We start from the raw sequence: 72,089 nt of genomic DNA on the forward strand, positions 1-72,089 counted from the left end.
CCTCAAGTACTAAGTGCAACTCCCCTTTTTTGCCCTTGGTTCACACTTTACGCTCCAGGATCATAATTCGCTTAGTAATTTGTTTTCTAATTTAATTTTTGGAAATTATTCAAAAGCTTTATAACATTTTTTTTTTTTTTTTTTTTTCCTAAGCCTGGCAATTTTTTTTTTATTATCTTTTTGTTAAGGGAATAAGCCACGTACATTTTTTCATACAATAGATAGTTCTCCCTGTTTAATTGTTTGTTCACATGAAAACCAATACAAAAAAATAGAAAGGAATGCTTGAGCAATTAAATATGTTGGGGAACTGACGGAAGTATCTTATCTTTTACGACAGCTGATATGCTGTGGAATATTACTGTCATACAGTTAACTAAATAAAAAACTTATTTTAGAAAGGTAATAAATAATTAAATTTGAATAAAAAATATTTCAATTTTACAGACAAATAGAAAAATTAATAAATCCTACTTAACATAATTTCTCTCGACGTTTTAACTTTTACTGCAGCCTCAACAAGAAAAAGAGTGTTTGCCACGTACGTGTCATTTAACCTGGACTATATAACGGCCTTAAAATAGACCCGGTGGTCATAGTACTAATGTGAAAAAAAAGTATGTTCAAAAATAAGTTTTTTAAAATCAATAAAATCAGAATGAATAATTGACCAACTAGTAAGTTTTTTTTATAGCGTTGGTGGTCGTCAAGAAAGAAAAATAATGATAAATATATATATATATATATACATATATGTCAAAATCGATCGATACTTTACAAAGATTGAGACACTGAAATGAGAATATTAAAGAACTGAAATTAAAAACTGTTGATTCAGACATAATATGTGCTATAAATTACATTTTGTCTCTTTCTTTCTCATGTATCGGTAACAGAATGGTATTAATGTGATCTTCACTCTTTTTTAGGCAATAAGTTGATTTAACAAATACCAAAAATTATAATAATGCCAAAGTTAAAAATTTCTGACCAAACAATTGGTGTACAGGAGAGTTTGAAAAACGAATGAAGTTTTTTTAGTTACTACTAAACTCGATAAACTTACTCATTTAGCGCAGAAAAAATTAACCCAATTTTTTTTTTTTTGTTAGAAAAAAATCTGATTTTTCCCAGAAAATTTCAAGTTTTCCTAATATTATAAATTATATAAAGTGTTTTGCATAAAATTAAATCATATTGTATTATCTATTATAGAACAATGTATTGTATTCATTTTTTTGGCAAAGACCTATCCGACCACCACCTCTCACCAATGATTTAAAAAAAAAGAAACAAAAAATTGATTCAAGAACAAGCTCAACTAAAACAGCAGCTCAATACAAAAACTACACCAAACTTTTATATGCGTCCGAAATTGAAATCCTTTACACGACACTTGGCTTAAGCAATTATAGTTACAGCATCGAAAACTGAATACAGAGCCTCGGTGAACCTGGCACAGCATTTCCGCTGACAGATTAACAATGGCAGTACTTTTTTTATACGAAAACGAGAAAAATAAAGATAAAAAAAGACACAAATAAAAAAAGGCTAGCTGTGGATCAAATGGAAAAAAAAAGCTCAACCTGTTAAAATGAATCACCGTGCTTTTCACGTGTCAACACGTGAAAGTATGCACGCAATGGTGTTTGCTTGCGTGTTACGCATATACATATATACGTATAAAACTCGAATTCATCGACGGTATGCACTCCACTACTACAATAACTCGAAGTTGTTTTTCGCGGTAAAAGCTTTTGTATTGAAGGCAACGGAAAAAGAGAAATGATAGGGTCACGACACGACGGCCTCGTCGTACAAAAGAAACGAATGGCGCGAACGGGTGGTGAGGCAGAGCTTTTTTGCCCGTTTTCCCGCTGCTATTTTTTTCAATTTTAAAAGAATTGCCGTGACAGCTAGGATTGACAAGACCAATTAGTTGGCCGTGCTTCCGTGGCTCCCTGACTCCCCAGCCTGAGCGTGGATCGTGAATAATAGGCGCATTAAAATAATAATCAACGCTAACATTCTTTTGTCTCCAGTTTTATCTGCCATGCATATATTATTTGTGGCTGTTTGAAAAAATATTATTTTCTCTTTGCATCAGTTGACATGTCAATCGAATAAATTATGGGCAAAACGTATACTTTTGTTCTGATCCTCGATGGACGTAAGGAACAAATTGGAGAAACCCGTTTAATTTTACAATATTATAAGACAATCAAAAATTTGAAGCGCTTGCTGAAAAAAATATTCACCATGACTGATATTATTTATTCTGCATTAAACTATTTTGAGTGCTTTCTGACAAAATTTTTTTTTTTTTTAATGATTCCTTAAATGTGAATGAAGAAGTTTCTTTTTTTTTTTTTTCTTTTTTATTGGAGACTTAAGTCTAGGAACCATATACCTCTATTAACGTTTGGAATAATAAGTGCCACTATCAATACACTTTTAGTGGTACTTTTTTTTAATATGTCAGACTTAGTAATAGAGTGTAGTATGTTTAGTATTAATTGCATCAATTGCAATTCAATGGACCCGAATTAGAGCATATGTTAAGAGGTGTCGAATCAGTTTCCATATCATATCCATACAAATTAACATAGTCAAATCTCGAGTCAAATAAATGGTTATTAAAAATGGTTATCAAAAAGTATTTTTTAAATAGCAATTATTTTATCAGAAATCAATAAAATTATTGACCTTTTTATCTCAATAAGAATCTGATGTATACATGAATAAGTAAGGTGATATTTTTTGTACACATATGTGTAACATTTTTTACATCCCACGTTATCCAGACATCGGACTAATAAATAATTAATTTCAGTCAAAACTTTATCAATGCATGGTAAATCATACGAATTGTGTGTATAAATATACCTTTTATACTATTTTTTCATAAAGATCCCAGTTCATCATCCAACCTGAGTCACATCCTTATGCGTAACTTATTAGACTAAGCCGAGTTAAATACGGTTGGTGTTATATCACAAAGTAGATTCCTGGTAGAGGGCGAAGTTTGTTCTTCTGTTATAAGTGGAACTCACTCATAACTCAATAGTAACACTTGACTTTTTGAAATTTGTACCTCTCCACCTCAATGTTAACGAACTCGTAGCTCTTGCTACACGGAGTCTCTCTTGCATTGGGGCTTACGCCACTCCTAGCTCCACTTTCTTATAAAGAAAGAGCAAGAAACGGCAGCAGTACGCCCCTACACGAAAATTCCTTTAATTCGTTCGATTAACGGCAATTTATGGCGGCCATCCCTACCAAGAGCTGACCTACATACCAATACCGCTATACGACCAACCATCCCTTCCAACCGGTCCTCTTCCTTTCCTTCACCTTCAGAGCTACCAGAACCAGAAGCAGGAAGCTATCTTACCTCTGCCCACAGCAGCGGATCTTATTTTCATTTTGCGCGTGTTTTTTTATTTCTCGCCTCCCTTGTGCTCTGCCCATTCGTCGATTTTCCATGCCCGATTATTTGTTTCTGATCCGTTTCTTTTCTTTCGTTTGCTCCACAGACTCTCCTTTTTCTCCTACGTTCGATCCTTCTCGTTATCTCAATTCTCTATTTCACTTCTACTACATGTCTCCGCGTACGTCCCTACTGGCTAGGTGGTCTTCAGCATCCAAAAAAAAAAAAAAAAAAGAGGAAGAGAAAAAGAAACGGGCTGGGTAGTAGTTGGTTTCTTTTGTTATTTTTTTTTGTCAGACAACCAGTGATAAGGCTGACCATAGCACTACCACTGTTCTTTATTCGTTTACATCGATTCTTTTATATGTATTCAGCATAGAACCTTTTCAACCACAACTTTGAATCGACAATCCTGACATTTTTTTTTTTTTGTTACCCTTGTCTTTAATTTTATTTGACTAGTTTTATAAACTCTAGTTTCCCTATAACATACTTCACTGTCCTGATCAGGGATGTTATTATAAAGCAATGCTCTAGCTTTTATTAATTGATTTATACAAATATTCAACGTGGCAGAACAATAAACGATGTTTCGTTTTTTATCAATGAGATTATAACTGCAACAATAAAAAAAAGTAGAAATAATCGAAAATTTTCGTAGAAATGGTACTAAGAAAAAGTTGAGGAAATACACAGCTGGACAACAAAGTGGAGGAGGAGAAGAAGACGAGGCATGTTTTAATGATTTTTGTGAGATGTGTAGCCCATAGTTTGGGGTGGTTGTTCAGGGATCTACTGATAAAAAGATTTATCTGCACCAGACAGAACTGTTTTGCGAAATGAGCTCTGCATCACATGTACAGTAGGAGTGGGAGAAAGAGAGAGAGGGAGGGTCATGTAAAAAGTGGTACGTGTCTGTCGAATAGTAGGCCAACTGCGCTTTCAAACGTAAATTACCGTCAAACACAGAGTTTGCCAGCCAATTTTTTTTTCCAGTTAAGCCTCTAACACGGGATAGTAAGAGTGATTAGAAAATTCTTTAAAAATTTAAATTTAAATTAAACTCAGAGAATGTTTGTGTCTCTCATCCTAGCGTAAAAGTTGGGAGATAATTTTTTCTTACCTTCAACTGCGAGAGTTATTCAGTGGTTAGTTCATATCAAGATACACTCTAGTTTTCATTATTAAACCATCATTGACATAAATAATCACTAAGATAATCATAACAAGAGTAAAAATAATCTATAATGTACCTTTCAGCTCACTTACTGTATAATCCAGTCCTACTTCAATTTCAGAGCCTCAGTTATTGCAGATTTAAAAATTTAATTTCTTAAAACTGGCTTGACATGATAAAAGGAACTTTTTGTGGAAACTCGTTTTCGATGAATCGTGCTCCGCATCAAATTCCTTGTAATATTACAAATGCCTTTTCACGTTCACATGATCATATCCCTGACTATATTTCTCAATGTATTTTATCAATTCCTACCACAAATAGTCGAATAGTATCAATTCAAATATACTCTATGTGTCTGAACAGACAAGTGCACATATTCAGAACACATTTATTTCAATATATAATATACTCGTTTGTCTATAGTTTTGCCAATATTTTAGAAAAAGTTGCCAATCTCAAAATTGCAGTTTGTAGAAAAAAACCAAAAAACTTCATCTAAAATCCTGCAATAATTATTTCAGACCAACAAGCTACTGAATCAAAAACACCAGTGTAGATTTAAAGATAAGCTCTGAGCTAAGAGTTGTCTGTTGAGTACAAGCGTTGTCTCTTCCACTCGCTCGTACACTTAGTTACGAGATCGCGATCGAAACAAATGCTAAACGAAAAGTACGAAAAAGGGAGGTAGATCAGACAAAGCAAAGCCAACACAGAGAGTGCCTCTACGAAGCTTGGGTCTATTATACGCGCGAGCAGCTCGGCTTGTCAGGATAATAACTGCTACGTGACACGCGCGCAAAGGGATCCCTTCTTAGCTGCGACGCACCCCCCCCCCCGTACTTTTAACCAAACCTCCCTTCCTTTCTTGCGAGTACTCAAGCGCCTGCCTTTTCCTTCATGCGCTGTCTCCCTTGTGGAAATCGCGAGACTTATTGTCTTTTTTGCGCGAGATAAACTCTGTTAATGTTGTGCGATTATGCGCCATCATGATGGTAAAGTAGATACTGTGCGTAAGGCCTTACGACTTATATTGTTACCCACATTACAGGTTTTTTTGCATGAAAAACATACATACGCCTGTATCTATAAATGTATACCTTCATCCTGTTCGTGAGGTTTATTGTGGCCAAGACAGGGGGTATTGCTTGAGAATATGCTCGTAGGTTACGGTATAAAGGATGAATGATTTTCTTTGTACAAGTTTCCAATAAGATCTCTTCATGCATAGCATATGTTACGTAAAATGTGCACCATTAACAACATGGCAACGTCACGTAGTGCTTGAAATCATATAGTGGAATACGTTTTAAATCCCTACTAATCGAATGGCCCTAGGTGTATTATTATAACAAAATTATTTTAAATCAATCTTATTACTCAGTATTAACTCCCAGTTTCCAAATTCGTTAATACAATGTATGTACATAACCATCCAGCTTTCCTACGCGTTGAAACTGTAATTATGCATTTCGCAGGATACCTCGTTTGTGGTACTATAAAAGCCGTTTTTGTTTTTTTAACGGTTTTTTTTTCTTGTGATAGCACCAAAAGATCATTAAAATCTCCGGTCACTTGTTTCCAGGTAGGATGGATAGCATGAAACAACTTTGATGAAACCAGAGCTCTGAAAAAATAGCCCCACGTCAATCTTTTTTCCAGCAAACTGCTGTAAACAAAACAAAAAGCAAAAAAAAAAAAAACGGCAGCAGCCACTGTTACGGAAGAATCTACGCCGTCAATCCAAACGCGAAAAATGAAAAGTTTGATGTCCAACCAGTATCTCTGAAGCTTACCACACCCCCATCCCCAGAAACGTAAATTAAGAGCGAGACACGAGCGGAAACACATACTTATGCCCCCACACCCACTACTCACAGGTTTATCGACGTGTGCGAGTCTACTCGGCAGTTTCGCTGTTTCGTTTATCGATTCACCAAGAGAAGCGCTTTCCCTACCCACTCCCCCCTCTTGGCTCTTGCCTGTGCTTGCAAGCTCGCCCCCCCCCCTCATTGGTACACAGCTTTAGGAAACAATCATTCAACAGTTTATGAATCGATGATATGAGTAATGGCAGCGCCGATAAATCGATACCCGATATCCTCCGCCTCTTTCTTTATATTACCGCAGCTGAACTTTTTTGTAAGTATTAATGAAATCGTCTATATTTAAGTTCAAAGCGTAATTGGATTTCTTGCCCGATGTGTCATCGAGACGACACCGCTTGAAAAAGGCTTGAAAAAAATTTGGAGTCAAATTGATTCACGGTTCTTTGATTGGGCATTAAGATTTGCAAATTTTTTAAAATTTTCCTGTAAAAACAAACGAAACAAATTTTATGATTATCAGGAGGCCAAAGGATCTCATAGCAAGCTCTTCTTTCCACAGTTTCACTGTAACCGCTCAGCCCCGGGGGTACAATAATTTTGATACCCAATGCGGAACAGCATGATATTTTCATGCCTAGCCTCATGAATCATCCTCGCACCAAACGTATTTCAGGAACGGAATCACACCGATGTAAAAAAGTTCATAAATGCTCTGGGAGAGACTCGGAGGACCATACTGTTCGTAAAGCGATAATTTAAAGTTGCAATTGTTTTTTCGCTCTTTTACTCAGTACGAACACTCGTATGGATGCTTGTATAAAAAAAAAAAAAAAACGCATACCGGATACTGTCAGCCTTTCCTTCGAACGAAGACGAGAGCTGCGGACGGAGCCTCTGCCGTACGATGACACTGCTCCAACTTCCCTCCGGCTAGTCCCTACAACTACCGGCCCATAAATCAACAGCCAGCGTCATCCACGTGAAATTCGGCTGGCCGGCTCGTTTTCCATTCTCCGTGTCTTGCTCGGGATCTCGGGGTCATGTATGCAAATTTGAAAAATGTCACGCGTGACCTCGTCCAAGGCTCCTCCTCGTATGCGATCAAGTTTATAAGGAACAAAAGTAATGATGCATCAGTTGCTGTTACTCCTCTTGTTGTTTATACCTAGGTTGGGCCAAATGCGTTCGTTATCGGTACAGGCAAGCTCGTAAAAATGCTACGGGTGTGCTCTGCACAAGTCCATTAGTGCAGGCACGAGAGTATATTCCACCTTTGGGAAGCGAAAAATGTAAACACGGCTATTTTTCGGCATTACGATTCGTGTACGGCCAGCTATCAATGTCTCGTAAAATTCAATGCCGAGAACGTTTTTTTGGACGCGTTGATGTATGGCTCGCGTGTTAATGTTACGCCAAGTACTTTAGGGTGGATACAGGCAAGTTTCGTGGGACGAGGGTTTCTACCCCTCATTAATTTTTTTCGTTGTGTGGTAACTTCCAGACATCGCGGAAATAAGAGAGGATCGCATTGTAAGTGGTGAGAATTGAGTTGCAAAGTTGAATAAATTTTTTTCGACAATCAAAATTAAAGAGTTGTCGGTATTCATCCACCAGAGTGGGTTTTTGTTATGAATAAAATTTTTTATTTTTTATTTTTCTGTTTCCACGATTCAACTCTCGTTAATGAATAATTGATGGTATGACCATGATTCCATGAAATGAATGAAAAAAAAAAAACTATTTCGTTGATAATCGAGTATTTTACCTTTTTTTCATTTAACAAATAACAAGTGAAATACGAAGAAAAAATATGGTAATATTTCTAATGAAATCTGGTTTTATTTTGCACTTTTAAAAACTAAGAGGAATTTCATCGGCTTCCAATAAACTAAAAAAAGTTTTCGTACAATAATAAACCGAAGCCCGAACCAGTGACCGGAAAATACCCTTACACGTCGCCATCTACTTGTTATCTTTGCATCTGTATATTCATGAATCCCCCACAGAACCTCGGCTATTCGCTCTGGCAAGCGATTTTCGTGTACGTGCGGTCTTTTGATAACAGTTGGATTCAACTGGATTTAAAGGGAATAACCATATTTGCCGACAACAGCTGTCGAACATGTAAAAACATTCATTCGATCGGGGAGGGTATATTTTACGGCCAACGCATCGTGAAAAAAAGCTTATAAACGAATGATGGACAATGCACGCACACCGAGACACAACAAATTTCAGTGCGATGTGTTTCTGACATTTCATGATTTCTGGCTTATCATTTTTTTTTTTTTTGTTGTTGTGTGCAGCTTTTTGTATGCACATCTGAATGGGAGTGGTTTTCGTACCTACAAATCGATCTCTTGTAAAAGTTTTGTTGTACAATACAGATAAAGAATGGAGGATGCAGCGCAAAAAAATTCTACGTACAACCATTTTACTTTTTTTTTTTATCAAAATATTGCATGGCAAAAGCTTATTTTTCGACTATTATAGCATGAACTAAAGTTAATTACGTAGTGCACGAGTTACAATTGTACCAATCTGGCAAATCCTTCTGATACTTTCTTCCTTTACCTTTTTTTCATTGATTGTTGAATTTGCTTGTTACGTAAGTCTTTTATTATTATGCCCACATGCGCGTTAGTTTACGTAACTCTAAACTAATTGGCTCAAAATCTAGCAACAACAAATATGAATCAATAATCAGTTTGATATTTACATAAATTAATTACTTTTGTACGTGTTACTTATGTCCCATTACTTTCTACTGATTTAATTTTCCAATAATTATCCTTAAGCGAGGTAAGTGTAACAGAGGAAATAATATTAAGGTTACGAGCACAAAAAAAGATAAGGAATTGCTTTCAGCATGATAATTCAAATCGAAATTCATAATGTTGTACAATAAAAAAGTCGTTTTTTTGTTACTGACAATATACTGACTATTAACGTTACAAATTTTGTAAGAAAATTATTCCTAAGGAATAAAAGAAAAACAATGAAAAGCAATGATACAACTCAGAAGATACTTTACATGTTTCAAATTATATCTCTTCCAAATTTACAATTGTTTATAACTCGTAGTTACCTACCTACCTACGTTAATTTAAGTACTGTCATTTGATTTTTTGGGCTGTAATCCGTAACTTTTTTTTAACCCACTTATTTTTTGGCATGTACCCAAGTAAGTACTTTAAAAGTCCTAAAAATTTAAAAGCTCGCCTATGAACACGCGAAAACTACGATCATGCGAGCAACCACGCACTAAGCGAATATCGCAATCACGCATGCTAACACTACAGCATGTGTTACCACAAATAACACACAACTTTCTTACGTCTATTTGCTGGAAGTCTCTTTGATAGTTAGTGTATATTCGTAAGCAGCTGACTCAAAGAAAGCCAAATACACAACGAAAATGTAGAGCTCTGTCGATGTAATTAGCGTACTCTCCCGTATGGATGCCTTTTTTTTAATGTGTGGGTGCAAAGATCTATTAACTTAATCCTGAGATGTTATAAGGCGCATTTAACGTTTCAGCAAATCAGGTACAATGGCTCTATGAACATAGATGACTAAAAAGTTCTCCTCATTAAGGTATACCTTGAGCCTTGCCAACGAAATCGTCGAAGCCAAAGTTATGTTGACTTGCCAAAGTTAACGCTCAAACATTAGAATCAATCATTATTATTTGCGGCCTTTTGAACAATTTACTCGTGCTTCTTCGAACTGCTGCTTATTGTATTGAAAATTTACCTTGGTTTGAGCCTTTAGTACATAAAGTTATACAGTCAGGGTTTATTTTAGTAAAATTCAATGTTTATTGATCATACACACATAGGTACACTACAATTAGAATTTTAAATGGTTACAAACTAGAAGTCATTATGCTCTGGGGGTAGGTTCGTATCTCTAGATGTTGTTTATTTTCTGACGATCCCGAAAGGTTTTGATTTTTTTAAAAAACATCGTGAAACTCTTATTTGTTCTTCGTCGCAAAGCTTTTTTCAAGAATTATTGACAAAGTCTGTTAGAAATTTATTATACATTGTTTATAATTTTTATTTTTTGAACAGCATTTTAATCAGTATCAGTGAAATTCGTTACTTTAAATTGACTAGTGCCAGAAGAATACATTTTTTTTTTTTATATGAATTAATGCAATTTTATCCATATGTCACCTTTTTCCGATCAAAATAATTAAAAAAAGCTTTAGAAAATACTTTTTATCTTTACGTGTTGAATTTAGAAAGCCTTTTTTCAACTTTATTATAGAATTTGTATTACGCATCACCTTTTTGGATAAAATAACTATTTTTTTCTAGTAATCACTTAGATTTCTAAGAACTTTTGAAACAATTATTTCATCTTTCTGATCTCTGAATTTCAATTTTTAATTCGTTTTTAAGATCATCTAGTTCTCTCCTCAATTTCATCTCGATTGCGCGTGATGGTTTACTTTGTTGAAAATTTTCGGTACACAAATTGATGGCATTACGTACTTTACCTAAATAAATTCTTTTCAAGAGTTTTAAGGGCTTTTTAAACAATGTATTGTTATGTATGATCGAAATATTTATTACATATGCTTTTATCCTTTCAAATCAAATTTTAAAAATCAACACATCATTTACGTTATGTCTTTGAATGTTAACCAGTTCTTTTTTAAATATTTTGATTCTTCGATCAAGTAAACTATAAACTCGTATCACTATCAAAGTGCATAATAAGTCAACGTTTAAAAATTGACTTGCCTCTCAGTACTTAAAAGTTTGTGTACAGTAAGCATAACACGGGTTAAAAGTAAATGAACGGCAATATTATAAACAAAATAACCTCATTAGTTAAATTTCGTAGGACATAATTTGTAACCTGATTTTACGCAGATGTGAGAGATTTTTTTTTTAACAAAATGCAGAAATAGTAATTTTTAATAAAATTTTGTTATAAAAGTAAATTTATAAGTAATTTGGGCTAAATCTCCGTCAAATTTTGCATTATTCACTAATAATTATATACAATTTCTTAGCTATATCATGAGCTTTCTACAGAACTGCTATGAACAATATTCACGCCCTATACTATCGATAAAAGAATCCCAAGGTTTCAAGAAATGCAGTGTTAACGAAAATTACGAAAACTCTTTTTTTTTTTCACTTTAATTTGCACAAATATGGTGGAAAATAGGACGTTACAAAAATTTGGATTGCACCATTGAAAAGATCAACCTCGAAAATGGTCTAAATGATGCTTTATCAATTAGTTGTACAAATACTTTAATGTTAATTAGTCCGGTTGGAAAGAATTCGTCAAATCTTAGGGAAAATCAATTTCAGCGGCTCGAAGACAAAAAGCTGCAAGAAACTCAAACCTGAAAATTTTTGTGTAGATGATAATACTATTTATTACTTAATATCTAAATACTAGCAATCATAGACTATAAGTCCACTCTTACATTACAGCCGAATTCAAGCTTAAATTTATTATTGTTAAGAATAAACTATTTGTTTTGAAATTAAAAACTATTATTTGTAGTAAATGATTTAACGTACTCTACGTGTATAAAAGTACAAAGGTATATTATATTGGAAGAGGATAGTAGACATATATATTTTAAGTTAGTACATTTGAGTAAAAAAAAAAAAAAAAATGTATTGTACGTAAATTCGCAAGAGACGAACAAATTTTATGTATGAGTTAATGCTAATCTAAAACTATTTGTCTTGGCGAGCTCACGCAGGGACTATCATTTGGCTTTCATGAATATAGCATCGATACTTTTTTAAAATAGTGAATATATGTGTTGTTTATGTCAATTAATAGAAGTTAAGGTATATGTATTAAGATGTAAGATTACGCAAACACAAAATTGTTTTGAACCATATACCTAGGCTTGGCAGAAAAGAATGACTTTTAAAGTTTGTATGATTAAAATAGAGGAGCTCCTAGTAGCGTATTACTACATCTTTCGTACTTTTTATGGCAGTCAAAAATCTTAAACTGATACTCTTTCTGGATTTCAGGCAAACGATTATTATCATTATTTTTAGCCGTACAATGAATGAGTTCTTTAGACAAAGAGACTTAATCAGAATATCAAAGACGAAAACTGTATACTTTGTATTTGTGTTTTAAATATAGTTTTCTCACATAAGTGTACAGATTTCACACTGTGAAACATAACTTTAAAAAAGTCTTGCATACATTCAAAAATTTGGAGGCTATCAAAGCCATCTTCATTTACAAAAGAGATAAGTTAAATTCATACATAACTATGTTTTCCTAACACTTGCTCCTTAGCCATCATAATTTATATAACAAAACAATATCAAAATTATTTTCTAATATTAATGTGCTTGTAAACAATGTAACTTATGTCAACAACATTGTGTCTCACAAAAATTTTTTAAGATTTTTAATAAATCTAAATAAATAGTTTTGCGGTAAAAAAAATTTTTTTAAATATTAATTAAACAAAATAATAAAAGTTTTGTGTTGCTGTTCAACAGAAATTTTTAAAATAATAATTAAGATTAAATGCCTTTTTGTTCGTAAGTAGAGATGACTCTAAGAAATTTTTATGAAGCAAGAGGTTAGTGATGTTAAGTAAGAGGTAAAAAAGGCTCTTGCGATCTGTTTCTACCTACTCTAAAAACATTGGTCTAATTGGTTAAAATCATCAAGTAATAAATGGCACCCTACAAGACTATGTGAACTCTTCCGGGTAATTACTTGACACAAAAATCTCGATTTTTTCTACGATAACCTTAAATCTACGAAAAAAATTCTAATGGATAAAAAATTTAACTTCAAAATTTTTATAATTTTGCTAAGAGAAAAAGTCTACAGAAATAATTACTTTTTAGTTAAGGAAAACCTTAGATATTTTTAAGTGGCTGTTGTGCCCTCAGAAGACAAAATATTGTTTATCGCTCATGTCCACCGAACCAGAGCGAGTACACACACCCACTCTGAAAAGATGAACAAATATTTCTTATAAAGTAAACTCAGCAGCCTTGAAAAAAAAAACCGTGCTTGCATCTGAGGCACAATTATACTTAAAACCCGGCTCCTTAAACAAGATTTCTTTACGTTGCGCCCAAGGATCAAAATTCCATTAAAATAGTAGAAATATATAATAAGAAGAAACTTGCCCTTGTTTTTCCACAGTAACTTTTAAAATTCTCATTCAAATATAAATCCTCTTTGTTTGCTACTAGAGGTAATTTCTAGAAATTTTTTTTTAAATAAAGCGTATTGCAGTATTGGTAGTAACGAAATAAGTGTTCAGTTTAGCTTGAGCGTTGATTCGAAGACCCCACTATAGATACCATTTTCGGGAGTGGGAGGTGATACTCACCTGCAGCGTGTATAAAAGTGGCTCGCTCACTTTGGAAACTTCCTAATACGTCGAGCGGTTACACTATAGTGTTTCAAAATACATCGTCCAGCGTTGATAGACAGTATTGTTTTAAGTTCCCTGCGATATAGTCTACGGCTAGGCCTAGAGCTCGCGACGGCCTGGAAAAAGGCAAGGAAGTAAGTCTAACTATTCTTACCTTAAAGTTTCATTAACTTTTCTTTTTCTTTATTAACTTAACAACTTATTTCAATCGCGAGCTCTAGGCCAGTTCAGTGGTGGGTGTCTTTAACGCCCAACGCTACTGTAGAAATCCCCTTCTTTCCTAAAATCCTGTAGCTCTTCGTGCTAGATTTAAGTATGCAATGGAGGCCCCTGAAAATAACATTTATGTGAGCTGCGTTAACTCCATACGCATCCCTTTCATTTTATCCTAACGTTCACGACCAAATACTAACACACTTAACTAATTTCTTATAGAATCTAACAGCTGCCAATTTATTATCCTGATCCTTTCCTGACAAAAGTATCTGCCACCTTCCCGTGGTTTTTGTTGAGTAGTGGACGTAAAATTCTTGAAGTATTGAGTAATTATTTAAGCCATGATTTTTCTTAGTTTTTAATAATTTTAAACATTCAAAGAAAAATTTTTTTAAGTTTTTTACGACTACTAGCCAAGAGCAGATGAAATCCTCCTTTATTGACGAAATAGTATTAGGCTATCATGATTTAGTTTATTTTTATTACTTTAAACTAATGGTTTTGTTTTTTAAGAAGAAAAGATAGGTACAAAGAGGAGAGCAGAAACAAGAAGAAAAATTCCTTGACCAGGAGCTGCATGATGGAATTGCTGGTTTGTATTTTACAGTCATCGCTGTAGCAGGTCTTGTTTCTCTGTTCTTCATTTTTTTCTATTTCACTATCTGACGATTTTTTTTCTGTTGCCTTTTCACTTTGTCTCTTTTTTCTCCTTTCTTTGTCTTTTTAATACACACGCATGCGTGCGTGCACTCAAAAAAACATACATACACTTACGTACGTCTCTACTAATTGAAGTGTAAGTTAAGTTATCTTGTATCTGTTCACACAACAAACAAATTTTTAAAATGTAACTCCTTTAATATACATTCTCTTTACCTGTTCAAGTATTAGTTTTACTATAGATCTTACAATGAGTTAGTTTATCGAGGTTAGTAGTAATGAGAAAAATTTTATAAGTTTTTTAAACTCTCATGTACACTAATTATTTTGTCTGAAATTCTCAATTTTTTTTTTTCTATATTTCTTGGTATTTGTTTAATCGACTTATTGCTTAACGAAGAGTAAGGCCGTCATCAAAACTATTCTATTACCGATACATGTTACAGATGTGTTTCAATAATATTTTTAACTTTTTAAGAATCTAATATTTGAAGAAAAATTTCGTAAAAGTTTTTTACGACCACTAGCCAAGAGCAAATGAAATTTCGCTTCAAATATGTTTTTAAGCAATTTAATATCGTCTGTGCTATTACAAAATTGATACTAAACAAGAAGATTCTTTAATCCAACTTTACTTGCTGCATTAATATTGCTTTTACTAATCTCATCAGCATTAAATTAAGCTTTAAATTCGAGTATTTTTGATGTTTTTGTTTTACTTTAAACTACGTGCTCGTAGTTACCAAAAAAAGTTTCTTAAGCTTGTAATATTTTAAAGAAAAATCTAAATTTACCAGAAAATATTTAAACAACTGGAAGAGCTCCTCATCACTATTTGCCTTGTGTCTAAATGATTCGATACAAATTTATTTATTTTCAGATAAACACTATTGACAAGTAAGCATTAAATTTTTTCTAAGTAACGTCTCTTAATTCATCAATCAATGCACAAAATCGTTTATTTTTCATGAAGAGTAAGTTTTTTGTCCGACACTTTTAATTTTGGTATTTCTTTCTATTTTATAGAAGAGTAACACGAAATTACGGTCAAGATAGCTTATCTCTAGCTGGACATTAGAAAACTATTGAATTCAAGTTTAAAATTTTTACAATATAGCTCTGGCCGTTAATAAAGAGAATAAAGGGTAAGCTGTAATTAAATAATAAAAAAGTACTTTTATTTTATTACAACTATAATTATATGCTGTACACAGTATAAAAACAAGTCCATATAATCAGCTGAGGTAAATCATTTTACGCTTTACCTTTTTCATTAGAAACGTAATCAAAGCTTGATCAATTGAAATTTAGTCAAGGAGTTTAGTCGTTATCTAAAACCAATACATTAGTTGCCATCGCTGGACAAAAGTAATGAAAATTAGTTTAAAGTGATTAAAATAAATAAGATGTGAAGTGATTAAAATAAAATTTAGTTTTTTGTCTTTTATCTTGTCATTTATTTTAATGACTTCAAAGCACTTGTTATTTTTTTCGTCCAGTGGCAGTTACTAGGGTATTGGTTTCAGATAATGACTGGATTCCTTTGGTGAAAAACGTTATCTCCTTTTTTTTCTCATTTGAACGACTGTTTGAAACGACAAAAATATCAGTAAGAATGTATGTCTTGTAAAATTATTATTGCAAGATACCAAAAACGCTAGACTAGTTCATGATTATGCATTAGTTGGAGTATTTTGTGGCTTACTCAGATCAAGCTTTTATTATGTTCTTAATGGAACAGGTGATGCATAAAATAATTTATCGAAGATGATTTAATGGACTTGTTTATATATTGTACACAGCATATAAATATAGTTGTAATAAAATGAAATATACATGTTTTATTATTTAATTATGTCATGTTCTTTATTTTCTTCATTTACAACCATGCCAATATTGTAAAAGACGTAAGCTGAAATTTAATTGTTTGCTGGTAGAAAGCTAGAATTTTGTCATGTTGTCATTTGGTGATACTGTTTTATTAGGAAGAAAGAGATATACCAAGTGGAAGGCAGAAAGGAGAAGAAAAATTCCTTTACCAGGAGCTACATTATCATATAGCTGGTTTGTATTTAAAAGTAACTGCTATGGTAGGTCTCTTTTTCACATTACTTTTCTTTTTCTATCTTTTATTCTTTAAAAATTTTTCTCTGTTTTTGTCTCTCTCTAGCTCTCTATCTCTCTCTCTCTCTCTTTCTCTTTCACTCTGTCTCTCTTTCACACACGTTCATCAGATTCAAGTATAAGTTAAGTCAACTTTTATTATATTTTTTATTAAAAAGAAACATAATTGTTTTTAGTTTATATGCTTAACTTTTCTTCTATGCATGTATTTCCATTATCTTTCAAAGCCTAGTTTTATAATACTCAAAAGTAATATTTAAACAATTTTGATCATACGATGTTGTTATCTTCAACATTACAGAGGAATAGAAGAAGAAAGAGAAAGAGGAGAGAAAGATAAGTAAAACGAGGTAGTTGGGTAATTACGTGTTGCAACCTTTATAACCTGTTGTTCGACTGTATAACTTTGACACAATGCAAATCTTTTTGTTATCAATAGCATTGCTCACGATCAGCAATAGTTCAGTGCTGAAAACTCTATTTTTAGGTTCCCGTAGACTTGGAGGAAAAAAGGTGCAACGCGATTTATTTCATCTGAGGTTGAGAAACGTATGGTTGTCTTGTCTTATTTTTGCAAGTTTGCCGATAAACTGGATGATATTCATATGTTTATAAAGTTTTTATCCTCATACACTGATTTTGTGGATAAATCAAAGCCATAAATACCTTTAGCAAGGCTGTTTCTATACTAAATGTCACATTTCGTGTTATTGTACAAAAAAATGGACCAACGAGGATTTCAGCGAAAAACTTAGAAAACTAGCTAGAATAGCTACAGAGGGATTTTTACGCTTGAATTAACTGCAATCACATCGAACAAAAGCTCTATTGCGTATAGTCACTTGCATGTACCATAATACATCCTCTCACACACGTGCGAGTGAGGATTGTGGTATCCGCATTATACGAGTCAAGTGGAGTTCGTGCACATTCAAATGTAGCGGTTCGCGGGCATAAGAGGAAAGCGAACCGCTTTTGGTGAACGGTGGGGGAGGAAAGGTAGTAGGTATAGAGGGCCGCTGAGTTAAAGCTGCTTAGGGTAAGTGGCATTGCGAGGGTATTTCGCACGTTAACTTGCATGACTTTTCAGCTAGGTGTTGCAAAGTTTTAAAGCAAAGTTCGCCCTGGGGGTGCACTAGGGTGGCAGGGCTACAGGCGGCAAGTGTCGCTCTTGCACTGTATAAAGAGTGACTTACAACGAAGCTAGTAAACATACCTATATGCATGGTCCAACTCCACTGGCTTGCTTACTCTTTGCCTTGCTACTTTGCACTTTCTTCTATTCAGGGGAGATAAAACGGTATATGCTTGGGGGACGAAGTTCAAAAAGAAGTAATGCGTTATGAAACTCCTTTGACATTGTATCAATTATTTTTTTTAACAATTTCGACTGTAGGAATTGAAAAACAAAACTTGGTGGTCCAAAAGTTCTATATTTTCTTTATTTTCATAAGATCTGTAGTTCGATTGAACTACGAATACACAAACAGTATGTGAGCTACAAAGGTTACATTGAAAAATACTCATATTGTCAATAAAATCTCCGTTTTATGATAACTTTTTTTCGTGAAATAAATTTTGACAAGATTTAAAATACTTTAAATTGTACGCATGCCTCTGGTATAAGTATTATAAATAAGGTTAATTTTAACCAAAATTATTAGACCTCAGAGTGGAAAAGTATTATTTTTTAAATAATTTTTTTGCTTGGAATACATTCGTGAATTGAACGCTGAAAACTTTTTTCCATGGATGTAACTTCTTTAACTATGAACAATAACGTTCTTACATTAAAACGAAAGTATCTACTGAGTTAAAGTCAAACCAAATTTAAGCTACTAGAATAGTCTTGAAAATTAAACAAGCATCCTACTCATGTTAAGTACTTATATATTGGTTGTGTTGCGCCAAAACAAAGCAGCCGAAACGTAGATACTTATATATGTACATATACATACGTAGCTTCACTGTCATTTCTCCGGCGGCGTCGGCTATGCAAAGAGCTGTGAGAGGAGAGGTGTGATCGCATGGTGGGGGTAATTCTCTATCTGCTGCTGCTTTGCTACTTAAAATTGTAAGTTTTTAATATTTTTTTCGTGATCAGCGTGATCGGTAACATAAAACATTAAGTTTTCACCTAACCCGGATGAATGTAAGTTGAAAGCTACGTTTCTTGGACTATGAGGAAAAGTATGTAAGGAACTGTAGGTAAGGGGGACGGGGTAAGGGGGGAAACTTGAGAGGAAGAGACTTTCAGTAAGCTACTTCTGTTTCATAAATTCTGTCGGTTTTAAAATTTCAGCCCCCCGAGTACGCGACATAAAGAACTTCGTTCTAATAAGACTCCATCATTGCACTTCAAGGGTCGTCCAAACGTTACAGATCCACAGAACCTTCCAAATAGAGACAAAAAAATCTCGATCAAGATTTTGTACAAAGAACTGATGCACACAGGTATTCGGAAACTTGAGTGTACACATATGCACGACCCAAAAAGAGTCCAGCAGTAATAATACATAGTGACCCATAATCCGTCAAGTGCAGCACACTTTGTTTACCCACAAGAAGGTACAAACACATACTGCACCTACTCGGATACATTATAGTTTTCCTGCACCACTGCCTTTCCTATGTACCTACCCCGTGTAAACACCATCTCCAAGGTCTCCAAGTTATTCCATTGCAAGCGTATTCTTTCATACACACGAACCAGTGCACACACCCGCACGCGTGTCTGCATGCACATATTAAGTATAAGTTTGCATCAACTCCTCGCAGATGTACGACTGTTTGAACAGCACAACTAATTTAATGTATGGTAGTGGTGTGCACCCATACAAAACAGGGTAACTACAGCGGCAACTATAACGAATTTTGCGTTCGTGTCCACATACATCCGTATTCGAGTTTTCAGTGTTATCTTTTTTTTTTTTTTTTTTTTTTATCACTTTTTTCGCTATTATGTCAATGCAGGCAATGTTTAAGATGCGAGCGGTGAGCGAAACGATCCATCGGACTTTTGTGAAAGAAAGGCCTGCTCCGTTATGGCTTGGCTTACCGGTATATACATATATCTGCAGTACTCATACGAGCACTTATAGCATTAAATTTAGTGAAATTTTGAACAATGGCGAGTTTTCAATTTTCGGCATAACACAGGCTCTATTTATGCCTCAGGCTTGACCAGTATCAATGATCTTGTTGGATAGAGAGGTGATGAACTACCGATGATGACAAGGAGTTTTACTGTAGCACTACATGTAGCTGACAAAATCAGTAAGTATTGCGTCGAAAGAAGTGCAAAACATTGAAAGAAATTAAACTTAGATGCTTATTTTTATCAAGTTAGTTCAGTTTTCGTTAACTGACTCGTCATTTGCCAATTGTTTTTTTACATTAAGATGGCTATCCCTTAGTTTGCTATACGTACAAGCTTAAAATTAATACGGATTTTTTAAATAAAAGTAATGAAGTAGTGTAGCTCCAATAAGACTAGAATCTCGAAGCAGCTTAAAAAGATTTTGGTTTTTCAAATTTCGATGCATCTTCGTACAAAAAAAACTCTTTTTTAGTATTTGTAGTATGCAAGTACGTTAAATTTTTTACTGGAATTCATTAACAATGGGATGTAAAGAAAAAAAAACAAACAAGTTTTTTGGAGAGTTAAAAGAAATATATTTAATATTTGATCGCATGCTCTAAAGAGAAAAGTATTTTTCAACGTATGTTGCTCTTTTTTTGCTCTTATAGTATTTCTTTTGAGTATTGTTTCACATGTATAGTAAATACATCAGAAAACAAAATGCAATAATCGTCCTACTATCTTCTCATCCTCCTCCTTTTATTTCATTTGATAAAATTCATTCACCTCAACATCCAAAGTTTCTCACACATACAAAAAAAATTAAGGTTTATTCCACATGCATTGTCCATTTGTCTGACGTCTCCCTGGGGACGAGTGGTAACATAAAAATAAAAAATAAATTTCTGACACGACCGCAATTACTTTCCCTCTGGATCTCCATCTCGAATTTTTTCCGCAACTATATTCGCATCTTTACGCGCTAGCGCCAAAGGCAAAGCGGTCAGTGGCTGCTTACCAACAGCAGGCGCACGCCGTAAAATGTACCCACCTCCCAAGCGATCCCTCGTATATCCGCGGCTGCAACGCGTCCCTACCTTACCGACCGCCTGCAACGTGCGATTTCTCAAACGATGAAAGTTGTCTGAAACACCGCTGCCACTTACCAACTTTTAATAAGCCCAGCAACTGATGGCTACAAGCGATGGATCTCATCAGGATGATGCGTGTTTTTTTTTTTTGTGCGCGTTAAGGTAGGACCTTCGCCTAGATCTGTGGTACAAGACTTATGTAATTAAATAGATAAAGACCCGCTGAATCAAATGGTACCTTCAGGTATGCCCGATGACGGACAAAATCTCAAGATATTAAAGCTCAAAGTTTGAATGTTTTATACAGGCACATACAAAAAAAAAAGAAAAAAGTGACGTAATCACGTATTACGAATAAAAAACAAAAATCTAAGTAAAGTGAGTACATAGAACTTGTAGAGAAAATCCTCTTCTTTCGGATCGTGTTGAGCACAATATGGGTTGATGGCCAATTTCTCGAGATATTTAACGAAAATGAACGTAAATACTGGTTTTGTGATTACAAAAAAAAGTCGGGGAAGCCGCCATACTGGTATATGTTAGCGCGCGGTTTTTAAAAAGTGAGAAGTAACGAAAATGCTTGTGGTGTCAATTTTTTTTTTGTTTTTTAATCTTCATTCATTATTTTAAAAATACTTTATTGACAAAAATAACGAGCAGTTGAATTACTACTAAAAAATAACTACTCCGTCACATTAGCAGACGTACGTGTTTACGCACTGATGCGGGTACACACGTCGTCTGCATTATCGACACTGCTGCCGAAGTCAATCTCGAACTCGCGCAGTAATTTGACTAGTACGGTACTTGGAGGTCCTAAGGTTAATGAAAACCGTGGAGTGAATAAAGTATCAATTTTTCCCAATGAATTTCATTGCGATGAATCATTCCATTGTGTGCTTATATCGTATACGTGTCGATACGTGTATACTTTTGACGCAATTTTCATTATTCTTCGTAAAAATCGTGCACGAAGGACAGCGTTTGCCCGTAGCTTTTATCAAGAAATATATATGTGTGTGCACATATAAAACCGATACGCGCGTGTATACGCGTACATAGATGCGTGGCAAAAAAAAAGATTGATTGCCTATCATTAGAAAGTCATTACTCGCGCGGTGTTTTTCTTTCCCATGCTACCTACACCTGTGATTTTAAATACCTTAGAAACGTTATCGGGGACGCGAGGGCTCATATAATCGACTGGCTAATTTTCACTGTGAAAAAGTAGACGAATATTTGGTTGGTCCAAAATTTTTGCCCTACACTTTGTTAGATCAAATGTTTGGAAATGGGAAGTCAAGTAGAGGAGATGAGCTCAACAAGCTTGTACGTGCGTAAAACAAGATGTACTTGAGCTTTATATTTTTCGTGTAGGGAAAACTGCGAGGGTGGGGATATAAATTTGTGAAATCATGTTGTGTCAAATTGAAACACCAATAAGAACGATTTTTAGAGCTAGATATTTAATAATGCATTGTTAGGTTTGCTATCAAACTTAATTATAATAAGTCTCGTTGAAATTAATAATATTTATAACATAAACATATAGTTCGGAAATAAAAGTGTTAGGATTCTATGGATTTTTCATCCTGATTCAATAGTACAGAGCTCGAGGATTCGGGGGTCGGGTTCTTGATTTTGGGGTGATGTAGGTTTAAGTTATTTGTTTGGGGAAAAACATACTTAATTAAAAATACTTCATATCCTGCGGCGCGTTAAAATTGGTAGTGAGAAATTTGCCAGGTCTTCAAATTTTTCGATATGAAAAATATTTAAGGAACCCAAATAATCCTTGGATTTATTCTACTCCTTTGCTTAAACTGAGTTTCAGGATAAAGCTAAAAATATCATGCATCAAAGGGCTGTTAGTAACGTGTATATAAATTTAGAGGTACATCTATGACGTTACTCATATGTTTTAAACTACGTCCCCCTCCACCCTCTTTTCACTAATGAGGTCATACGGTTTTCATATAATTAAGAATCAAATTGAAAAGGACCTCAAGAAAAATTTGATTGACGATGACTGTTTACTAAAAATCGTGCTAAAATAGCGAATAAATAGAAATGCTATTTTTAAAGGATATTACTATGGTACTAAGAATCGATAGGCATAAGAAGGCTGAAGGATTTTAACCAACTATATTACAGATTTAACTTGAGAGCAAATATATTTCGCAAATAACAAAAATATTTTTATCTTTCAGTTGTTTTGTATTAATTTTATAGTTTAAAATAGTAAGGTTCAAGAAAGTTGCCAAATTATTCATAGTATTTTATCATTATTTATTTTTTACAAAATATTTATTAGTTGCTGTGATTTATTTTAAATGCGTGATACGTGTCACGGTATATTTTTATACTTTCTATTAAATTGTATCACTTTCAAGCTAATACTTTTTTAATAAAATAATATAAATTTAGATTATGGCTTCGCTGATAGTAATTTAACTTTGGCGTGTTAACACTTATCATACTAAATATGTTACATATACCATAAAGAACGCATCTACTACAAAAAAATTTTGAGCTTTTAATATTTTACTGAAAAAAGAAAAAAAAATTTTTTAGTTCTTGTATCCAATAAAATTATCGAAAAACCCATAAATCAAAAGAAACTGAGAAAAAAATCTGGCAACTATTTCATACTAAGAAAAAAATAAAGAAGCCTAGCTAACAGGCACAAATTGAGGCTAATCCTGTATGTATAAGCCTGAGAAAAGAAGGTGGGCAGTGAGAAAAAAAAGAGGAGGAGCCTAAGCAACGGATAACGTCTGTACGCGACTACTTAAAATTTAATTTCCGTACTTTATATAACGGAGCACAGCCTAGATAAGCCCAAGAATCCAGAAAAAAGTATTCTTTTCCTCTTTTTCTTCATTCTTTTTTTTTTTTTTTTTTTACTTTTTAGTGTACACGTTCTCCGTATTTGTTAAAGTACAATACTCGCGTTTGGCACGTACTCGTGCTCCGTTATCCAGTGGCAAATCTTTTGCTGCTATTGCCTCGTGAGTCCATATGCATATAACGTTTAATATGCGTATACTGCATTTTTTTCTTTGAAGAAAAGAAAGCAAAACTTCCTAGCTAGTAAACGGAATTGCAGGAGCTTACAACTTTTCATATCGAAAGTAGATAAAAAGTATAAGATAATCTGCGATCATCTTTGCCGATATCCGCAAGAAATTCAACTGTACCATGGAAGTTTTTATTGTTGACAAATTTAGATATATGGTATTTTTTCTAATTTTTAGATGAATGGATTTGACCAAAGGAAAGGTAAGAAACACTTTTTTATAAATGCGTTTTCGAAATTTCGTCGTAGCCAGGACGATTTTAATGATATAAGCTACTAGGATGTTGTTAATGACTACCTGGTAATAATTTCAAGGCAGTACTAGTGTTTTGTCCATTAAGTTTGGGATTAAATATTATCCTATACTGCTACTCTCATTAACATTGTTTTGATGATGATGAATAACCATGAATAACTTCAAAATAAAAAGTAAATAATGATACGAACAAATTGAGCCACTTATTTAAAAGCCTTACGATTTTTATTTTACAAATGTTTCACAGTTTCCATATTTTATCAAAAACGCAGTTCGTTATAACTTATAATGACCATTACGAGGCAGGCAGAAGTTTGTGTCCCCAACGCGAATGTCCGCTATTATGAATTTTACTAATGTTCTGTATTTTCAAAAAACTTTTGCAGATAATTTGAAAAAGAACTATTTTATAGAAATTTTTTAAGGTCCATGAATAAATAGTATGCTAGAGATTTGAGTTTATTATAAAAATTTTATTACATTTATGATACCACCATAACAGAAAAAATTTTTTAACTAGAATAATTGAGGATTACGTCTGTAACTATTATTAAGTCCTTTTATAGTATGCTGTATTAAGGTGGTAGTCGAGCACTTTACAGTGCGTGCCATAATGCGCTGTAGCGTATGCGTATACTATATATATCGCTTTGACAACTATCTTGAAAAATGACAACGTTGTCGGAGCGAATTTCACTGAATTTATCAACTTTGCAAAGCTCGAACATCAAAACTATACCGCTGCGCCCTTTTAAATTGGAACCACAGTTGCTTTATAATATAAATTATATCATACTATTTTTTACGAAACATTGTAAGAAGCGTTTTAGAGATATAAGCAATTTCGTTTACAAATCGACCCCCACTCCGGCGCTTTCCTATACCTCCTGTGTTAAAAGTTCAACATCAAAACTTTAATATCTCCAAAACTATACCACTTAGCCTCTTCAAATTTTGGCTCATGATAAATCATGGCAATCTCAAGGCACACACAAAATTTTAGAAAAATCGTAAGAAAAGTGTTTTTGATCGACTACCACCTTAATACACTAGGGAGCAAATAATCTAAATTTTTACTTTCCTGCTTAGCTAGTCATTTAAATAAAGTGAAAATTTTTTATAATATACAGACTGTGTTATTTTAATATTTAATGATGTTACAAAAAAAGTAATGGCTTTAATAATTTGAGCCCCTTCAATAAAGAATTTCTTTTTTCCAATGATGTAATACAAATCATAAAAACCATACTGGTCTTAAAATAAAATAAACTTTAATATAACTTTAAATTATTCCATGTTTTTATTCTATAATTCTTTTTTTTTCATAGCTTCTTGATTTCATTAAGATTCACTAATTTACTAATGATACAAATTTTGTCTTCATCCATACTTGTATGTACATATGTACAAACTCTTTTTAACTTAAGAATTTTCAAAAGTTAAAACTAATTTTCATCATTTTATTTATAGCAGTTTCCTACTAAAAGTTATTTAAATATTATAAAGTCCAAACATTTACTGTTATAGTATTTGTAAGTAATAATTAAAAAAAGAAATATTACTTCTGTCAGTCTTTCTGACTTCTGAATAACTGAATGACAACCGCCTTAATAAATGAATGTATCAAAATTAACTAAAACCCCAAAAAATAAAAATTTTCTAATGGACAAAAGTTACAAGTTACCAATTCGTCAGAAAATCATCTTCTACTACGATTGACAATAATAAAATGCAAAATAGCAACTAATAAACGCGAGCAACAGAACTGTTGGCATGAAACGTTGCACAATCGTCAAATTTTTTTCACCAACGAGGTACTTCCGTGTCGCTGCAGCTGCACACAGGATGTAAGTTTACAGATCTATCAGTTTGGAATACAGTGGAAACATCTCCAGTTCCTCTGGACTTAAATGTTTCAGGGCCAACTCGTTAATCCTGTGACGCTCCACTTGGACAGTTCTGTAGGTCACTGATTCATAATCTTTCAGAAGACCACGTACTCGGTTGTGCTATTGGAGCATTCTGAAAAATACATACATTAAGATTACTAAGCTACAACCTGCTAAGTAACTAGTTCAGGGTATTGGTTACCTCGAGTAATTTTAACCTTTTTTTGCAAGACAATAAAGCTGACAATTTACAATAACTGCAGTTATGCAACACCGATTGCTTAAAAATCACATCAAAACTATATCTGTACTTATTTTATCTTACAAGATCTATACATTATTTTGTCAAAAATCTTATATGGTTCCCTCATAAATCACCTATCAGAGGACATGATACAATAAAAATTTCACCCGTGACGTATGCACTTTCAAGGATAGCAAAAGTATCCCTTTTTAATTTTTTTTATACTCATGTATGGCGCTATTTTCATTGCGTTAATTTTTTCCAAGTATGCCTTTCTGCACTTATCTACTTAACGCCAAGATGGTTTGTCAAGATAATTATTTGAGTACAAAATAGGGATAAAAAGTGTAACTTCTTTTCAAAACTTTGAGGTGTCCTGATAAATAATAGATTTAAATTTTTATGGAATAAATAACTATAGGGTGTATTATGAATTAAATGTCAAAATGAAATAGGAAAAATCAGTGAAATAGTAGTAGTAGTAGTAAGTTTTTACCAAATCGAAGAGCATGTATAAGATAGCAATTGAGTGTATCTTGGTTAAATAGTAATGTATAAGTATCAAAGATTTTAATGGCACCATAATCTTGGTAGTTATCAAAATTATATTCTTATTTTCTGTATTACACGCGACTTCAAAAACAATACTCATTGTTTCACCAATACTGATTTTTTCACCGAAGATGTATACGTATTATTCAATCATACAAATAGTAATTTCTCACTTAACTAGTTTTTTTTTTTAAGTTGGCAATATTCCCTTTAATACATTAGTTTTTCATCCCATACCCTCTTATAACCACACCCAAAATGTAAAGGAAAATACAATTTTTATTTATAATTACATACTTGCAGCTCTTAATTAATCGCCTTATCAACCCTTTTAAACCTTTTTCTAGTACTCACTCGCTCACAGTTCTTTTTTCAAAATTTTATTATTTATTTTGTAAAATTTCTTTTAATGGAATATTTAATACTTACGATTTTTGTCGAATAAACAACCAAAATATTACATTGATTATCAAACATGGCAGCCACTCAAAGACCGTAACAATGAGCCAATGCAAAATAATAGACGAAGAGATGCCTTGCAGCTCAAAACTTGGATATCTGTATTTGTTGCATCCTCGTTTTCCGTTGTGAACAATGTCTCCCCAAGTACACTCGATCGTTGATGCATTGTAATAAAGAGGCTCGGAAATCGTTTTCCTAAAGAAAATAAAAAAATGTGATTTTTATTAAATCATTTTATAAACTTAAATGAATTTGTGAATAACTTGATACTAGGTCTTTTTCATTAAATCACTGGTAAATTGATTTTGCGATCGAAAATATCAAAGCAAAAAACCCAATTACTCTTTCTTGCGCATCGAGAAATTTTTTAAATTTTAATTAATATTCGTATCATGCATGAAGGGTAGTTTTATTGGAGTACTTGTGAATAATTACAGCAGCAGTGTTTTGATGCAGTTGCCTCGAAGATCGATATTCGATCTTGAGACCAACAAAGTAAAAGTTTACTCTTCAACAAAAAAAAAAAAAAACTCCGTCGTGTTACCAACCACATCAAACATATTTTTTTTCTTCAGTTTTTCATTTTTAATATATTCTGTACATAAAAACGTATACAATTGAGGATATCACAGAAAGCAATACTAATAATTCGCTGGATTGCTATTAATAAACTGTTTCAATTAATTCAAGCAAAAAAAATTACTTCCATTTGGGTTTCAACAGCAATTCGCGGAAGCATGAGCGACAAGCCACGTCCGCACGTATCGGTCAAGATGTCGAAAACAATGCTAAAAAGAAATTTCACGGCTCGCGATAAATCCATCCTGTCATAATAACTCCTCGTTAATGGACAAAAATCGCTTGGCCGCGCGTAGATTCGAAAGTGCCCCGGCACTGCCTGCACATGGCCAAGTTTTTTCTCGGTATGGTTTTCTACCCACACGGGAGGGGCAAAAAATCATCGGGAGCCATTTCTAAAGACAAAAATTCACGCAACGCTTCAGCCTCCTGGAAATAACTTAATTTATAGGAAAATTCTCGTACGGATAGTCTTGAGCCTAACATGCGTTATGTTAGTTGTGAATAAAAAAAAAATACTAGATAACTTAAATTACACTTAATACAGTAGAGACGTACGCTAGTGTATGTATCAAATTTTAAGTGCACGCACGCGTGCGTATGTGTTACAAAGCCAAAGAAAAAAATAAAAAGACACAGAGAAAAAGCAATACAAAAAAGAATCATCTAATAATAAAATAAAGAAAGAAACTGATTAATAGAGAAAAAAAAACCTGCTACAGCAATGATTGTGAAATACAAACCAGCAATACCATAATGCAGCTCCTGGTCGAGGAATTTTTTTTCTTGTTCCTGCCCTCCTCTTTGTACATCTATTTTCTTTTAGTGGAACAACAAAATTAATTTAAAGTTATTTAAATAAACAAAATTATAAAAGCTTAACACTATTTTTTCAATGTTAATTTCATCTGCTCTTGGCTAGTGGTCGTAAAAAACTTAGGAAAATTTTTTTTTGAATCTTTAAAATTATTGAAAACTTGAAAGAATCATGGCATCAAAAATTACTAAATACTGAAAGAATTGTACGTCCACTACTCAACAAAAACCACGGGAAGGTGGCAGATACTTTTGTCAGGAAAGGATCAGGATAACAAATCGGCAGCTGTTAGATTCTAAAAGAAATTAGTTAAGAGTGTTAGTATTTGGGCGTGAATGTTAAGATGAAATGAACGGGATGCGCGTGGAGTTAACGCATCTCAGGTAAATGATATTCTCAGGGGGTTCTTGCGCATACTTAAATCTAGCACGAGGAACTACAGGATTTTAGGAAAAAAGGGGATTTCTACAGTAGCGTTGGGCGTCAAAGACACCCACCACTAAACCGGCCTAGAGCTCGCGATTGAGATAAGTTGTTGAGTTAAAAAAGACGAAGAAAAGTTAATAAAACTTTAAGGTAAAAATAGTTAGACTTACTTCCTTGCCTTTTTCCAGGCCGTCGCGAGCTCTAGGCCTAGCCGTAGACTATATCGCAGGAGACTTAAAACAATACTGTCTAACAACGCTGGACGATGTATTTTGGAACACTATAGTGTAACTGCTCGACGTATTAAGAAATTTGCAAGGTGAGCGAGCCACTTTTATACACGATGCAGGTAAGCATTACCTCCCACTACTAAAAATGGTATCTATAGTGGGGTCTTCGAATAAGCGCTCAAGCTAAACCTAACACTTATTTCGTTACCATTAATGCTGCTATAATAGGCTGTTGTTTCAAAACAAATTTCTAAAAATTACCTCTAGTAGCAAACAAAGAGACATTAAATATAAATTAAAGTTTCATAAGCTGCTGCCAATTAACAAGTAAAAAAATACTCAATATAAGAAACTTAATAAACCCATAACGGAACGTGAGAGAGATAATGCAGTTAACTTGATATTTTTTACGTGTGACTGCAATTTCTGCGGATGACATAATTAACGCCATTATCAACATAAAGAAATATGGAAAAAACGAATGGTTTTTTGGTCATGAAGTAGGTTATCACGAGGTTAATGAGAAATATGAGTTCTTGTATTGCGAAGCTGGGCTAAATAGTACTTTTCCTACTTTGGACGTTTTGTAAGGGTCCGGTATGCGCTCGGCAAAGGGAACAGGAATTGCACGTGGTGCGCTTCTAAATAGGGCAAGTTTAAGGAGTCCAAGACCTGGTGCTTGCCATTGCAAGATGCTCCGCTAGATACGAAAACTAATATCTTTATCAACTTCCTCTAAGCCTCACGTATTACAAATCAAGATAAAGAATAATACAACCTCCTCTTCACCCATTTACGGGTTTTTCTACACATTGTTTCGTAAATATTACCATCAATTTTTTTTATACCACGTGTCTTTATCTTGTGGCATTTATATCGACTGCAAAGGCTATTTGTTTATCGTTTTAACTAAAAGCATCGGTTAGTAACGTATCTATCGACTTGATATTGCCTATACGTTTTACTGCATCACGCCATACTATCGTATAACATGTTAAACAGCTGTTATAAAGTTATCTTATACAAGATAGTGACACCTTATTTATATCGAGGAACATTTTTTAGAAATTTTTTTTATTCAAAAGACCGCTTTTAATTTTGACTACCTCAAGTACTAAGTGCAACTCCCCTTTTTTACCCTTGGTTCACACTTTACGCTTCAGGATCATAATTCGCTTAGTAATTTCTTTTCTAATTTAATATTTTGGAAATTATTCAAAAGCTTTATAACATTTTTTTTTTTTTTTTTTTTTCCTAAGCCTGGCAATTTTTTTTTTATCATCTCTTTGTTAAGGAAATAAGCCACGTACATTTTTTCATACAATCAATAGTTTTCCCTGTTTAATTGTTTGTTCACATGAAAACCAATACAAAAAAATAGAAAGGAATGTTTGAGCAATTAAATATGTTGGGGAACTGACGGAAGTATCTTATCTTTTACGACAGCTGATATGCTGTGGAATATTACTGTCATACAGTTAACTAAATAAAAAACTTATTTTAGAAGGATAATGAATAATTAAATTTAAATAAAAAATATCTCAATTTTACAGACAAATAGAAAAATTAATAAATCCTTCTTAACAAAATTTTTCTCGACGTTTTAACTTTTACTGCAGCCTCAACAAGAAAAAGAGTGTTTGCCACGTACGTGTCATTCAACCTGGACTATATTACGGTCTTAAAATAGACCCGGTGGTCATGGTACTAATGTGATAAAAAAGTATGTTAAAAAATGCGTTTTTTAAAAACAATAAAATCGGAATGAATAATTGACCAACTAGTAAGTTTTTTTTTAGCGTTGGTGGGCGTCAAGAAAGAAAAATAAAGATAAATATATATATCTATATACATATATGTCAAAATCGATCGATACTTTACAAAGATTGAGACACTGAAATGAGAATATTAGAGAACTGAAATTAAAAACTGTCGATTCAGACATAATATGTGCTTTAAATTACACTTTGTCTCTTTCTTTCTCATGTATCGGTAACAGAATGGTATTAATGTGATCTTTACTCTTTTTTAGGCAATAAGTTGATTTAACAAATACCAAAAATTATAATAATGCCAAAGTTAAAAATTTCTGACCAAATAATTGGTGTACAGGAGAGTTTGAAAAACGAATGAAGTTTTTTTAGTTACTACTAAACACGATAAACTTACTTATTTAGCGCAGAAAAAATTAACCCAATTTTTTTTTTTTTGTTAGAAAAAAATCTGATTTTTCCCAGAAAATTTCAAGTTTTCCTAATATTATAAATTATATAAAGTGTTTTGCATGAAATTAAATCATATTGTATTATCTTTTATAGAACAATGTATTGTATTTATTTTTTTGGCAAAGACCTATCCGACCACCACCTCTCACCAATGATTTAAAAAAAAAGAAACAAAAAATTGATTCAAGAACAAGCTCAACTGAAACAGCAGCTCAATACAAGAGCTACACCAAACTTTTATATGCATCCGAAATCGAAATCCTTTACACGGCACTTGGCTCAAGCAATTATAGTTACAGCATCGAAAACTGAATACAGAGCCTCGGTGAACCTGGCACAGCATTTCCGCTGACAGATTTACAATGGCAGTACTTTTTTTATACGAAAACGAGAAAAATAAAGATAAAAAAAGACACAAATAAAAAAAGGCTAGCTGTGGATCAAATGGAAAAAAAAGAAGCTCAACCTGTTAAAATGAATCACCGTGCTTTTCACGTGTCAACCCGTGAAAGTATGCACGCAATGGTGTTTGCTTGCGTGTTACGCATATACATATATACGTATAAAACTTGAATCCATCGACGGTATGCACTCCACTACTACAATAACTCGGAACTGTTTTTCGCGGTAAAAGCTTTTGTGTTGAAGGCAACGGAAAAGAGAAATGATAGGGTCACGACACGACGGCCTCGTCGTACAAAAGAAACGAGGGGCGCGAACGGGTGGTGAGGCAGAGCTTTTTTTCCCGTTTTCCCGGTGCTATTTTTTTTAATTTTAAAAGAATTGCCGTGACAGCTAGGATTGACAAGACTAATCAGTTGGCCGTGCTTCCGTGGCTCCCTGACTCCCCAGCCTGAGCGTGGATCGTGAATAATAGGCGCATTAAAATAATAATCAACGCTAACATTCTTTTGTCTCCAGTTTTATCTGCCATGCATATATTATTTGTGGCTGTTTGAAAAAATATTATTTTCTCTTTGCATCAGTTGACATGTCAATCGAATAAATTATGGGCAAAACGTATACTTTTGTTCTGATCCTCGATGGACGTAAGGAACAAATTGGAGAAACCCGTTTAATTTTACAATATTATAAGACAATCAAAAATTTGAAGCGCTTGCTGAAAAAAATATTCACCATGACTGATATTAATTATTCTGCATTAAACTATTTTGAGTGCTTTCTGACAAAATTTTTTTTTTTTTAATGATTCCTTAAATGTGAATAAAGAAGTTTCTTTCTTTTTTTTTCTTTTTTATTGGAGACTTAAGTCTAGGAACCATATACCTCTATTAACGTTTGGAAAAATAAGTGCCACTATCAATACACTTTAAGTGGTACTTTTTTTAATATGTCAGACTTAGTAATAAAGTGTAGTATGTTCAGTATTAATTGCATCAATTGCAATTCAATGGACCCGAATTAGTGCATATGTTTAGAGGTGTCGAATTAGTTTCCATATCATATCCATACAAATTAACATAGTCAAATCTTGAGTCAAATAAATGGTTATTAAAAATGGTTATCAAAAAGTATTTTGGAAATAGCAATCATGTTACCAGAAATCAATAAAATTATTGACCTTTTTATCTCAATAAGAATCTGATGTATACATGAATAAGTAAGGTGATATTTTTTGTACACATATGTGTAACATTTTTTACATCACACGTTATCCAGACATCGGACTAATAAATAATTAAATTCAGTCAAAACCTTATAAATGCATGGTAAATTATACAAATTGTGTGTATAAATATACCTTTTATACTATTTTTTCATAAAGATCCCAGTTCATCATCCAACCCAAGTCACATCCTTATGCGTAACTTATTAGACTAAGCCAAGTTAAATACGGTTGGTGTTCTATCACAAAGTAGAGTAGATTCCTGGTAGAGGGCGAAGTTTTTTTTTCTTTTACAAGTGGAACTCGCTCATAACTCAATAGTAACACTTGACTTTTTGAAATTTGTACCTCTCCACCTTAATGTTAACAAACTCGTAGCTCCTGCTACACGGAGTCTCTCTTGCATTGGGGCTTATGCCACTCCCAGCTCCACTTCCTCATAAAGAAAGAGCAAGGAACGGCAGCAGTACGCCCCTACACGAAAATCTCTTTAATTCGTTCGATTAACGGCAATTTATAGCGGCCATCCGTACCAAGAGCTGACCTACATACCAATACCGCTATACGACCAACCATCCCTTCCAACCGGTCCTCTTCCCTTCCTTCCCCTTCAGAGCTACCAGAACCAGAAGCAGGAAGCTATCTTACCTCTGCCCACAGCAGCGGACCTTTTTTTTATTTTGCACGTGTTTTTTTTTTCTCGCCTCCCTTGTGCTCTGCCCATTCGTCGATTTTCCATGCCCGATTATTTGTTTCTGATCCGTTTCTTTTCTTTCGTTTGTTCCCCAGACTCTCCTTTTTCTCCTACGTTCCATCCTTCTTGTTATCTCAATTCTCTATTTCACTTCTACTACATGTCTTCGCGTACGTCCCTGCTGGCTAGGTGGTCTTCAGCATCCAAAAAAAAGAAAACAAAAAGAGGAAGAGAAAAAGAAACGGGCTGGGTAGTAGTTGGTTTCTTTTGTTATTTTCTTTTGTCAGACAACCAGTGATAAGGCTGACCATAGCACTACCACTGTTCTTTATTCGTTTACATCGATTCTTTTATATGTATTCAGCATAGAACCTTTTCAACCACAACTTTGAATCGACAATCCTGACATTATTTTTTTTTTGTTACCCTTGTCTTTAATTTTATTTGACTAGTTTTATGAACTCTAGTTTCTCTATAACATACTTCACTGTCCTGATCAGGGATGTTATTATAAAGCAATGCTCTAGCTTTTAATAATTGATTTATACAAATATTCAACGTGGCAGAACAATAAACGATGTCTCGTTTTTTATCAATGAGATTATAACTGCAACAATAAAAAAAAGTAGAAATAATCGAAAATTTTCGTAGAAATGGTACTGAGAAAAAGTTGAGGAAATACACAGCTGGACAACAAAGTGGAGGAGGAGAAGAAGACGAGGCATGTTTTAATGATTTTTGTGAGATGTGTAGCCCATAGTTTGGGGTGGTTGTTCAGGGATCTACTGATAAAAAGATTTATCTGCACCAGAGAGAACTGTTTTGCGAAATGAGCTCCGCATCGCATGTACAGTAGGAGTGGGAGAAAGAGAGAGAGGGAGGGTCATGTAAAAAGTGGTACGTGTCTGTCGAATAGTAGGCCAACTGCGCTTTCAAACTTAAATTACCGTCAAACACGGAGTTTGCCAGCCAATTTTTTTTTCCAGTCAAGCCTCTAACACGGGATAGTAAGAGTAATTAGAAAATTCTTTAAAAATTTAAATTTAAATTAAACTCAGAGAATGTTTGTGTCTCTTATCCTAGCGTAAAAGGTGGGAGATAATTTTTTCTTACCTTCAACTGCGAGAGTTATTCAGTGGTTAGTTCATATCAAGATGCACTCTAGTTTTTATTATTAAACCATCATTGACATAAATAATCACTAAGATAATCATAACAAGAGTAAAAATAATCTATAATGTACCTTTCAGCTCACTTACTGTATAAATCAGTCCTACTTCAATTTCAGAGCCTCAGTTATTGCAGATTTGAAAATTTAATTTCTGAAAACTGGCTTGACATGATAAAAGGAACTTTTTGTGAAAACTCGTTTTCGATGAATCGTGCTCCACATCAAATTCTTTGTAATATTGCAAATGCCTTTTCACGTTCACATGATCATCTCCCTGACTATATTTCTCAATGTATTTCATCAATTCCTACCACAAATAGTCGAATAGTATCAATTCAAATAAACTCTATGTGTCTGAACAGACAAGTGCACATATTCAGAACACATTTATTTCAATATATGTTATACTCGTTTGTCTATAGTTATGCCAATATTTTAGAATAAGTTGCCAATCTCAAAATTGCAGTTTGTAGAAAAAAACCGAAAAACTTCTTCTAAAATCCTGCAATAATTATTTCAGACCAACAAGCTACTGAATCAAAAACACCAGTGTGGATTTAAAGATAAGCTCTGAGCTAAGAGTTGTCTGTTAAGTACACGCGTTGTCTCTTCCACTCGCTCGTACACTTAGTTACAAGATCGCGATCGAAACAAATGCTATACGAAAAGTACCAAAGAGGGAGGTAGATTAGACAAAGCAAAGCCAACACAGAGAGTGCCTCTACGGAGCTTGGGTCTATTATACGCGCGAGCAGCTTGGCTTGTCAGGATAATAACTGCTACGTGACACGCGCGCAAAGGGATCCCTCCTTAGCTGCGACGCACCCCCCCTCGTACTTTTAACCAAACCTCCCTTCCTTTCTTGCGAGTACTCAAGCGCCTGCTGCCTTTCCCTTCATGCGCTGTCTCCCTTGTGGAAATCGCGAGACTTATTGTCTTCCTTGCGCGAGATAAACTCTGCTGATGTTGTGCGATTATGCGCCATCATGATGGTAAAGTAGATACTGTGCGTAAGGCCTTACGACTTATATTGTTACCCACATCACAGGTTTTTTTGCATGAAAAACATACATACGCCTGTATCTATAAATGTATACCTTCATCCTGTTCGTGAGGTTTATTGTGGCCAAGACAGAAGGTATTGCTTGAGAATATGCTCGTAGGTTACGGTATAAAGGATGAATGATTTTCTTTGTACAAGTTTCCAATAAGATCTTTTCATGCATAGCATATGTTACGTAAAATGTGCACCATTAACAACATGGCAACGTCACGTAGTGCTTGAAATCATATAGTGGAATACGTTTGAAATCCCTACTAATCGAATGGCCCTAGGTGTATTATTATAACAAAATTATTTTAAATCAATCTCATTACTCAGTATTAACTTCCAGTTTCCAAATTCGTTGATACAATGTATGTACATAACCATCCAGCTTTCCTACGCGTTGAAACTGTAATTATGCATTACGCAGGATACCTCGTTTGTGGTACTATAAAAGCCGTTTTTGTTTTTTTAACGGTTCTTTTTTCTTGTGATAGCACCAAAAGATCATTAAAATCTCCGGTCACTTGTTCCCAGGTAGGATGGATAGCATGAAACAACTTTGATGAAACCAGAGCTCTAAAAAAATAGCCCCACGTCAATCTTTTTTCCAGCAAACTGCTGTAAACAAAACAAAAAGCAAAAAAAAAAAAAAACGGTAGCAGCCACTGTTACGGAAGAATCTACGCCGTCAATCCAAACCCGGAAAATGAAAAGTTTGATGTCCAACCAGTATCTCTAAAGCTTACCACACCCCCATCCCCAGAAACGTAAACTAAGAGCGAGACACAAGCGGAAACACATACTTATGCCCCCACACCCACTACTCACAGGTTTATCGACGTGTGCGAGTCTACTCGGCAGTTTCGCTGTTTCGTTTATCGATTCACCAAGAGAAGCGCTTTCCCTACCCACTCCCACCTTTTGGCTCTTGCCTGTGCTTGCAAGCTCGCCCCCTCCCCTTATTGGTACACAGCTTTAGAAAACAATCATTCAACAGTTTATGAATCGATGATATGAGTGATGGCAGCGCCGATAAATCGATACCCGATATCCTCCGCCTCTTTCTTTATATTACCGCAGCTGAACTTTTTTGTAAGTATTAATGTAATCGTCTATATTTAAGTTCAAAGAGTAATTGGATTTCTTGCCCGATGTGTCATCGAGACGACACTGCTGGGGCTTGAAAAAAATTTGGCGTCAAATTGATTCACGGTTCTTTGATTGGGCATTAAGATATGCAAATTTTTTTAAATTTTCCTGTAAAAACAAACGAAACAAATTTTATGATTATTAGGAGGCCAAAGGATCTCATAGCAAGATCTTCTTTCCACAGTTTCACTGTAACCGCTCAGCCCCGGGGGTACAATAATTTTGATACCCAATGCGGAACAGCATGATATTTTCATGCCTAGCCCCATGAATCATCCTCCCACCAAACGTATTTCAGAAACGGAATCACACCGATGTAAAAAAGTTCATAAATGCTCTGGGAGAGACTCAGAGGACCATACTGTTCGTAAAGCGATAATTGAAAGTTGCAATTGTTTTTTCGCTCTTTTACTCAGTATGAACACTCGCATAGATGCTTGTATAAAAAAAAAAAAAAACGCATACCGGATACTGTCAGCCTTTCCTTCGAACGAAGACGAGAGCTGCGGACGGAGCCTCTGCCGTACGATGCTACTGCTCCAACTTCCCTCCGGCTAGTCCCTACAACTACCGGCCCATAAATCAACAGCCAGCATCATCCACGTGAAATTCGGCTGGCCGGCTCGTTTTCCATTCTCCGTGTCTTGCTCGGGAACTCGGGGTCATGTATGCAAATTTGAAAAATGTCACGCGTGACCTCGCCCAAGGCTCCTCCTCGTATGCGATCAAGTTTATAAGGAACAAAAGTAATGATGCATCAGTTGCTGTTACTCCTCTTGTTGTTTATACCTAGGTTGGGCCAAATGCGTTCGTTATCGGTACAGGCAAGCTCGTAAAAATGCTACGGGTGTGCTCTGCACAAGTCCATTAGTGCAGGCACGAGAGTATATTCCACCTTTGGGAAGCGAAAAATGTAAACACGGCTATTTTTCGGCATTACGATTCGTGTACGGCCAGCTATCAATGTCTCGTAAAATTCAATGCCGAAAACGTTTTTTTGGACTCGTTGATGTATGGCTCGCGTGTTAATGTTACGCCAACTACTTTAGGGTGGATACAGGCAAGTTTCGTGGGACGAGGGTTTCTACCCCTCATTAATTTTTTTCGTTGTGTGGTAACTTCCAGAAATCGCGGAAATAAGAGAGGATCGCATTGTAAGTGGTGAGAAATGAGTTGCAAAGTTGAATAAATTTTTTTCGACAATCAGAATTAAAGAGTTGTCGGTATTCATCCTCCAAAGTGGGTTTTTGTTATGAATAAAATTTTTTTTTTTCATTTTTCTGTTTCCACGATTCAACTCTCGTTAATGAATAATTGATGGTATGACCATGATTCCATGAAATAAATAAAAAAAAAAAACAATTTCGTTGATAATCGAGTATTTTAACTTTTTTTCATTTAACGAATAACAAGTGAAATACGAAGAAAAAATACGGTAATATTTCTGATAAAATCTTGTTTTATTTTGCACTTTAAAAAACTAAGAGGAATTTCATCGGCTTCCAATGAACTAAAAAAAGTTTTCGTACAATAATAAACCGAAGCCCGAACTAGTGACCAGAAAATACCCTTACACGTCGCCATCTACTTGTTATCTTTGCATCTGTATATTCATGAATCCCCCACAGAACCTCGGCTATTCGCTCTGGCAAGCGATTTTCGTGTACGTGCGGTCTTTTGGTAACAGTTGGATTCAACTGAATTTAAAGGGAATAACCATATTTACCGACAACAGCTGTCGAACATGTAAAAACATTCATTCGATCGGGGAGGGTATATTTTACGGCCTACGCATCGTGAAAAAAAGCTTATAAACGAATGATGGACAATGCACGCACACCGAGACACAACAAATTTCAGTGCGATGGGTTTCTGACATCTCACGATTTCTAGCTTATCATTTTTTTTTCTTTTTGTTGTTGTGTGCAGCTTTTTGTATGCACATCTGAATGGGAGTGGTTTTCGTACCTACAAATCGATCTCTTGTGAAAGTTTTGTTGTACAATACAGATAAAGAATGGAGGATGCAGCGCAAAAAAATTCTACGTACAACCATTTTACTTTTTTTTTCTATCAAAATATTGAATGGCAAAAGCTTATTTCTCGACTATTATAGCATGAACTAAAGTTAATTACGTAGTGCACGAGTTACAACTGTACCAATCTGGCAAATCCTTTTGATACTTTCTTCCTTTACCGTTTTTTCATTTATTGTTGAATTTGCTTGTTACGTAAGTCTTTTATTATTATGCCCACATGCGCGTTAGTTTACGTAACTCTCAACTGATTGGCTAAAAATCTAGCAACAACAAATTTAAATCAATAATCAGTTTAGTATTTACATAAACCAATTACTTTTGTACGTGTTACTTATGTCCCATTACTTTTTACTGAATTAATTTTTATGTAATTATCCTTAAGCGAGGTAAGTGTAACAGAGGAAATAATATTAAGGTTACAAGCACAAAAAAAGATAAGGAATTGCTTTCAGCATGATAATTCAAATCGAAATTCATAATGTTGTACGATAAAAAAGTCGTTTTTTTGTTACTAAAAATATACTGACTATTAACGTTACAAATTTTGTAAGAAAATTATTCCTAAGAGATAAAAGAAAAACAATGAAAAGCAATGATACAACTCAGAAGATACTTTACATGTTTCAAATTATATCTCTTCTAAATTTACAATTGTTTATAACTCGTAGTTACCTACCTACCTACGTTAATTTAAGTACTGTCATTTGATTTTTTGGGCTGTAATTCGTAACCTTTTTTTAACCCACATATTTTTTGGCATGTACCCCAGTAAGTACTTTAAAAACCCTAAAAATTTAAAAGCTTGCCTATGTACACGCGAAAACTACGATCATGCGAGCAACCACGCACTAAGCGAATATCGCAATCACGCATTCTAACACTACAGCATGTGTTACCACAAATAACACACAACTTTCTTACGTCTATTTGCTGGAAGTCTCTTTGATAGTTAGTGTATATTCGTAAGCAGCTGACTCAAAGAAAGCCAAATACACAACGAAAATGTAGAGCTCTGTCGATGTAATTAGCGTACTCTCCCGTATGGATGCCTTTTTTTTAATGTGTGGGTGCAAAGATCTATTAACTTAATCCTGAGATGTTATAAGGCGCATTTAACGTTTCAGCAAATCAGGTACAATGGCTCTATGAACATAGATGACTAAAAAGTTCTCCTCATTAAGGTATACCTTGAGCCTTGCCAACGAAATCGTCGAAGCCAAAGTTATGTTGACTTGCCAAAGTTAACGCTCAAACATTAGAATCAATCATTATTATTTGCGGCCTTTTGAACAATTTACTCGTGCTTCTTCGAACTGCTGCTTATTGTATTGAAAATTTACCTTGGTTTGAGCCTTTAGTACATAAAGTTATACAGTCAGGGTTTATTTTAGTAAAATTCAATGTTTATTGATCATACACACATAGGTACACTACAATTAGAATTTTAAATGGTTACAAACTAGAAGTCATTATGCTCTGGGGGTAGGTTCGTATCTCTAGATGTTGTTTATTTTCTGACGATCCCGAAAGGTTTTGATTTTTTTAAAAAACATCGTGAAACTCTTATTTGTTCTTCGTCGCAAAGCTTTTTTCAAGAATTATTTACAAAGTCTGTTAGAAATTTATTATACATTGTTTATAGTTTCTATTTTTTGAACAGCATTTTAATCAGTATCAGTGAAATTCGTTACTTTAAATTGACTAGTGCCAGAAGAATACATTTTTTTTTTTTATATGAATTAATGCAATTTTATCCATATGTCACCTTTTTCCGATCAAAATAATTAAAAAAAGCTTTAGAAAATACTTTTTATCTTTACGTGTTGAATTTAGAAAGCCTTTTTTCAACTTTATTATAGAATTTGTATTACGCATCACCTTTTTGGATAAAATAACTATTTTTTTCTAGTAATCACTTAGATTTCTAAGAACTTTTGAAACAATTATTTCATCTTTCTGATCTCTGAATTTCAATTTTTAATTCGTTTTTAAGATCATCTAGTTCTCTCCTCAATTTCATCTCGATTGCGCGTGATGGATTACTTTGTTGAAAATTTTCGGTACACAAATTGATGGCATTACGTACTTTACCTAAATAAATTCTTTTCAAGAGTTTTAAGGGCTTTTTAAACAATGTATTGTTATGTATGATCGAAATATTTATTACATATGCTTTTATCCTTTCAAATCAAATTTTAAAAATCAACACATCATTTACGACATGTCTTTGAATGTTAACCAGTTCTTTTTTAAATATTTTGATTCTTCGATCAAGTAAACTATAAACTCGTATCACTATCAACGTGCATAATAAGTCAACGTTTAAAAATTGACTTGCCTCTCAGTACTTAAAAGTTTGTGTACAGTAAGCATAACACGGGTTAAAAGTAAATGAACGGCAATATTATAAACAAAATAACCTCATTAGTTAAATTTCGTAGGACATAATTTGTAACCTGATTTTACGCAGATGTGAGAGATTTTTTTTTTAACAAAATGCAGAAATAGTAATTTTTAATAAAATTTTGTTATAAAAGTAAATTTATAAGTAATTTGGGCTAAATCTCCGTCAAATTTTGCATTATTCACTAATAATTATATACAATTTCTTAGCTATATCATGAGCTTTCTACAGAACTGCTATGAACAATATTCACGCCCTATACTATCGATAAAAGAATCCCAAGGTTTCAAGAAATGCAGTGTTAACGAAAATTACGAAAACTCTTTTTTTTTTTCACTTTAATTTGCACAAATATGGTGGAAAATAGGACGTTACAAAAATTTGGATTGCACCATTGGAAAGATCAACCTCGAAAATGGTCTAAATGATGCTTTATCAATTTGTTGTACAAATACTTTAATGTTAATTAGTCCGGTTGGAAAGAATTCGTCAAATCTTAGGGAAAATCAATTTCAGCGGCTCAAAGACAAAAAGCTGCAAGAAACTCAAACCTGAAAATTTTTGTGTAGATGATAATACTATTTATTACTTAATATCTAAATACTAGCAATCATAGACTATAAGTCCACTCTTACATTACAGCCGAATTCAAGCTTAAATTTATTATTGTTGGGAATAAACTATTTGTTTTGAAATTAAAAACTATTATTTGTAGTAAATGATTTAACGTACTCTACGTGTATCAAAGTACAAAGGTATATTATAGTGGAAAAGGATAGTAGACATATATATTTTAAGTTAGTACATTTTAGTAAAAAAAAAAAAAAGTATTGTACGTAAATTCGCAAGAGACGAACAAATTTTATGTATGAGTTAATGCTAATCTAAAACTATTTGTCTTGGCTAGCTCACGCAGGGACTATCATTTGGCTTTCATGAATATAGCATCGATACTTTTTTAAAATAGTGAATATATGTGTTGTTTATGTCAATTAATAGAAGTTAAGGTATTCGTATTAAGATGTAAGATTACGCAAACACAAAATTGTTTTGAACCATATACCTAGGCTTGGCAGAAAAGAATGACTTTTAAAGTTTGTATGATTAAAATAGAGGAGCTCCTAGTAGCGTATTACTACATCTTTCGTACTTTTTATGGCAGTCAAAAATCTTAAACTGATACTCTTTCTGGATTTCAGGCAAACGATTATTATCATTATTTTTAGCCGTACAATAAATGAGTTCTTTAGACAAAGAGACTTAATCAGAATATCAAAGACGAAAACTGTATACTTTGTATTTGTATTTTAAACATAGTTTTCTCACATAAGTGTACAGATTTCACACTGTGAAACATAACTTTAAAAAAGTCTTGCATACATTCAAAAATTTGGAGGCTATCAAAGCCATCTTCATTTACAAAAGAGATAAGTTAAATTCATACATAACTATGTTTTCCTAACACTTGCTCCTTAGCCATCATAATTTATATAACAAAACAATACCAAAATTGTTTTCTAATATTAATGTGCTTGTAAACAATGTAACTTATGTCAACAACATTGTGTCTCACAAAAATTTTTTAAGATTTTTAATAAATCTAAATAAATAGTTTTGCGGTAAAAAAAATTTTTTTAAATATTAATTAAACAAAATAATAAGAGTTTTGTGTTGCTGTTCAACAGAAATTTTTAAAATAATAATTAAGATTAAATGCCTTTTTGTTCGTAAGTAGAGATGACTCTAAGAAATTTTTATGAAGCAAGAGGTTAGTGATGTTAAGTAAGAGGTAAAAAAGGCTCTTGCGATCTGTTTCTACCTACTCTAAAAACATTGGTCTAATTGGTTAAAATCATCAAGTAATAAATGGCACCCTATAAGACTATGTGAACTCTTCCGGGTAATTACTTGACACAAAAATCTCGATTTTTTCTACGATAACCTTTAATCTACAAAAAAAATTCTAATAGACAAGAAATTTAACTTAAAAATTTTTATAATTTCGCTAAGAGAAAAAAGTATACAGAAATAATTACTTTTAAGTTAAGGAAAACCTTAGACATTTTTAAGTAGCTGTTTTGCCCTTAAATACAAACTATTGATTAACGCTCATGTCCACAAAACCAGAGCGAGTACACAGACCCACTCTGAAAAGATAAACAAATATTTCTTATAAAGTAAACTCAGCAGCCTTGAAAAAAAAAACGATGCTTGCATCTCAAACACAATTTTACTTGAAACTTGGCTCCTTAAACAAGATTTTTTTACGTTGCGCCCAATGAACAAAATCCCATTAAAATAGTAGGAATATATAATAAGAAAAAACTTGCCCTTGTTTTTCCACAGTAACTTTTAAAATTCTCATTTAAATATAAATCCTCTTTGTTTGCTACTAGAGGAAATTTCTAGAAATTTTTTTTTTAACAAAAGCGTATTGTAGTATTAGTAATAACAAAATAATTGTTCAGTTTAGCTTGAGCGTTGATTCGAAGACCCCACTATAGATACCATTTTCAAGAGTGGGAGGTGATACTCACCTGCAGCGTGTATAAAAGTGGCTCGCTCACTTTGGAAACTTCCTAATGCGTCGAGCAGTTACACTATAGTGTTTCAAAATACATCGTCCAGCGTTGATAGACAGTATTGTTTTAAGTTCCCTGCGATATAGTCTACGGCTAGGCCTAGAGCTCGCGACGGCCTGGAAAAAGGCAAGGAAGTAAGTCTAACTATTTGTACCTTAAAATTTTATCAACTTTTTTTCTTCATTTTTAACTTGACAAATTATTTTAATCGCGAGCTCTAGGCCGGTTCAGTGGTGGGTGTCTTTAACGCCCAACGCTACTGTAAAAATACCCTTCTTTCCTAAAATCCTGTAGCTCTTAGTGCTAGATTTAAGTATGCAATAGACGCCCCTGAGAATAAAATTTACGTGAGCTGCGTTAACTCCACACGCATCCCTTTCATTTCATCCTAACATTTACGCCCAAATACTAACACTCTCAACTAATTTTTTTAAGAATCTAACAGCTGCCAATTTATTATCCTGATCCTTTCCTGACAAAAGTATCTGCCACCTTCCCGTGGTTTTTGTTGAGTAGTGGACGTAAAATCCTTGTAATATTCAGTAATTTTTGATGGCATAATTTTCTACGTTTTTAATAATTCTAAAGATTCAAAGAAAAATTTTTTTAAGTTTTTTACGACCACTAGCCAAGAGCAGATGAAATCCTCTATTATTGACGAAATAGTATCAAGCTATTATGATTTATTTCATTTTTATTACTTTAAACTAATGGTATTGTTTTAAAAGAAAAAAAGATATGTACAAAGAGGAGAGCAGAAACAAGAAGAAAAATTCCTCGACCAGGAGCTGCATTATGAAATTGCTGGTTTGTATTTTACAGTTATTGCTGTAGCAGATCTTGTTTCTCTGTTTTTTATTTTTTTCTATTTTACTATCTGACGATTTTTTTTCTGTTGCCTTTTCACTTTTTTTATTTTTTCTCCTTTTTTTGTCTTTTCAATACACACGCATGCGTGCGTGCAATTGAAAAGAACATACATACACTTACGTACGACTCTACTGATTAAAGTGTAAGTTAAGTTATCTTGTATCTGTTCACAATTAAACAAATTTTTAAAATGCAACTCCTTCATCATACTTTCTCTTTACCTTTTTAAGTATTATTTTCACTATAGATTTAGCAATAAGTAAGTTTATCGAGGTTAGTAGTAATGAGAAAAATTTTATTAGTTTTTAAACTCTAATGTACACTGATTATTTTGTCTGAAATTCTCAACTTTACCATTTCTATACTTCTTGGTATTTGTTTAATTAATTTATTGCTTAACGAATAGTAAGAACGTCATTGTTTTCATTATATTACCAATATACGTGAAAGATATGTTGCCATGATTTTTCTAACTTCTTAATAATTTGAATATCTGAAAAAAAATTTGTAAAAGTTTTTTGCGACCACTAGCCACTAGATAAAAAACCTTACCTATGCGTTAATCCTTCTAAATCAAATTACAAAAATCGGCACATTATTAACGACATGTCTATGAATGTTTGCCAGTTATTTTTTAAATAACTTAATTTTACGATCAAGTATGAACTCGTATCACTATCGACGTGCATAATAATAAGTCAAATTTTAGTAATTGACTTGCCTTTCAGTACTTAAAAGTTTGTCAACAGTGAGCATCGCACGGGTTAAAAGTAAATAAACGGCTATATTATAAACAATATAACCTCATTAGTTAAATTCCGTAGGACAGAATTTGTAACCTAATTTTACGCAGATGTAAGAAATTTTTTTTTCATCGAAATGCAGAAATAGTAATTTTCAATAAAATTTTGTTTTACAAGTTAATTTATAAGTTATTTGGGCTAAATCCCCGTCAAATTTTGCATTATTCACTAATAATTATAAACAATTTCTTAGCTATATCATTAGCTTTCTACAGAACTGCTATTAACAAAATTTACGCACTATACTATTGGTAAAAGAATTCCAAGGTTTTAAGAAAGGCAGTGTTAACGAAAATTACGGAAACTCTTTTTTTTTTTACTTAAATTTGCACAAATATGGTGAATAATAGAACGTTACAAAAATTTTGATTGCACCATTGGAAAAATCTATCTTAAAAATGGTCTAAATGATGCTTTATCAATTTGTTGTACAAATATTTTTATGTTAATTAGTCCGGTTAGAAAGAATTCGTCAAATTTTAGAGACAATTAATTTCAGCGGCTCAAGAAAAAAAAGCTGCAAGAAACTCAAACCAGAAAATTTTTGTGTAAATGATAATACTATTTATGACTTGCGCCTCGTGTATTCTTCTTATTATATTTTTATCAACTACAAAAACTATTTCTTTGTTTTCGTTATCAATATTTCAAACCAATTAGCTTACATTTCGACAGAAAGCGACTGATATTTACGCACTTAACGTTTCAGTAATTCTCATGATACTGATATGTTCTACTACGTCATACTCTATTATTGTGTGTGTCGTATGAAATGGCTATTATCGAATTATCTGGTTTTAGATAATAACTCCTCCTCTACGAAAGAAAACATTTTTTTTAAATTCTTTGTCTATTTGAAAGACTCTTTTCAATTTCTTTAACTTTTAGCGCAAAGTGCAACTGTCGGTTTTCGTCCTCAGGCCACACTTTATGCCCTAATGACGTAGTTTACTCTGTCATTTGTTTTTTGCCTCTACCTTTTGGGAATTATTTACGAGTTCCATACCTTTTGTCTGTTTTTTTTTCAATCATGGCAACGTCTTCTTTCTTCCATTGTTTTTATAAGCTAAGAAACAGTTACAGAATTTTTAATTTGAACAAAAACTTTTACCGATTAAACGCTTGTTAATGTAAAAACCTAAAAGAAAAATATAAAACAAAAATAAAAAAATAATAATACAATGTTATAATAAATAATCAGTAAACACAAATGGTTATACTGCTAACTTCTGTATATTATTGAACGACGTTTCGACCCGTACAGAAAAAAGATTCAAGGCCCTCATCAGGTTCAAATAAAATCTACACAAGAATTACAATTAACTATTAGTATTTATAAATTATACAATAAAATTTCACTTCGGCGCTAAATTTAAACTTACAATTGACCGCTCAAACGGGTCGCGTGAGGCAACGCGCTGGATGTTATTATTGCCAATACAAATATGTAAAATTTGCAAGCACTTATATAGCTTAAATTGTCTATGTATTTGAATGTAAATATACGTTGTAATAGTTAATACAAATGCTGTCCCTATCTATAAGTCAATAAGTGTGGCTACTAAGATTTCGAAATATTAAAAGCGAGAAGTACAAGCATAAGTCAATAATTTTTAATTATTGTCAAAGAACAGTTTACAACAATTTTTTAAATTATAAGTATCGAACATTCTATTAAAATTATTATCATTATTAATCTGTACGTGTAACATTTCTAAGAATAATCTTTTAATCTGTTATTCTCAACGTCCAAAATTTTAACATTATCAAAATAAAAGGATATGGATGTTTCTTTCATGTATTCTACCAGTGTTGATTTGTCTCTTAGGTATTTGCAATCCCTTCTATGTTCATTAACTCTTAATTTGAGACATCTGAAAGACTTCCCCACATAACAAGCCTTACCGTTACTTTAATTTGTTTTATATACAATATTACTTTTCTCGCTAAGATCAACTTGGTCCTTGCCTAATTTTATGAATTTTGAAAACTTATCTGTGCATTTAAAAATTACTGTGGTTTTATTTTTGTAGAAAATTTTTTCAAGTATTGGAGAAAATTTATCGTGAAAAGGAAGAACTATTAACTTGTTGTTATTAATATTTTCTCGATTTGAAACTATTTTATTCGTTGAATTTTTTATTTAAGCCAATCTTTTAGTAAAGTATTTATTACTTAAGTTGATAGGATTATCAATAGGATTATCGTTTGAAGGTTTCTTGAAAGCCACTAAGAAAACTGATTTTCTTTCTTAGCAGATAAAAAATAATAGTGCATCAACCAATAAATTTATAAATATTAATAGAAATCTGTGGGTCACAAAGGCTGACAAAGGTAATGCAACATTCATTTTGGAATAACAATCTTACATTGATAGCGTTGAAAATAAATTAAATGATAACAAATATTATGAGTTGTTGCAAAAAAATCCACTCAATGAAGTTATCAAAGAAACTTTAAAAAGAGTGGAACGTTGGCAGAATTGGGAAATATTCGAAGATTGCGGGTTTTATATGGATGTTTCAGAAATAAAAAATTTGTATCTACCAAGGTGTTACGGACTGGTTGTGGCGGACAAGATAGGATTTCCCTTCCGCAATATAGTTTCGGCTATCAATTCCCCCACTTATACTTTTTTAAAATTTTTAACTGCATTCCTTAACAATAACATCCCCAAAACTAAATCATATATAAAAAATAGCTTAGAACTCGAAGAAAAAATAAATTCGTTTATAATGCCATCTGGCTACACACTGAGAAGTCTGGATTTTGTCAGTGTGTTGACCAATTCTAGTGAAAACATCATTCTAAAGGCTATTGAAGCCAACTGGAAATATCTACGCAATAAAATCAATCTTCCTCGTGCGGAGTTTTGTGAAGGTGTCTCGTTGGTGTTGAATTCGACATCTTTTTTATTCAATAATAAATATTATAACCAAACGTTTGACTCTGCTATGGGCAGCCTAGTTAGTCCTGTCTTGTGCGACTTAGCCATAAGACGTTTGGAGGAGAGTTGCCTTGAAAAACTAAATTTTGCTGTACCATTATATGTTAGGTAAAATGATGATATCTTGGCTTGTGTTTCTACATCCTTAATTGTTCAAGTATTACAAATATTTAATGGGTTTGATAAAGATTTACAATTTACATTTAAAATGACAAAAGACAATGAAATTAATTTTCTCGATTTAAAACTAATAATTCAGAATAACAACTTAATAATTGATGAATTGGTATAGAAAACCTACACATTCAGGATGTTATTTAAATTATTATTCCCACCATCCCTTATCTCAAAACATTGCAATATTATTTACATTAGTTGAACATAGTATAAAACTGTCTAACTCTAAATTCTATAAACAAAATCTTAAAATCTCAAAAAAGTTTCTCCTAATAAATAATTACCCTATAAATTTTATTAATAAATACTTTGATAAAAGATTGGCTAAAATAAAAAATTCTACGAATAAAATAGTTTCAAATCAAGAAAATATCAATAACAACAAGTTAATAGTTCTTCCTTTTCACAATAAATTTTCTCCAATACTTGAAAAAATTTTTCACAAAAATAAAACTACAGTAATTTTTAAATGCACAGATAAGTTTTCAAAATTCATAAAATTAGGCAAGGACCAAGTTGATGTTAGCGAGAAAAGTAATATTGTATATAAAATAAATTCAAGTAACGGTGAGGCTTGTTATGTGGGGCAGTCTTTCAGATGTCTTAAATTAAGAGTTAATGAACATAGAAGGGATTGCAAATACCTAAGAGACAAATCGGCACTGGTAGAATGTATGAAAGAAACATCGATATCCTTTGATTTTGATAACGTTAAAATTTTGGACGTTGAGAATAACAGATTAAAAGATTATTCTTAGAAATGTTTTACGTACAGATTAATAATGATAATAATTTTAATAGAATGTTTGATACTAATAATTTAAAAAATTGTTATAAATTGTTCTTTGATAATAATTAAAAATTGTTGACTTATGCTTGTACTTCTCATTTTTAGTATTTTAATATCTTAGTAGCCACACTTATTGACTTATAGATAGGGACAGCATTTGTATTAACTATTACAACGTATATTTACAGTCTAATACATAGACAATTTAAGCTATATAAGCGCTTGCAAATTTTACATATTTGTATTGGCAATAATAATATTCAGCGCGTTGCCTGACGCGACTCGTTTGAGCGGACAATTGTAAGTTTTAATTTAGCGTTAAAGTGAAATTTTATTGTATAATTTATTAATACTAATAGTTAATTGTTATTCTTGTGTAGATTTTATTTGAACCTGATGAGGGCCTTGAAACTTGTTTTTGTACGGGTCAAAACGTCGTTCAATAATATACAGAAGTTAGCAGTATAACCATTTGAGTTTACTGATTATTTATTAATCTATCCATTGTTATTAGAGTTTGCCTAATGCTCAATACAATAATTTATCTAAACTATCTAATAAAAAAAAAATACTGGAAATCATAGACTATGAGTCCACTTTTACATCACAGCTGAAGTCAAGCCTATATTTACTATTGTGGGAAATAAACTAATTATTTGAAATTAAAAATTATTAGTTGTAGTAAATGACTTGACGTACTCTACGTGTATTTGAGTACAAAGGTATATTATATGGGATGAGGATAGTAGGCATATATTTTTTCAATTATTACATTTTAGTAAAAAAAAAGAAAAAATGTACTGTACGTAAATTCGCAAGAGACGAACAAATTATATGTATAAGTTTATGCCAATCTAAAACTATTTGTGTTGGCAAGGTCACCCAGAGCCTATTATTTAGCTTTGATGAATATAGCACCGATACTCTTTAAAAATAGTAAATAGATACTATTCAATGTCATCTGTTGTTTATGTCGAATAACAGAAGTTAAGGAATTCGTATAAATATTGAAGATGTAAGGTTACGCAAACACAAAATTGTTTTGTACCATTTACATTAACTCGATGGAATGGAATGACTTTTCAAGTTTTTATAATTACAGATGAGGAGCTTCTAGTAGCTTATCCCTACATCTTCAGTACTTTCCATTGCAGTAAAAATTTTAACCTTATACTCTTTCTGGGTGTCAGGCAAACGATTATTACCATTATTTTTAACCGTACGATAAATTAGTTTTTGAAACGAAGAGACTAAATCAGAAAATTAAAGACAAAAACTGTATACTTGGTATTCATATTTTGAATATTATCTTTTTGTCCAGTGCTTTGTTGGATGTCGTCACCGCTAAACGTTTGACTCTTTTGTTAAGGTGGTTCTTCACGATGGTGCCGTATCAAAGCGACACGAGACCCTGTGGTTTTCTAACTTTCGATTACCGTATTATTTGCAACATAAAATATGTTGTACTGGCTCTTGACTATAATATCATTGCATTTACATACAAATAAACAAGCTAATAAAGTCAGAGTAAGAGTTATAAAAAAATTTTTTTTTTGACGCAAGGTTCTGAAAATGGCATGTACGCTTCTACTCAAGCAGACTTTGCCGCCGATTTCTGCATGTACCTATGTATATAAAATCGTCGAGCGTCATCTGCCGCACAAACGTAACCCCTTCGCTTTTGTTTCTAGTATCCGATGTATCTCTTATCAGTCAGAGAAATAGTTTCTTTGAAAAGAAATAGTACTACAAATGGCCATATTATTAAATTAAATATTATGTTGCATGAGATTTCAATTATCTTATTTACATAATTACTTACTTTTATTATTTATGAGTTATCAATATATTCAGAACTAAATATTGATGTGATTCTTGTTATGATTACCTTATGTACGTTTTTAGCACAAAAATAAACTCTCATTTTCATTTTCAACAAATATTAATCATGAAATAATTTGACTGATTGTCTTATTGACATATTAGTGAGCGAGTCATTTTAAATTTGCGCACGCAATCCGAGCGTCTGCTCGTTTACACGGCAGACATTGCGCTCTCGCTGATCAATAACTAATTACGTTAACGATTAAATATCGTACACTATTCCCCTAATTAGCCCAAACTTTCATTATATTATTAGAAAGCTGAAAAGTTCTTCTTTTACTACAAACTTTTTCTATTACGATCTAAAGTCTACTTTACGAGATATTACATGATATCGTAGTATGGAAAAGTAACCTACATAAGAATACATTTTAAAAGTGCATTTTTTGACTGACTAGTTTTCAAAAATTTGCCTCATAAAGGGACTTAAAATTTTAAGAAAAGATACTTTATAACGTTAATAACAATCCCTCCAAGTTTCCCTGTAAGTTTAAGTAAATGGGTTAGGTGAAGAACCACCTTCAATAATTTTTTTTCGACAAAATAAAAAGAGTTTTGTGTTGCTGTTCCACAGCAATTTTTAAAATAATAATTAAGATTAAATGCCTCTTTGTCGTTAGTAGAGATGTCTCTGAGGAATTTTTATGAAGCAAGAGGTTAGTGATGTTAAGTACTAGGTGAAGAAGGCTCTTGCGATCTGTTTAAACCTACTCTAAAAACATCGGTCAAATTGGTTAAAATAATCAAGTAATAAATGGCACCCTATCAGACTATGAGAACTCTTCCGGGTAAATACTTGACACAAATATCTCGATTTTTTTTACGATAACCTTAAATCTACGAAAAAAATTCTAATGGATAAAAAATTTAACTTCAAAATTTTTATAATTTTGCTAAGAGAAAAAGTCTACAGAAATAATTACTTTTTAGTTAAGGAAAACCTTAGATATTTTTAAGTGGCTGTTGTGCCCTCAGAAGACAAAATATTGTTTATCGCTCATGTCCACCGAACCAGAGCGAGTACACACACCCACTCTGAAAAGATGAACAAATATTTCTTATAAAGTAAACTCAGCAGCCTTGAAAAAAAAAACCGTGCTTGCATCTAAGGCACAATTATACTTAAAACCCGGCTCCTTAAACAAGATTTCTTTACGTTGCGCCCAAGGATCAAAATTCCATTAAAATAGAAGAAATATATAATAAGAAGAAACTTGCCCTTGTTTTTCCACAGTAACTTTTAAAATTCTCATTCAAATATAAATCCTCTTTGTTTGCTACTAGAGGTAATTTCTAGAAATTTTTTTTTAAATAAAGCGTATTGCAGTATTAGTAGTAACGAAATAATTGTTCAGTTTAGCTTGAGCGTTGATTCGAAGACCCCACTATAGATACCATTTTCGGGAGTGGGAGGTGATACTCACCTGCAGCGTGTATAAAAGTGGCTCGCTCACTTTGAAAACTTCCTAATACGTCGAGCGGTTACACTATAGTGTTTCAAAATACATCGTCCAGCGTTGATAGACAGTATTGTTTTAAGTTCCCTGCGATATAGTCTACGGCTAGGCCTAGAGCTCGCGACGGCCTGGAAAAAGGCAAGGAAGTAAGTCTAACTATTTTTACCTTAAAGTTTTATCAACTTTTTTTCTTCATTTTTAACTTGACAAATTATTTTAATCGCGAGCTCTAGGCCGGTTCAGTGGTGGGTGTCTTTAACGCCCAACGCTACTGTAGAAATACCCTTCTTTCCTAAAATCCTGTAGCTCTTCGTGCTAGATTTAAGTATGCGATGGAGGTCTCGGAAAATAACATTTATGTGAGCTGCGTTAACTCCACACGCATCCCTTTCATTTCATCCTAACATTTACGCCCAAATGCTAACACTCTCAACTAATTTCTTAAAGAATCTAACAGCTGCCAATTTATTATCCTGATCCTTTCCTGACAAAAGTATCTGCCACCTTCCCGTGGTTTTTGTTGAGTAGTGGACGTAAAATTCTTTAAGTATTTAGTAATTATTTAAGCCATGATTTTTCTTAGTTTTTAATAATTTTAAAGATTCAAAGAAAAATTTTTTTAAGTTTTTTACGACCACTAGCCAAGAGCAGATGAAATCCTCCTTTATCGACGAAATAGTATTAGGCTATCATGATTTAGTTTATTTTTATTACTTTAAACTAATGGTTTTGTTTTTTAAGAAGAAAAGATAGGTACAAAGAGGAGAGCAGAAACAAGAAGAAAAATTCCTAGACCAGGAGCTGCATGATGGAATTGCTGGTTTGTATTTTACAGTCATCGCTGTAGCAGGTCTTGTTTCTCTGTTCTTCATTTTTTTCTATTTCACTATCTGACGATTTTTTTTCTGTTGCCTTTTCACTTTGTCTATTTTTTCTCCTTTCTTTGTCTTTATAATACACACGCATGCGTGCGTGCACTCAAAAAAACATACATACACTCACGTACGTCTCTACTAATTAAAGGGTAAGTTAAGTTATCTTGTATCTGTTCACACAACAAACAAATTTTTAAAATGTAACTCCTTCAATATACATTCTCTTTACCTGTTCAAGTATTAGTTTTACTATAGATCTTACAATGAGTTAGTTTATCGAGGTTAGTAGTAATGAGAAAAATTTTATAAGTTTTTTAAACTCTCATGTACACTAATTATTTTGTCTGAAATTCTCAATTTTTCTTGTTCTATATTTCTTGGAATTTGTTTAATCGACTTATTGCTTAACGAAGAGTAAGGCCGTCATCAAAACTATTCTATTACCGATACATGTTACAGATGTGTTTCAATAATATTTTTAACTTTTTAAGAATTTAATATTTGAAAAAAAATTTCATAAAAGTTTTTTACGACCACTAGCCAAGAGCAAATGAAATTTCGCTTCAAATATGTTTTTAAGCAATTTAATATCGTCTGTGCTATTACAAAATTAATACGAAACAAGAAGATTCTTTAATCCAACTTTACTTGCTGCATTAATATTGCTTTTACTGATCTCATCAGCATTAAATTAAGCTTAAAATTCGAGTATTTTTTATGTTTTTCTTTTACTTTAAACTACGTGCTCGTAGTTACCAAAAAAAGTTTCTTAAGCTTGTAATATTTTGAAGAAAAATCTAAATTTATTAGAAAATATTTAAACAACTGGAAGAGCTCCTCATCACTATTTGCCTTGTGTCTAAATGATTCGATACAAATTTATTTATTTTCAGATAAACACTATTGACAAGTAAGCATTAAATTTTTCCTAAGTAACGTCTCTTAATTCATCAATCAAAGCACAAAATCGTTTATTTTTCATGAAGAGTAAGTTTTTTGTCCAACACTTTTAATTTTGGTATTTCTTTCTATTTTATAGAAGAGTAACACGAAATTACGGTCAAGATGGCTTATCTCTAGCTGGACATTAGAAAACTATTAAATTCAAGTATAAAATTTTTACAATATAGCTCTGGCTGTTAATAAAGAGAATAAAGGGTAAGCTGTTATTAAATTATAAAAAAGTACTTTTATTTTATTACAACTATAATTACATGCTGTACACAGTATAAAAACAAGTCCATATAATCAGCTGAGGTAAATCATTTTACGCTTCACCTTTTTCATTAGAAACGTAATCAAAGCTTGATCAATTGAAATTTAGTCAAGGAGTTTAGTCGTTATCTAAAACCAATACATTAGTTGCCATCGCTGGACAAAAGTAATGAAAATTAGTTTAAAGTGATTAAAATAAATGAGATGTGAAGTGATTAAAATAAAATTTAGTTTTTTGTCTTTTATCTTGTCATTTATTTTAATGACTTCGAACCACTTGTTATTTTTTTCGTCCAGTGGCAGTTACTAAGGTATTGGTTTCAGATAATGACTGGATTCCTTTGGTGAAAAACGTTATCTCCTTTTTTTTCTCATATGAACGACAATTTGAAACGACAAAAATATCAGTAAGAATGTATGTCTTGTAAAATTATTATTGCAAGATACCAAAAACGCTAGACTAGTTCATGATTATGCATTAGTTGGAGTATTTTGTGGCTTACTCAGATCAAGCTTTTATTATGTTCTTAATGGAACAGGTGATGCATAAAATAATTTATCGAAGATGATTTAATGGACTTGTTTATATATTGTACACAGCATATAAATATAGTTGTAATAAAATGAAATATACATGTTTTATTATTTAATTATGTCATGTTCTTTATTTTCTTCATTTACAACCATGCCAATATTGTAAAAGACGTAAGCTGAAATTTAATTGTTTGCTGGTAGAAAGCTAGAATTTTGTCATGTTGTCATTTGGTGATACTGTTTTATTAGAAAGAAAGAGATATACCAAGTGGAAGGCAGAAAGGAAAAGAAAAATTCCTTTACCAGGAGCTACATTATCATATAGCTGGTTTGTATTTAAAAGTAACTGCTATGGTAGGTCTCTTTTTCACATTACTTTTCTTTTTCTATCTTTTATTCTTTAAAAATTTTTCTCTGTTTCTGTCTCTCTCTTGCTCTCTATCTCTCTCTCTCTCTTTCTCTTTCACTCTGTCTCTCTTTCACACACGTTCATCAGATTCAAGTATAAGTTAAGTCAACTTTTATTATATTTTTTATTAAAAAGAAACATAATTGTTTTTAGTTTATATGCTTAACTTTTTTTCTATGCATGTATTTCCATTATCTTTCAAAGCCTAGTTTTATAATACTCAAAAGTAATATTTAAACAATTTTGATCATACGATGTTGTTATCTTCAACATTACAGAGGAATAGAAGAAGAAAGAGAAAGAGGAGAGAAAGATAAGTAAAACGAGGTAGTTGGGTAATTACGTGTTGCAACCTTTATAACCTGTTGTTCGACTGTATAACTTTGACACAATGCAAATCTTTTTGTTATCAATAGCATTGCTCACGATCAGCAATAGTTCAGTGCTGAAAACTCTATTTTTAGGTTCCCGTAGACTTGGAGGAAAAAAGGTGCAACGCGATTTATTTCATCTGAGGTTAAGAGACGTATGGTTGTCTTATTTTTGCAAGTTTGCCGATAAACTGGATGATATTCAAATGTTTATAAAGTTTTTATCCTTATACACTGATTTTGTGGATAAATCAAAGCCATAAATACCTTTAGCAAGGCTGTTTCTATACTAAATGTCACATTTCGTGTTATTGTACAAAAAAATGAACCAACGAGGATTCCAGCGAAAAACTTAGAAAACTAGCTAGAATAGCTACAGAGAGATTCTTACGCTTGAATTAACTGCAATCACATCGAACAAAAGCTCTATTGCGTATAGTCACTTGCATGTACCATAATACATCCTCTCACACACGTGCGAGTGAGGATTGTGGTATCCGCATTATACGAGTCAAGTGGAGTTCGTGCACATTCAATTGTAGCGGTTCGCGGGCATAAGAGAAAAGCGAACCGCTTTTGGTGAACGGTGGGGGAGGAAAGGTAGTAGGTATAGAGGGCCGCTAAGTTAAAGCTGCTTAGGGTAAGCGGCATTGCGAGGGTATTTCGCACGTTAACTTGCATGACTTTTCAGCTAGGTGTTGCAAAGTTTTAAAGCAAAGTTCACCCTGAGGGTGCACTAGGGTGGCAGGGCTACAGGCGGCAAGTGTCGCTCTTGCACTGTATAAAGAGTGACTTACAACGAAGCTAGTAAACATACCTATAGGCATGGTCCAACTCCACTGGCTTGCTTACTCTTTGTCTCGCTACTTTGCACTTTCTTCTATTCAGGGGAGATAAAACGGTATATGCTTGGGGGACGAAGTTCAAAAAGAAGTAATGCGTTATAAAACTCCTTTGACATTGTATTAATTATTTTTTTTAACAATTTCGACTGTAGGAATTGAAAAACAAAACTTGGTGGTCCAAAAGTTCTATATTTTCTTTATTTTCAGAAGATCTGTAGTTCGATTGAACTACGAATACACAAACAGTATGTGAGCTACAAAGGTTACATTGAAAAATACTCATATTGTCAATAAAATCTCCGTTTTATGATAACTTTTTTTCGTGAAATAAATTTTGACAAGATTTAAAATACTTTAAATTGTACGCATGCCTCTGGTATTAGTATTATAAATAAGGTTATTTCCAAGTGAAATTATCAGACCTCAGAGTGGAAAAGTATTATTTTTTAAATAATTTTTTTGCTTGGAATACATTCGTGAATTGAACGCTGAAAACTTTTTTTCATGGATGTAACTTCTTTAACTATGAACAATAACGTTCTTACATTAAAACGAAAGTATCTACTGAGTTAAAGTCAAACTATATTTAAGCTACTAGAATAGTCTTAAAAATTGAACAAGCATCCTACTCATGTTAAGTACTTATACATAGGTTGTGTTGTGCCAAAACAAAGCAGCCGAAACGTAGATACTTATATATGTACATATACATACGTAGTTTCACTGTCATTTCTCCGGCGGCGTCGGCTATGCAGAGAGCTGTGAGAGAAGAGGTGTGATTGCATGGTGGGGGTAGCTCTCTATCTGCTGCTGCTTTGCTACTTAAAATTGTAAGTTTTTAATATTTTTTTCGTGATCAGCGTGATCGGTAACATAAAACATTAAGTTTTCACCTAACCCGGATGAATGTAAGTTGAAAGCTACGTTTCTTGGACTATGAGGAAAAGTATGTAGGGAACTGTAGGTAAGGGGCACGAGGTAAGGAAGGAAACTTGAGAGGAAGAGACTTCCAGTAAGCTACTACTGTTTCATAAATTCTGTCGGTTATAAAATTCCAGCCCCTTGAGTACGCGACATAAAGAACTTCGTTCTAATAAGACTCCATCATTGCACTTCAAGGGTAGTCCAAACGTTACAGATCCACAGAACCTTCCAAATAGAGACAAAAAAATCTCGATCAAGATTTTGTACAAAGAACTGATGCACACAGGTATTCGAAAACTTGAGTGTACACATATGCACGACCCAAAAAGAGTCCAGCAGTAATAATACATAGTGACGCATAATCCGTCAAGTGCAGCACACTTTGTTTATTCACAAGAAGGTACACACACATACTGAACCTACTCGGATACATTCTAGTTTTCCTGCACCACTGCCTTTCCTATGTACCTACCCCGTGTAAACACCATCTCCAAGGTCTCCAAGTTATTCCATTGCAAGCGTATTCTTTCATACACACGAACCAATGCACACACCCGCACGCGTGTCTGCATGCACATATTAAGTATAAGTTTGCATCAACTCCTCGCAGATGTACGACTGTTTGAACAGCACAACTAATTTGATGTATGGTAGTGGTGTGCACCCATTCGAAACAGGGTAACTACAGCGGCAACTATAACGAATTTTGCGTTCGTGTCCACATACATCCGTATTCGAGTTTTCAGTGTTATCTTTTTTTTTTTTTTTTTTTTTTTTTTCATCACTTTTTTCGCTATTATGTCAATGCAGGCGATGTTCAAGATGCGAGCGGTGAGCAAAACGATCCATCGGACTTTTGTGAAAGAAAGGCCTGCTCCGTTATGGCTTGGCTTACCGGTATATACATATATCTGCAGTACTCGTACGAGCACTTATAGCATCGACTTTAGTGAAATTTTGAACAATGGTAAGTTTCCAATTTTCGGCATAACACAGGCTCTATTCATGCCTCAGGCTCGACCAGTATCAATGATCTTGTCGGATAGAGAGGTGATAAACTTTCGATGATGACAAGGAGTTTTACTGTAGCACTACATGTAGCTGACAAAATTAGTAAGTATTGCGTCGAAAGAAGTGCAAAACATTGGAAGAAATTAAACTTAGATGCTTATTTTTATCAAGTTAGTTAAGTTTTCGTTAACTGACTCGTCATTTGCCAATTGTTTTTTTACATTAAGATGGCTATCCCTTAGTTTGCTATACGTACAAGCTTGAAATTAATACTGATTTTTGAAATAAAAGTAATGAAGTAGTGTAGCTCCAATGAGACTAGAATCTCGAAACAGCTTAAAAAGATTTTTGTTTTTTGAATTTTGATGCATCTTCGTACAAAACAAACTTTTTTTTAGTATTTGTAGTATGCAAGTACATTAAATTTTTTACTGAAATTCATTATTAATGGGATGTGAAGAAAAAGAAACAAACAAGTTTTTTGGAGAGTTAAAAGAAATATATTTAATATTTGATCGCATGCTCTAAAGAGAAAAGTATTTTTCAACGTATGTTGCTCTTTTTTTGCTCTCAAAGTATTTCTTTTGAGTATTGTTTCACAAGTATAGTAAATACATCAGAAAACAAAATGCAATAATCGTCCTACTATCTTCTCATCCTCCTCCTTTTATTTCATTTGATAAAATTCATTCACCTCAACATCCAAATTTTCTCACACATACAAAAAAAATTAAGGTTTATTCCCCATGCATCGTCCTTTTGTCTGACGTCTCCCTGGGAGCGAGTGGTAACATAAAAATAAAAAAAAAATTTCTCACACGACCGCAATTGCTCTCCCTCTGGATCTCCATCTCGAATTTTTTCCACAACTATATTAGCATCTTCACGCGCTAGCGCCAAACACAAAGCGGTCAGTGGCTGCTCACCAACAGCAGGCGCACGCCAGAAAATGTACCTACCTCCCACGCGATCCCTCGTGTATCCGCGGCTGCAACGCGTCCCTACCTTACTGACCGCCTGCAGCGTGCGATTTCTCAAACGATAAAAGTTGTCTGAAACACCGCTGCCGCTTACCAACTTTTAATAAGCCCAGCGACTGATGGCTACAAGCGATGGATCTTATCGGGATGATGAGTGTTTTTTTTTTTTGTGCGCGTTAAGGTAGCACCTCCGCCTAAATCTGGGGTACAAGACTTATGTAATTAAATAGATGAAGACCCACTGAATCCAATGGTACCTTAAGGTTTGCCTGATGACGGACAAAATCTCGAGATATTAAAGCTCAAAGTTCGAATGTTTTATACAGGCACATACAAAAAAACGAGAAAAAAGTGACGTAATCACATATTACGAATAAAAAACAAAAATCTGAGTAAAGTGAGTATAAGGAACTTGTATAGAAAATCCTCTTCTTTCGGATCGTGTTGAGCACAATATGGGTTGATGGCCAATTTCTCGAGATATTTAACAAAAATGAACGTAAATACTGGTTTTGTGATTACAAGAGGAAGTCAGGGAAGCCGCTATACTGGTATATGTTAGCGCGTGGTTTTTAAAAAGTGAGTAGTAACGAAAATGCTTGTGGTGTCAATTTTTTTTTTGTTTTTTTAATGTTCATTCATTATTTCAAAATACTTTATTGACAAAAATAACGAGCAGTAAAATTACTACTAAAAAATAACTACTCTGTCACATTAGCAGTCGTACGTGTTTACGCACTGATGCGGGTACACACGTCGTCTGCATTATCGACACTGCTGCCGAAGTCAAACTCGAACTCGCGCAGTAATTTGACTAGTACGGTACTTGAAGGTCCTAAGGTTAATGAAAACCGTGGGTCGAATAAAGTATCGACTTTTCCCGATGAATTTCATTGCGATGAATCATTCCATTGTGTGCTTGTATCGTATACGTGTCGATACGTGTATACTTTTGACGCAATTTTCATAATTCTTCGTAAAAATCGTGCGCAGAGGACAGCGTTCGCCCGTAGCTTTTATCAAGAAATATACATGTGTGTGCACATATAAAACCGATACGCGCGTGTATACGCGTACATAGATGCGTGGCAAAAAAGAAGATTGATTGCCTATAATTAGAAAGTCATTACTCTCGCGCGGTGTTTTTCTTTTCTATGCTACCTACACCTGTGATTGTAAACACCTTAGAAACGTTATTGGGAACGCGAGGGCTCATATGAGGCTCTTTTACCGTCAAGCTTGAATCAGATGGCGCCAGGGCACGTCGCGGCTGTCATGGCCGTCTCACTCACACAACATTACTTTTCAGTATTGTATGTACATAGGAAATTAAAGTGTAGTGGTAAAGCGCAATATTTGAAATTTTGAAATGAATAAGGAAGACAAGAAAGAATATTATGGGAGCTTAAAAGTTTCAGAATTGAAAAAGCTTTTAAAAAGGAAAGAAGCAAGAGTCAGTGAAAGAAAAGCAGAACTCGTGGACAGGTAAGCCATGACTTGGGAGCGGCAAAAATGTTGGTCTCCCAATTGCTTCGAGCCACTTATTTTTTTTTATCACACTATCAGAAGAAAATTTAAATTTCACTTTTTTATCGCAGGATATTACACGGCACTTCATTTTTCCTACTATCTTTAAACGTAAATGCAAACAAAAATTGTCTGCAAACAACAGCAATCATTTACAAAGGTTATGTCTTCTGCTTTGCTCATTACACATCAGATAGGCTCACGAACACAATACACAACTGTACATTTGACGGTGTGTAAGTATGACAGCCGCGACGTGCCCTGGCGCCATCTGATTCAAGCTTGACGGTAAAAGAGCCTCATAATCGACTGGCTAATTTTCACTGTGAAAAAGTAGACAAATATTTGGTTGGTTCGAAATTTTTGCCCTACACTTTGTTAGATTACATGTTTGGAAATGGGAAGTCAAGTAGAGGAAATGAGCTCAACAAGCTTGTACGTGCGTATAACAGGATGTACTTGAGCTTAATATTGTTTGTGTAAGGAAAACTACGAGGGTGGGAATATAAATTTGTAAAATCATGTTGTGTCAAATTAAAACACCAATAAGAACGATTTTTAGAGCTAGGTACTTAATAATGCATTGTTAGGTTTGCTATCAAACTTACTTATAATAAGTCTCGGAGAAATTAATAATATTTATAACATAACCATATAGTTCGAGAATAAAAGCGTTAGGATTCTATGGATTTTTCATCTTGATTCAATAGTACAGAGCTTGAGGATTCGGGGGTCGGGTTCTTGATTTTGGGGTGATGTAGGTTTAAGTTATTTGTTTGGAGAAAAACATACTTAATTAGAAATACTTTTTATCCTGCGGCGCGTTAAAATTGGTGGTGAGAAATTTGCCAGGTCTTTAAATTTCTCGATATGAAAAATATTTATGGAACCCAAATAATCCTTGGATCCATTCTACCCCTTTGCTTAAACTGAGATTCAGGATAAAGCTAAAAATATCATGCATCAAAGGGCTGTTAGTAACGTGTATATAAATTTAGAGGTACATCTATGACGTTACTCATATGTTTTAAACCACGTCCCCCTCCACCCTTTTCTTACTAATGAGGTCATACGGTTTCCATATAATTAAGAATCAAATTGAAAAGGACCTCGAGAAAAATATGATTGACGATGACTGTTTACTAAAAATCGTGCTAAAATAGCGAATAAATAGAAATGCTATTTTTAAAGGATATTACTATGGTACTAAGAATCGATGGGCATATTAAGGCTGTATGATTTTAAACAACTATATTACAGATTTAACACGAGAGCAAATATATTTTGCAAATAACAAAAATATTTTTATCTTTCGGTTGTTTTGTATTAATTTTATAGTTTAAAATAGAAAGGTTTAAGAAAGTTGCCAAATTATTTATAGTAATTTATCATTTTTATTTTTTACAAAATATTTATTAGTTGCTGTGATTTATTTTAAATGCGTGATACGTGTCACGGTATATTTTTATACTTTCTATTAAATTGTATCATTTTCAAGCTAATACTTTTTTAATAAAATAATATAAATTTAGATTATGGCTTCGCTGATAGTAATTCAACTTTGGCGTGTTAACACTTATCATACTAAATATGTTACATATACCATAAAGAACGCATCTACTACAAAAAAATTTTGAGCTTTCAATATTTTACTAAAAAAAGAAAAAAAAATTTTTAAGTTCTTGTATCCAATAAAATCATCGAGAAACCCATAAATCAAAAGAAACTGAGAAAAAAATCTGGCATCTATTTTATACTAAGAAAAAAATAAAGAAGCCTAGCTAACTGGCATAAATTGAGGCTAATTCTGTATGTATAAGCCTGAGAAAAGAAGGTGGGCAGTGAGAAAAAAAAGAACAGGAGCCTAAGCAACGGATAACGTCTGCACGCGACTACTTAAAATTTAATTTCCGTACTTAATATAACGGAGCACAGCCTAGATAAGCTCAAGAATCCAGAAAAAAGTATTCTTTTCCTCTTTCGCTTCATTCATTTTTTTTTTTTTTTTACTTTTTAGTGTACACGTTCTCCGTATTTGTTAAAGTACAATTCTCACGTTTGGCACGTACAAGTGCTCCGTTATCCAGTGGCAAGTCTTTTGCTGCTATTGCCTCGTAAGTCCATAATATGCATATAACGTTTAATATGCGTATGCTGCATTTTTTTCTTTGAAGAAAAGAAAGCAAAACTTTCTAGCTAGTAAACGGCATTGCAGGAGCTTACAACTTTTCATATCGAAAGTATATAAAAAGTATAAGATAATCTGCGATCATTTTTGCCGATATCCACAAGAAATTCAACTGTACCATAGAAGTTTTTATTGTTGACAAATTTAGATACATGATATTTTTTCTAATTTTTATATGAATGAATTTGACCAAAGAAAAGGTGAGAAACACTTTCCATAAATGAGTTTTCGAAATTTCGTCGTAGCCAGGACGATTTTAATGATATAAGCTACTAGGATGTTGTTAATGACCACTTGGTAATGATTTTAAGGCAGTACTAGTGTTTTGTCCAATAAGTTTGGGATTAAATATTATCTTATACTGCTACTCGCATTAACATTGTTTTGATAATGATAACCATGAATAACTTCAACATAAAAAGTAAATAAGGATACGAACAAATTGAGCCACTTATTTAAAAGCCTTACGATTTTCATTTTACAAATGTCTTACAGTTTCCATATTTTATCAAAAATGCAGTTCGTTATAACTTATAATGACCTTTACGAGGCAGGCAGAAGTTTGTGTCCCCAACGCGAATGTCCGCTATTATAAATTTTACTAATGTACTGTATTTTCGAAAAACTTTTGCAGATAATTTGAAAAAGAACTATTTTATAGAAATTTTTTAAGGTCTGTGAATAAATAGTATGCTAGAGATTTGAGTTTATTATAAAAATTTTATTACATTTATGATACCACCATAACAAAAAAAATTTTTTAACTAGAATAATTAAGGATTACGTCTGTAACTATTATTAAGTCCTTTTATAGTATGCTGTATTAAGGTAGTAGTCGAGCACTCTACAGTGCGTGCCATAATGCGCTGTAGCGTATGCGTATACTATATATATCGCTTCAACAACTATCTCGAAAAATAAAAACGCTGTCGGAGCGAATTTCACTGAATTTATCAACTTTGCAAAGCTCGAACAACAAAACTATACCGCTGATTTCTTTTAAATTAGAACCACAGTTGCTTTATAATATAAATTATATCATACTATTTTTTACGAAACATTGTAAGAAGCGTTTTAGAGATATAAGCAATTTCGTTCACAAATCCACCCCCAATCCGGCGCTTTTCTATACCTCCTGTGTTAAAAGTTCAACATTGAAACTTTAATATCTCCGAAACTATACCGCTAAGCCTCTTCAAATTAAGGCTCATGATAAATAATAGCAATCTTAAGGTACACACAAAATTTTAGAAAAATCGTAAGAAAAGTGTTTTTGATCGACTACCACCTTAATACAGTAGGGAGCAAATAATCTAAATTTTTACTTTCTTGCTAAGCTAGTCATTTAAATAAAGTGAAAATTTTTTATAATATACAGACTGTATTATTTTTATATTTAATAATGCAACAAAAAAAGTAACGGCTTTAATAATTCGAGCCCCTTTAATAAAGAATTTCTCTTTTCCAATGATGTAACATAAATCATAAAAACCATACTGGTCTTAAAATAAAATAAACTTTAATATATCTTTAAATTATTCCATGTTTTTATTCTAATATTTTTTTTTTTTTTTTTTTCATGGCTTCTTGATTTCATTAAGATTCACTAATTTACTAATGATACAAATTTTGTCTTCATCCATACTTGTATATACATATGTACAAACTCCTTTTAACTTGAGAATTTTCAAAAGTTAAAACTAATTTTCATCTTTTTATTTATAGCAGTTTCCTACTAAAAGTTATTCAAATATTATAAAGTCCAAACATTTACCGTTATAGTATTTGTAAGTAACAATTAAAAAGAGAAATATTACTTCTGTCAGTTTTTCTGACTTCTGAATAACTGAATGACAACCGCCTTTATAAATGAATGTATCAAAATTAACTAAAACCCCAAAAAATAAAAATTTTCTAATAGACATAAGTTAAAAAACACCAATTCGTCAGAAAATCATCTTCTACTACGATTGACAATAATAAAATGCTAAATAGCAACTAATAAACGCGAGCAACAGAACTGTTGGCATGAAACGTTGCACAATCGTCAAATTTTTTTCACCAACGAGGTACTTCCGCGTCGCTGCAGCTGCACACAGGATGTAAGTTTCCAGATCTATCGGTTCGGAATACAGTGGGAACATATCCAGTTCCTCTGGACTTAAATGTTTCAGGGCCAACTCGTTGATCCTCTGACGCTCTACTTAGACAGTTCTGTAGCCCACCGATTCAAAATCTTTCAGAAGACCACGTACTCGGTTGTGCTCTTGGAGCATTCTGAAAAAATACATACATTAAGATTACTAAGCTACAACCTGCTAAGTAACTAGTTCAGGGTGTTGGTTACCTCGAGTAATTTTAACCTTTTTTTGCAAGACAATAAAGCTGACAATTTCTAATAACTGCAGTTATGCAACACCGATTGCTTAAAAATTACATCAAAACTATATCTGTACTTATTTTATCTTACAAGATTTATACATTATTTTGTCAAAAATTTTATATGGTTCCCTCATAAATCACCTATCAGAGGACATGATACAATAAAAATTCCACCCTTGACGTATGCACTTTCAAGGATAGCAAAAGTATCCCTTTTTAATTTTTTTTATACTCATGTATGGTGCTATTTTCATTGCGTGAATTCTTTCCAAGTATGTCTTTCTGCACTTATCTACTTAACGCCAAGATGGTTTGTCAAGATAATTATTTAAGTACAAAATAGGGATTAAAAGTGTAACTTCTTTTTAAAACTTTGAGGTGTCCTGATAAATAATAGATTTCAATTTTTATAAAATAAATAACTGTAGGGTGTATTATAAATTAAATGTCAAAATAAAACAGAAAAATCAGTGAAATAGTAGTAGTAGTAGTAAGTTTTCACTAAATCGAAGAGCATGTATAAGATAGCAATAAGGTGTATGTTGGTTAAATAGTAATGTATAAGTATCACATATTTTAATGGCACCATAATCTTGGTAGTTATCAAAATTATATTTTTATTTTATGTATTACACGCGACTTCAAAAACGATACTCATTGGATTCTTTCACCAAAGATGTATACGTATTATTCAATCATACAAATAGTGATTTCTCACTTAACTAGTTTTTTTTTGAGTTGACAATATTTCCTTTCATACATTTGTTTTTCATCCCATACCCTCTTATAACCACACCCAAAATGTAAAGGAAAATACAATTTTTTTTATAATTACATACTTGCAGCTCTTAATTAATCGCCTTATCAACCCTTTCCAACCTCTTTCTAGTACTTACTCGCTTACAGTTCTTTTTTCAAAATTTTATTATTTATTTTGTAAAATTTCTTTTCAATGGAATATTTAATACTTACGTTTTTTGTCGATTAAACAACCAAAATATTACATTGATTATCAAATATGGCAGCCACTCAAAGACCGTAACAATGAGCCAATGCAAAATGATAGACGAAGAGATGCCTTGCAGCCCAAAACTTGGATATCTGTATTTGTTGCATCCTCGTTTTCCCTTGTGAACAATGTCTCCCCAAGTACACTCGATCGTTGATGCATTGTAATAAAGAGGCTCGGAAATCGTTTTCCTAAAGAAAATAAAAAAATGTGATTTTTATTAAATCATTTTATAAACTTAAATGAATTTGTGAATAACTTGATACTAGGTCTTTTTCATTAAATCACTGGTTAATTGATTTTGTGATCGAAAATATCAAAGCAAAAAACCCAATCACTCTTTCTTGCGCATCGAGAAATTTTTTAAATTTTAATTAATATTCGTATCATGCACAAAGGGTAGTTTTATCGGAGTACTTGTGAATAATTACAGCAGCAGTGTTTCGATGCAATTGCCTCGGAGATCAATATTCAATCTTGAGACCAACAAAGTAAAAGTTTACTCTTCAACAAAAAAAAAAAAAAAACTCCGTCGTGTTACCAACCACATCAAACATTTTTTTTTTCTTCAGTTTTTAATTTTCAATATATTCTGTACATAAAAACGTATACAGTTGAGGATATCACAGAAAGCAATACTAAAAATTCGCTGGATTGCTATAAATAAACTGTTTCAACTTATTCAAGCAAAAAAAATTACTTTTATCCGGGTTTCAACAGCAATTCGCGGAAGCATGAGCGACAAGCCACGTCCGCACGTATCGGTCAAGATGTCGAAAACAATGCTAGAAAGAAATTTCACGGCTCGCGATAAATCCATCCTGTCATAATAACTCCTCGTTAATGGACAAAAATCGCTTGGGTGCGCGTAGATTCGAAAGTGCCCCGGCACTGCCTGCACATGGCCAAGTTTTTTCTCGGTATGGTTTTCTACCCACACGGGAGGGGCAAAAAATCATCGGGAGCCATTTCTGAAGACAAAAATTCACGCAACGCTTCAGCCTCCCGGAAATAACTTAATTTATAGGAAAACTCTCGTACGGATAGTCTTGAGTCTAACATGTGTTATGTTAGTTGTGAATAAAAAAAAAAATACTAGATAACTTAAATTACACTTAAAACAGTAGAGACGTACGTTAGTGTATGTATCAAATTTTAAGTGCACGCACAGGTGCGTATGTGTTACAAAGCCAAAGAAAAAAATAAAAAGACACAGAGAAAAAGCAATACAAAAAAGAATCATCTAATAATAAAATATAGAAAGAAACTGATTAATAGAGAAAAAAAAACCTGCTACAGCAATGATTGTGAAATACAAACCAGCGATACCATAATGCAGCTCCTGGTCAAGGAATTTTTCTTCTTGTTCCTGCCCTTCTCTTTGTACATCTATTTCCTTTTAATGAAACAATAACATCAATTAAAAGTTATTTAAATGAACAGAATCATAATAGCTTAACACTATTTTGTTAATGTTAATTTCATCTGCTCTTGGCTAGTGGTCGTAAAAAACTTAGAAAAATTTTTTTTCAATCTTTAAAATAATTGAAAACTTGAAAGAATCATGGCATCAAAAATTACTAAATACTGAAAGAATTGTACGTCCACTACTCAACAAAAACCACGGGAAGGTGGCAGATACTTTTGTCAGGAAAGGATCAGGATAATAAATCGGCAGCTGTTAGATTCTAAAAGAAATTAGTTAAGAGTGTGAGTATTTGGGCGTGAATGTTAAGATGAAATGAAAGGGATGCGCGTGGAGTTAACGCATCTCAGGTGAATAATATTCTCAGGGGGTTCTTGCGCATACCTAAATCTAGCACGAGGAACTACAGGATTTTAGGAAAAAAGGGGATTTCTACAGTAGCGTTGGGCGTCAAAGAAACCCACCACTAAACCGGCCTAGAGCTCGCGATTGAGACAAGTTGTTAAGTTAAAAAAGACGAGGAAAAGTTAATAAAACTTCAAGGTAAAAATAGTTAGACTTACTTCCTTGCCTTTTTCCAGGCCGTCGCGAGCTCTAGGCCTAGCCGTAGACTATATCGCAGGAGACTTAAAACAATACTGTCTAACAACGCTGGACGATGTATTTTGGAACACTATAATGTAACTGCTCGACGTATTAAGAAATTTGCAAGGTGAGCGAGCTACTTTTATACACGATGCAGGTAAGCATTACCTCCCACTACTAAAAATGGTATCTATAGTGGGGTCTTCGAATAAGCGCTCAAGCTGAACCTAACACTTATTTCGTTACCACTAATACTGCTATAATAGGCTGTTGTTTCAAAACAAATTTCTAAAAATTACCTCTAGTAGCAAACAAAGAGACATTAAATATAAATTAAAGTTTCAAAAGCTGCTGCCAATTAACAAGTAAAAAAATACTTAATATAAGAAACTTAATAAACCCATAACAGAACGTGAAGAGATAATGCAGTTAACTTGATATTTTTTACGTGTGACTGCAATTTCTGCGGATGACATTATTAATGCCATTATCAACATAAAGAAATATGGAAAAAACAAATGGTTTTTTGGTCATGAAGTAGGTTGTCACGAGGTTAATGAGAAATATGAGTTCTTGTATTGCGAAGCTGGGCTGAATAGTACTTTTCCTACTTTGGACGTTTTGTAAGGGTCCGGTATGCGCTCGGCAAAATGAACAGGAATTGCACGTGGTGCGCTTCTAAATAGGGCAAGTTCAAGGAGTCCAAGACCTGGTGCTTGCCATTGCAAGATGCTCCGCTAGATACGAAAACTAATATCTTTATCAACTTCCTCTAAGCCTCACGTATTACAAATCAAGATAAAGAATAATACAACCTCCTCTTCACCCATTTACGGGTTTTCCTACACATTGTTTCGTAAATATTACCATCAATTTTTTTTATACCACGTGTCTTGATCTTGTGGCATTTATATTGACTGCAAAGGCTATTTGTTTATTGTTTTAACTAAAAGCATTGGTTAGTAACGTATCTATCGACTTGATAGTACCTATACGTTTTACTGCATCAGGCCATACTATCGTATAACATGTTAAACAGCTGTTATAAAGTTATCTTATACAAGATAGTGACACCTTATTTATATCGAGGAACATTTTTTTGGAAATTTTTTTTATTTAAAAGACCGCTTTTAATTTTGACTACCTCAAGTACTAAGTGCAACTCCCCTTTTTTGCCCTTGGTTCACACTTTACGCTTCAGGATCATAATTCGCTTAGTAATTTGTTTTCTAATTTAATATTTCGGAAATTATTCAAAAGCCTTATAACATTTTTTTTTTTTTTTTTTCCTAAGCCTGGCAATTTTTTTTTATCATCTTTTTGTTAAGGGAATAAGCCACGTACATTTTTTCATACAATAGATAGTTTCCCCTGTTTAATTGTATGTTCACATGAAAACCAATACAAAAAAATAGAAAGGAATGTTTGAGCAATTAAATATGTTGGGGAACTGACGGAAGTATCTTATCTTTTACGACAGCTGATATGCTGTGGAATATTACTGTCATACAGTTAAATAAATAAAAAACTTATTTTAGAAAGGTAATAAATAATTAAATTTGAATAAAAAATATTTTAATTTTACAGACAAATAGAAAAATTAATAAATCCTTCTTAACAGAATTTGTCTCGACGTTTTAACTTTTACTGCAGCCTCAACAAGAAAAAGAGTGTTTGCCACGTACGTGTCATTTAACCTGGACTATATTACGGCCTTAAAATAGACCCGGTGGTCATGGTACTAATGTGATAAAAAAGTGAGTTAAAAAATGCATTTTTCAAAATCAATAAAATCGGAATGAATAATTGACCAACTAAAAAGTTTTTTTTATAGCGTTGGTGGGCGTCAAGAAAGAAAAATAAAGATAAATATATATATCTATATACATATATGTCAAAATCGATCGATACTTTACAAAGATTGAGACACTGAAATAAGAATATTAGAGAACTGAAATTAAAAACTGTCGAATCAGACATAATATGTTCTTTAAATTATACTTTGTCTCTTTCTTTCTTATGTATCAGTAACAGAATGGTATTAATGTGATCTTTACTCTCTTTTAGGCAATAAGTTGATTTAACAAATACCAAAAATTATAATAATGCCAAAGTTAAAAATTTCTGACCAAATAATTGGTGTACAGGAGAGTTTGAAAAACGAAAGAAGTTTTTTTAGTTACTACTAAACACGAAAATCTTACTCATTAAGCGCAGAAAAAATTAACCCAATTTTTTTTTTTTTGTTCGAAAAAAATCTGATTTTTCCCAGAAAATTTCAAGTTTTCCTAATATTATAAATTATATAAAGTGTTTTGCATGAAATTAAATCATATTGTATTATCTATTATAGAACAATGTATTGTATTTCTTTTTTTTGGCAAAGACCTATC

Source organism: Copidosoma floridanum, unplaced genomic scaffold (assembly GCF_036245765.1).
Source record: "Copidosoma floridanum isolate Cflo_tuat_1 unplaced genomic scaffold, Cflo_Japanese_pri ptg000001l, whole genome shotgun sequence".
Taxonomy (NCBI): domain Eukaryota; kingdom Metazoa; phylum Arthropoda; class Insecta; order Hymenoptera; family Encyrtidae; genus Copidosoma; species Copidosoma floridanum.